This window comes from Felis catus, chromosome C2, assembly GCF_018350175.1.
Source record: "Felis catus isolate Fca126 chromosome C2, F.catus_Fca126_mat1.0, whole genome shotgun sequence".
Classification (NCBI taxonomy): domain Eukaryota; kingdom Metazoa; phylum Chordata; class Mammalia; order Carnivora; family Felidae; genus Felis; species Felis catus.
The window spans coordinates 117,071,571-117,143,659 of NC_058376.1; the positions used below are offsets into that span (position 1 = coordinate 117,071,571).

The 72,089-nt window shown below is 36.6% G+C and overlaps 1 long non-coding RNA gene across 1 annotated transcript; it reads right to left on the reverse strand.

Annotated features, from left to right (window-relative positions):
- Positions 1 to 4,014: 4,014 nt before the first annotated feature.
- LOC123380102 lies at positions 4,015 to 57,606 on the reverse strand. The gene is made up of 4 exons (XR_006585420.1): positions 57,322 to 57,606; positions 22,205 to 22,312; positions 11,075 to 11,223; positions 4,015 to 4,555 (listed from the first exon to the last, which is right to left on the reverse strand). It is a non-coding gene; the product is annotated as an uncharacterized LOC123380102 (long non-coding RNA).
- Positions 57,607 to 72,089: the final 14,483 nt, after the last annotated feature.

Genomic DNA, 72,089 nt, shown 5'->3' on the forward strand with positions numbered 1-72,089 from the left:
GAAGTTGAGATAGTAACCTATGAGAGTCACCATTTTCTCCTGCCATTGAGGCAGAGAGATAGAAAATGCATAAAAACTAAGAAGAGAAAGAACAGAGAGGCTATAATGAGAAGAGACGGTCATTCTCAGATTAACCGGGTACAGACATTTGATAGAGCAATAATTAGTACGGCATTTGCATGAAATTATAAATATTATGTTCATCAAGTCTAGAGACGCCTTAAGTAGTCAAATGTTTAGGTTGTTGCACTCTAAAAATTCCACAAAATCTGTCCTAAGACACACTTAATCCATCATAAAATAGCATAGGATGAGGAATAGCTAAAGTATCCCTGATCTATGAAGATACTAGGTTGACAAAAAGAGAAAATGCACCATCTAGTCACGTTGAAGTGGCAATAATCTTGTATCCCCCTATATTAGTTAGGAGTCTTTAAAGGCACATGAATTCCAGTTCAAAATGGGAAATTTATTTTAAGTTTATTTATTTATTTCGAGAGAGAGAGAGAGTGAGAGAGCACACAGGAGGGGCAGAGAGAGGGAGAGAGAGATAATCCCAAGCAGGCTCCACACTGCCAGCACAGAGCCTGATGATGCAGGGCCCAAACTCATGAACTGTGAGATCATGACCTGAACTGAAATCAAGAGTTGGACGCTTAACCGACTGAGCCACCCAGGCACCCCCAAACTGGGAATTTAAAAAGAAATGTTTTGGGTTTTTTTTTTTTTTCATTAGAAAAGTTTAACTCTAGGTGGCTTTATGTATGGGTTGATTCCTGAATTCATTTAAACTACCAGGACCTGGTTTGTCTTGATTTCTTGGCTCATTCCTCTGGCTTCTCATCTAGGCTCCATGAGAAGATTTTAGGTAATTCCAAACTCATGCTTTCCCCACATCCTGTACATTCATGTCCATCAAAATAGTTGGCAGATTCTTTCTTCCAAGTCTAAACCACGTGCTTATGCCTGTGGTCAGAGGTGAAGTGCAGTTCACCCAAAACACAAAAGTTGATCTTGGGAAGGAGCAATGCACCAGAAAAAAAAAAAAAAAAAAAAAAAACCTGAATACTATTATCAAAGAAGAGGCAATGTTTTAGATACATACTTGAGTTTACTACATCTCCGAGCCCTCAGTTGGCCCCTGCTGCCCTCCACTGGTTCTGGAGAGAGATGGACAAAAGCCAGATAAATGCTACATTTCACTACACGTGGACTTTAGCCTCACATCCCTATGTGGAGTTCTGGAAAATTAGGCACTAGGTGTGTGACAAGGGCTCCTTTCCTTTGGGTTGGCTACAGGCCTTGGGCCTAATGCAAGCTGCTGGACCCTTGGCCCTTTTCCCAGAGACTCCCGCGGTAATGTTACCACACAGTTGGCTATAAGAGGCAAGGACAGACAAATCTATGGTAGAGCACATTGCAGAAAGAAATAAGGAATATTTGCCTAAAGACAAGTGTTTTTCTACTCCTCTTACTAAAGCTGCATCCTTAGAAACACAGCTTAATTTTTTTCCTGTCCTGTTTGAAAATACAGCACTTCTTTGAAGGTAGAGGACGAGATGGACTTTGAGAGTTGAAGACCTGACAAAAGGCCCATGAGCAGACGGAACAGAGGGCAGACTTTTTTCTTGTAAGCTTTTAGCTAAGGAGCTGTTCTGCTCCTTGGTGAGGAAGAAATATTAATTTAAATGAGAAATTTTCAAATTTTTAAATTCAGCTCTTCCTCATATAAAAATGGAAAACTCACACCCTCAATCACTGTTATCTGGATATTTCACAAGTCAGTATCAAAATCCACATAAAGATCATTTTCAAAGGTATCGAGGCATATTGTTATCTTTAATTTGAATACAGAGAGTCCAGCTGGATGGTTGGCTTGACAGACGCATATCCGTTCTATAAACTCTGAATAAGGAACATACTCCCTTCATTGGCTTTTATTATGTTGCCAATTTGTAAATGATCTCAATGTAAAGAAACATATCCTATTACTTTCAATAGGCTTTTTAAAACTAAGCATGCATTCAAGGTTGCCTTAGACTTTGTTCCCTGGGGGAGGGGTTGGGGACAAGAACGGACAGGGCACGGGCAAGAGGGGCTTCTTTCCAATCCCCACTGAGAACCACAACCCTCAATTATTTGTTACTGCAATGCATATATCATTATATTTAATTTATATTTTTAACAAATGATGTAAGTTTACTCTGCATTGTGTTTGAAGCAAATTATCTCAAACATAGTGTATTATTAAGAAGCAAATGATTCAAGAAGGATGTATCCATGTATCTTTAGCAGTTAGAGATGGCTGGTATCTTTTCTAATTGTTCATGCCCAGCCCAGGGTACTCAGCACCCATATCAAATTGTTTAATTATGTAGATATTTTTAAGTTGTCTTTGCAGAGAAAATATATAGGCAGGAAGATCAATGAAGCCTAAAATAAAGAATAGAATGATGGGACGCCTGGGTGGCTCAGTTGGTTAAATGGCCAACTTGAACTCAGATCATGATCTGATGGTTCATGAGTTCAAGCCCTATATCACACTCTCTGCAGTCAGCACGGAGCCCAATTCGGATCTTCTGTCCCTCTCTCTCTCAATTTCTCTCTCTCTGCCCCTACTCTGCTCACACTATCTCTCTCTCTCTCTCTCTCTCTCTCTCTCTCTCTCTCAAAAAAAGAATAGAATGATTGCCAGAGGCAGGGAGGGGCTAGAGAGTGAGTGAAATAGGTGAAGGGGGTCAAAAAGTACAAACTGCCAATAATAAAATAAGTCATAAATGTGTAACATACAGCATGATGATTATAGTTAGTGATATTCTTCTGCATTTTTGAGTTACGAATAGAGTAAATCTTAAAAGTTCACATCACAAGAAAAACATTTCTAATTATGGTGACGGATAGTAACTAGACATTGCGGTGATCATTTTACAACATAAAGAAATACTAAGTCATTATGTTGTACACCTGAAACTAATATAATGTGATATGCCAATTATAGCTCAATAAAAATTAAAAATAATCCAGAGTTCATACAGGGACTTTGAAAATGGTAAAAGTGACATTTTAAATCAATGCGACTAGGGGCACCTGGGTGGCTCAGTCGGTTGCATGTCTGACTCTTGACTTGGGCTCAGGTCATGATTCCAGGGTCACGGGATCAGGCTCCATGCCTCTCTCTCTCTCTCTCTCCCACTGTCTCTCTCTCTGTCTCTGTCGCTTTCTTTCCCTCTGCACTTCCCCCACTTGTTCACACACACTCTATCTCAAATTTTTAAAAATAATAATAAAATAAATAAATAAATGTGACTAGAGAAACTATTGAATCTATAGTGTTCGGGCAACTGACTAGCCTTTTTTTATTTTGAATAAAACTGGGGAACTATGTCACTGCTTGCTGCTTTCTAAAATCCAGATGAATACATGTTTTTAAGGCCAAAAAACGAAACCATAAAAGTATCAGAAGAAAAATGGGTAAATCTTACTTACAATCTTAGACTAGATAAGGACATTCTAAGTTTTATCACAGACTGCAGATGCTATAAAAGAAAATATATACAGGATTGACTACACAAAATTTCTACATAGAAAGGGAGAAGAAAATTTGTTAAATGTTTGCAACACATTTGAAAAGCAAAGGACTAATATCTAAACAGAAATAACGTTTGCAAATCAAAATCAATTAAAATTACAAATATAAATAACCTAGCTGAAACAATACAGAACAGAAATAGAGAAACTAAAATAAACAATAATTACATTAGAAAATTATTCTTCACTGATGACACAATTAAAGAGAGATAATATTGGAAGCATGTGCATGACTCGAAATTTTTAAAACTTTTGGAGAGCAAGTTAATTTGTTTAATCATTTTGGAGGGCAATTTGGAAGTGTTTGTCAAAATTTTAAATGCATGTTTCACTCTTTGATCCAGCTTTCCCATTAATAAAAATTTTGGCAGATACACTCAAATAGGTACGCACACACACATGCACACAGAAACACACTATTATTTGTAGAAGGGAAAACATGAAAGACCTAAATGTCAATGAACTAGGTACTAGTTAAATCATGACGCATCAATGTAATATTTTCTTAGGTTGCCAAGAGAAAGAACAATGTGATTTATATGAACTTTCGATAAAAGGGAATCAAAATAATTCTGAAGTGGAAATAAGACAAAAGCATAAGTCAGTATCACATGATCCATTTTAGTAGAAATATGTTCATATGTATTTATATGCATAAAGAAAAGCACTAAATTTTTAACAGTGGTTACCTCTAGGAGTTTTTTTACTTTATTCATGCCTATATTTTCTGACTTTTATATGTATTTATAAAAATTGAAGGTAACCTCAATTTAAAATTTTTTAAATTATTTTTATAACGAGTATAAGTTTTGACAACACAATTTACCTTTATTCAAATTGCCAGATATTCCGGTTATTGAGCTTGAAGCTTCCGATTTGTCATCTGTGAATTGGGGGTAATGACTGATTCTTTGGAGTTTGGAGGAGGGTAAAATGTGATAATGCACTTCAGTGCTTATCCTAGTGCCTGAAATATAAAAACATTCAATAAATGGGAGCTGCTATTATGATATTATTACCAATGCCCTAATACTGCTATGAAATGTAAAGGTAGCAACATCATGTTATTGTTATAAATAAATACATGAACGCAGAGACTCAAATTATGATTGCAATTATCATTTAGACAAAATAAACAGCATCTTGTACTAAATAGTTCCGTAGATAAGTTTATTTATTTCTAATGGATTTCTCCACACATTCTTAATAGATTTAAGGCAAAGTGTATAAGATCATAAAAAATATTTAATATTTGAGCATCACCTGGGGAAATGAAATTACATAGGCAGTTAAACTGAATAATTCTTACTGGAAATGTTTTAATTATCCATCCACCCTGAAATTGCCTAAATTTGCTATATGGAAATACATATTGCTAGCTAATAGCCAACCTTGTTTTACTTTTGGATAAAGTGGAAATAGCTAAAAGTACCCACTAGCTCTATGGACACCCAAAGTGACAAACCCTGATTCCCTCTCAACACCTATATCTAAAATACTGCTCCATGCGGGGATTATTTAGATAATTTCTATGACAAGAACGTTTATGTGCGCTTGGGTTTATGTGTATCTTTTTCAGAAAATCAATCTCTAAATGAAAATGGACCCTAACCAGGATTTTTGAGAAATAAAAATCTTCTAATCTTTCTCATCTCTTCAAAGTTTAAGACAAGAAAGTTTTGGCAAAATAAACACTGCCTCCTTGTTTGGAAAAAAAGACAGGCTTTTTATTCTATTCTTGTAGCACTATGCTATTTAAAAATACATGTGCAATTTAATTGACATTATAATAAATGATATGGCAAAGTGTTGTTGAACAGTAAAGGACACCGAGATATTATTTCCCATTGTTACTATGAATAGAACCACCCAGATACCAATTAACATCTCATCACTATGATTACCTTTTATTGTTCTTGTTCCCCTAATCAAACTCACACTTTTTTAGTATATTTTGATTTCAAAAAGTTATGCTAAGATTAAATTTATTATGAATGCAAATAAATGTGAAGCATATAAAGCTAATTAGGTTTATAACCACTGAGAATAATATGAAAAAGAAAATTAAATTGCTTTGCTTCAAGGAAAACCTTGCAGGAAACATTTGTTGAATAAATATGAAAGAAAAAATTTTAATGTTTTCTCACATAGTTGATATTTGGCTTTTAGTTTTACATGTGAAAATCATATGCATTTTCTTTAATTCTTAATATACACTGACTACTGTCTTTATTATATATTAGCATTATGTGTTGGTGGTAGGAGAGAGGGGAGAAATATATTTACCAAACATTTAAATGGAGCTCTCACAATTTTTAAAGCTTAACAGTGACAGATTCCAAGAACAAGTGAAAATTTATGGGAAACACAAAGATACACCAAAAGTTTTGGTGATAAAGTAACATTAACTAAATACTGTTTTGACATGTGTGACACGAGAACAATTTAATGAGTTATGTCTCTTAAAGATATTTTCTTTAATTATATATCTCAGCTATTCCCTAGATTCTCAGCCATTTAGCAGGCAATACTTTCTATGCAAGTATTTCGTTTATTATGGAAATGGGATTTCAATGTTGAAATGCATCCGTGATGATTTATTGACTAGTTTTAGGTCCCATGTAAGGAAGAAGAGTGTTGAGTGGAAGTTTGGCACCAGTAATGATTTTTTTTTTGTTCCCTAGCTGACAGGTTTACAGGATTAAGCTTTAGAGTGTTTGCTAGCATCCCCAGGATGCCTTTCCATAGTGGAGCTGAGTTTAGATCGACTCTGGGGTATTAGCACATGATGAAGGTAATCTGTTTCCTCAGCTGAAGCTCACAAACAAAGCAGTTAAATCCCCATCACAAATGGCCATACTGGGACTCATTACACTTTTCATAGGCCTGGATCTTTTTGTTTCTAAGTCCCTAAAACATTTATATAGGGCAATGAAATTTTCACAGAACCTGAGCCAATTCCTTTAACGAAGAATGAGATACATTGCTTTGAAAGGTACAGTGTTCTTCCAAAAGTAGGAAGGTAATTTAAGGAGCAAAGAAAGAATGGAGGAATGAAGGATAAACACCACCTCCACGGTTCCTGGTTGAAAACAGAGTAGGGACGTTTGTCTAGAAATGCTTAGTTGGCCAAGGTTTTCATTTACATGTTAACTTGACAAACCTCGGTTGAGTTTCTACCATGTGCCAGGTTTGGTGTGAGGAGCTGAAATAAGAAAGTGGATATGTCATGATATCAATCTCCAAGGGGTTCAGTGCAGCAGAGGAAAAAAGTCTGTAAAAATTGTTATGAAACACCGCGGTCGGTGCATGTGGGTGGCCAGTTAAGCGACTGACTCTTGACTTTAGCTCGGGTCGTGATCTCACAACATGATCTCATGGTTTGTGAGTTCAAGCTCTGAGTAGGGCTCTGTGCTGAGAGTAAGGAGCCTGCTTAGGATTCTCTCTCCCTCTTTCTCTGCCCTTTCCCTGCTCGTGCTCTCTCTCTCTCTCTCTCAAAATAAATAAATAAACTTAAAAAAACCAATGTGATAGGCTCTGTTAAAAGATAAGGAAAAAGTGCCTAACATTGTGGGACCAGGTAGAAACGGGCTATTCTGAGAGTATTGGGGCTGGGATGAATGAAGAAGACGGGAACACGAGAAAGCCTTAGAGATATATGAATTTATATGTTCAGAAGTGACAATTTCTTGGTATAAAGTAAGAAGAGCTTTTCTGGAAAATGTTTTTTAAAGTTTCAGAATATTGGTTTGCTGAGTGCAATAAATGTTAACTTTCTTTTTATTTATTTATTTATTTATTTTTTAACGTTTTTATTTATTTTTGGGACAGAGAGAGACAGAGCATGAACGGGGGAGGGGCAGAGAGAGAGGGAGACACAGAATCGGAAACAGGCTCCAGGCTCCGAGCCATCAGCCCAGAGCCTGACGCCGGGCTCGAACTCACAGACCGCGAGATCGTGACCTGGCTGAAGTCAGACGCTTAACCGACTGCGCCACCCAGGCGCCCCAAATGTTAACTTTCTAAGAAAGTGGAGTCTAGCATTATGACCTTTCTTATGTAAGTTCCTACTTACCAAGCCATAGGTCTACCTTTATAATGGGAAACGAGGGGCGCCTGGGTGACTCTGTCAGTTAAGCGTCTGACTTTTGATTTCAGCTCAGGTCACGATCTCATGGTCATGAGATAGGGTCCCCTGTCGGTCTTTGCACTGACAGTGCGAAACCTGCTTGGGATTCTCGCTCTCTTTCTGCCTCTCCCCATGTTGGCACTGTCTCTCTCTCTCTCTCTCAAAATAAATAAATATTTTTTAAAAGGAAAAAGAAACGCCTACAGAAACATTAAACCAACATGGATGTTAGACCTTTAATAATAAGTCATAGATATATAGTCATTATATGTCATCTTTATAGAGAGATAGATGGAGAACGATTGAGATTCATGAAAGCCTACTGGGCACTGGGGTTTGAGAGCTAAAAACACGTCTTGTTCTGTCAGTGATCAGTCTGTGCAGTACTGTATGTATATTATACTAACAGTGCCCTAAGATCAGAAGCTGTGCTGACTTTGGCGAACTTAAGTCAGATAGCTAAAAACTATCATTTATGGAAAACTTCTGTGGTAGGTTCTCTTCTAAAAATGTTCTACAGGTGCTGTCTTTTTAAATCCTCGAAAATCTTCATAAAGGAAATTGTATTATTTTATAAATAAAGACATGAAAAGGCTCAGTAACTTGCCACAGGTGAAAATGATAGAACTGGGTAGATGTGGGTTTCAGACCCAGGTCGTCTCACTCCAGGGCTCACACAGGTAAACCAAGTCTATTTTTTCTAAATAATAATTATTTGATTTTTTTTCTCCTGAAAATTTGGATTAATTGGTTACTCTTTTCTAAAGATGTTTTATCCACAGCAATAAGTATTTCCTGCTACTTGCCTATGATGTTATTCACAGAGTACTTTCCATGGGTAGCCTATTGCAGAGTACTAAAGTGAGATCCTTTTAAAGGGATAATTCTAGTGCTTAGCACATAGTAAACACTCAATAAGGAGTGGTAATATCGTGAATAGAATTGCTTTTCCTGGGAACTCGGGATATAAATATATATATGTTTACATCCAAGAAAATTTTTTTATGTCTATCAATATGTCAAAAGTTTCTTGCTGAACTTGAACCGGTCTCAGAGGTCCAAAGTGTCCTCAGAGATATACTATTCTGGGAATATCTGAAAACCTGATAGTACAAAGGAAAACATTTCAATAGTTTGTCAACTACAGTGAGGGAAGGGATATAAACAGTACTATGATACACTAGTTTGAGAACTCACCCGGAAAGCAGAACCAAGTTAGTTTTCTAGCTTTGCCACAAATTTACTGTACAACCTGAAGAATTCATTTCATCTACTTTGTCTTCAGTTTTTCACTTGTCCATTGAGGATTTTGACTTAGACAAGAAGGACTTTTCCCTTCCTTAAGTGCTATGAAACTGTGCTTTTTACAGTAGCTATCTATCCGGCCTTCCTGTGTTTATTTATTTGCTTAAGAAACAATTTTACTGAGTGGCTATCTTCTGGTAAGTAATGGGGATAGATATGTGGAACATATCCACAAGCAGGAATGGAAGAAAAAGAAATTATACATAAATCTTATAAGAAATTATAATAAACAATTAAAAAATAAGGTGATTGGCTACTAGAAAGTGTGGGTTCCTAACTCTGGTTGAATATGGGTGAAGAATTATACGTGATTTAAAAGAAGACAAAAAAAACATGGTAAAGCATAGTAGATCGAAGGGATAGCAAAAACGTTTGTATAACTGGAGCATAGATCCTAGGCATAAAAGAAAATAACAGGGAAAATGGAGAAGAGGCATTTTACAAATGAGCCTGTATTCCATACCAACGAGTTTATTAATTTTTTTTTCAATGTTTATTTATTTTTGGGACAGAGAGAGACAGAGCATGAACGGGGGAGGCGCAGAGAGAGAGGGAGACACAGAATTGGAAGCAGGCTCCAGGCTCTGAGCCATCAGCCCAGAGCCCGACGCGGGGCTCGAACTCACGGATCACGGACCGCGAGATCGTGACCTGGCTGAAGTCGGACGCTTAACCGACTGCGCCACCCAGGCGCCCCATACCAACGAGTTTAAACATTAGCATCTATTTGAAGACTTATAGGCTAGGATATAGTGTTTGCCAAAATGAACTTTTCCTGTTCACTTAATATTCCCAAAACTCACCTACTTGATCATCAAATTCTATCTTCTACTTTCTCACTAGTCCATTCACTCTTCTATGCCCTCAGACTAACGTTGCTAGTTTAGGACTTGTTCATTTTTTTTACCGGGATTTTACAATTTTGGGGGAGGGGAAATATCACAGGAAAAGTGGAGAACTACTGTTCTATATGCATCTAAATTTTCTTCTCTAGTTACTAAAGAACAAAGTTTTCTTGTCTAAAGGCAATTCCTCCACTTCTTCTTTATTCCATCCTTTTTTTTTTTCTTTTTTAGGGAAACGTACACTCCTGATGACGCATCTCTTGAGTATACTAAAAATTCTTCCTCTCGTATGGACGCTACTCATTTGCATTTACTGCTTGAGATCCCAAGTTAAAAAATTACTCCTTAAACTCTTCATACTCTTCCAGGCCCAACACAAAACACTCTGTAGCATAAAACCTTAAGAGTTTCCCCTTATTTATTGCCTCAGTTTCCTCAGCATTCACTTCTCAATCCCCTCAAGCTCCGCTTCTACTCCTATGAATCTCTTGAAACAATCTTAATTAAGAGTACCATTTTATATCCAATGAACATAGTTCATTATTTATCTTTTTGAACTCTCAGCAGCATTGTGCATAATTAACCTCTCTTTTCTGCTTGAAACACTCTCTGTTCTTACTTTCTGTGTCTCCATATACTCCTAGTTTTCTCTATGCTTCTATAGTGGCTTTTTCTGTCTCCTTTAATGATTCTTTAAATGATACAATTCTTCAATTCACTCTTTGCTTTTTTTCTCTATCACTGTTCTCTGAGCAATTTTAACCATGTCCACGACCTCACATATGATCTATACTGCAGCCAAAGTGTTATCTTCAAAATACACCTCACCCCTGTGTTCCAGACACACGCATTCACTTCCCTCCTTGATATTTCATGGAAGTCGCAATGCACTACAAACACTACATGTCCAAAAACTTACTCCTGATATTATTCTTCAAGTCTTGTCATCTTATTTTCTTATTTCAGTAATTGGCACCATCATTCATCCAGTTATTCAAGCCAGCAACCTAATTCTAAGCAAGGGATCAATTTGTTTGTCAATTTCTTATGTGCAGACCACTTTTAGAGAACTCTGAACACTGCCTGAACTCTGCAGATTCCACTCACAATTGTATCATCTACTAAAGTTAGTGTTTGCTCATGCGTGTTGTGTCCTCATGTATAAGAGTGGCACTTAACCACACTCTATGCCCCAAAAGTGCCTTACCTGAAAAAGACATCAGATTCACAGGCAATAAAAATTATCAAATGGCTCGTTCATGGATGATTAGTGTGGAAATCCTTGAGATGTCAGAACGGCCCATGGAATATTTCAGCGGCATCGACCACATCTAAACCCCTGGCTTTAGCTAGCATCTGCACAAAGAAGCAGGATTCTGTTAGTCAGACTGTTGTCATAGGTTTTACAAATTTCGTGGGGATAAAAAAGAGTGAATGCTTTTTATAGGCCAAACTATATCACTTCCTATTTCCTGGGTAGTTCTTTGATAGAGCCACTCTCTCCCAAAATTTCACCCTTACGTATTTAATTAATAATTTTCATTCTGTAAATTCAAACTTTTGTGATGAAGAATGACCCAAAGAGGAAAAGGAGGAGATATTTTGTGACCCACTATAGGCCAGATAAAGATTTTTATAAGGAGAAAGATATTCTGGTCTGTTATTAAGAAAACTATGAAAGTCGCAAAAAGGTTAGACTATCATTCACATGGAATCTGTGATAAATGTTGACTATGAGAACATTAATTTTAAAACCTGAGGTTGTTTTAATAAATATGCCAACCAAGATTTTCTTCATTAAACAAAAATTATTCAAAACATGTAATACAGGATATATTTGATTCTGGTTTTATATGTATATTTTCTTAGTTATCAGCTACAAATATGTGGGAAAAAATGAGTTGGCTATTGATATTTTTCACACAGGTACATAAACCTAGACTTATACTAATAGATCACTGGTGCGTGAATTCTAAATCTCTTAGCTGCACAAGACTGTGGAATGCATTGCGGAGTTAATTAAATTGTTAATGTGAATTTATATGGTTTCAGAAGTATTTTTTTCACAATACACTTAAAAAAACCAGAAGATACTCCAGCCTATTTCCTTGACTTTGTATTCTAATTATCATCAGCATTAAATTAGAAGTATGAGTATAATCTCTACTTAGCCCAACTTGGAGGGTTTATTTTGTTCTCTTCACTGAAGCTGTGTTTATATTATTGATTGTTGTGAATATCCATAGTGGAATACTAGAAATCTTTCAGGTCTGACATTTATGCTTTACCCCACTATACAGTGGTTTCAACTCTTTAACTGCAAGCATTTATATTTAAAAAGTTCCCAACTAATAGATTTTTTTTCCTGAACTAGTTATGTTCAAGCAATTCTATCAATTCTATTACATAGTTGCATAAATATGGATTTTAGTAATTTTGTGTTAGAACAGCCAATATATTCATGGTGCTACCTATTTCCTTATTATAAGACATATTATAATAATTATATTTATCAAAGCAAACCCTTGTATTTGTTATATTTAAAATTTGTGTGCTTGACTTCATGAATATTCTGGAGAAAAAGGGTACGTTTTGGCCCTTGAGTAACCACAGGTTCATGTTGGATTGAGGAGGTGGGTAGTTATTTTTTACCAACAAAAATGTTAACTTATCTGCATTAGCACCTCCTGTATGTCAGGAATGACAACAGGTAGTCATTAGGAATGTGCTTGTAATTAAATATTGCTAACACAGAGTATTATATGTAAATTGTCTTTTTAAAATTTTTTAAGATTTTATTTTTAAGTAATCTCTCCACCCAAAGCGGGGCTGAAACTCACAACCCCAAGATCAAGAGTTGTACACTCTAGGGACACCTGAGTGGCCCAGTGAGTTAAGTGTCTGACTTTGGCTCAGGTGATGATCTCATGGTTCATGAGTTCAAGCCCCAAGTAGGGCTCTGTGCTAACAGCTCAGAGCTTGGGGCCTACTTCGGATTCTGCTGGATTCTGTCTCCCTTTCTCTCTTCCCCGCCCTCGCTCATGCGCTCTCGCTCGCTCTCTCTCTCTCTCTCTCTCTCTTCTCTCTCTCAAAATTAAATAAACATTAAAAAAATACTTAAAAAAAAAAACAAAGGGTTCTGTGCTTTACCAACTAAGCCAGCCAGGTGTCCCTGTAAACTGTCATTAAATAAATTTTTTGAAAGTTAAATTCTGAAGGTACAGAACAACACTCATATGAGTGTTGAAAAGTTTGGATTTGAAAATCTTTAAAACACTGAAATTTCATGATGATCAGCCATAAAATACACAAAATACCAAGTCTAATTCTCTGTCCGATTGTTCATATCAGAAAATTTTAAATGATTTTTCTGAGATCATATTGCTTGTTAATTCATATCTGCATTCATTTACTTGACAAATAATTATTGAGCATGTATCATGTATTAGGAATTATTCTATGCACTGGGGGTAGAACAGTAAACAAAATGTCTTGTTTCCTGTTCTCTCAGTTTATACTCTATAAAGAAAGGGTAAAAATTAAACACATTTCAAAGAATAATTTCAAGACATTAGTTAGAACATGACCAATATTCAGTCATGTCTGAAGGAGATTACACATATAAAGATTGTCTCTCCAAACAAACAAAAAAAATAGTGTTTATAAAAGCTAAATCTACAGATACTGTATACATTATACTCTATGGTCTTTTTCTCTCTTGGGTATGCTGATTGACTGAAAGCTATTGGGAAGACCATTTTGCCATTAATGAAGCTAAGTTATCAGAGAAGGCACTTACAGTTATTTATAGGCTTCCCAATAAACATTGCAATTTTGCTTGTGAGATCAAAGTCATGGCCTCTCCTCAGTATGATGGTTGCTGTTGCCTTCATTACATGCTTCCCCTTTATTCAGCCCAGATTTGTGCCACTTCCCACATTAGAACTATTTTGAAACTATCTTATTCAACCTCAACTCCAAGAAGAATAGGGTTAATTGTGATATGAGACTTTGATTTCATTTTGAAGTAATATCAGCTGGATGTTTGTCAGTGATAACGGCTGAGTAAGAACACCAAAGCATCTAGCCATCAAACAGGAGAGGAAGGCAAGAACTGTGAGGACAATTACACATATCTTGAGAAACTTTAGACTATTTCCTATTCACCCAAGTAGGCCAAAAGCAGCCAGGTTAGTCATTTAAACTATTACAAAAGAATAATTATATCAAGAGGTGGGAGAAAAATATATGGACAAGAAAAGTTGCAGGGTTCTCTGAACAGGGGTCTTGATCTGACGGTTTTGGGGAGAAGCTGAGTAGCTGTTTGGAACCGGTGCCATCTGTTCATCCATGGGTTATTGGGTAGCCGTCTACACCTAGAGGTTGTCTGGTTCTGCAGCCTTTTAATGAATCTCAGAATTAAATTTCTAGTGGGAATGTTTTACGATGTAGTAAAATACTCTAGAGGGGAAAAATAGCAAAATGCTTATATTTTCAAGGCACTGGTGTGATAAATTGGAAACTGGGTACAAGAAAGATTTTCCCCGTGAGCCATTTATTGGCTTCTGATCAAGGGCGAGAGGCTGGGAAGTGACACCGAAAGTCTACAGCCTTGTGTACTAGAACATAAAGACATGCCAGGGAAAGAAGTGTAGGGAATCAGTCTCCACTTAAATATATTTGCCAAATTTTGACACGAGATAGCACTAGAAGATAGAGATCTGGTCTGTAAAACTATATGATAAACACGTATGACACAATAACACAAAAGATAGGAAGAGGAGGAAATGTGTTAAAAGACTGTTAGACTTTAGCAGGATCAGGAAATAGTAAAAGTATTAATTTGTTTTATATGTCCAGGAGACAAGGACACATGCTGTAACTTAAGATAACTACAAAAAGACTAGAAAGATTTAGCTCCGGTATTCAAAGATGTTTCAATATTTAAAAATCAAATGGGGTGCCTGGGTGGCGTAGTCGGTTAAGCGCCCGACTTCAGCCAGGTCACGATCTCGCGGCCCGGGAGTTCAAGCCCCGCGTCAGGCTCTGGGCTGATGGCTCAGAGCCTGGAGCCTGTTTCCGATTCTGTGTCTCCCTCTCTCTCTGCCCCTCCCCTGTTCATGCTCTGTCTCTCTCTGTCCCAAAAATAAATAAACGTTGAAAAAAAAAATTTAAAAAAATCAATTATTGTAATCTACTATATCAGCAGGTTAAAAAAGAAAAATCACATGATCATAACAATAGATGCAGGAAAAGCATTTAACAAAATCCAACACCCATTAATTATAAAAAAATTCTAGGAATAGAGGCGAACCTCCCCAATTTGATTAAGAATTTCTACAAAATCCTACAGCTAATATCCTAACATACCTAATGATGAGAAATCAAAGCTTTTCTACTATGAACAGGTACAAGGCAAGGGTGTCCCCTTTCCCACTCCTTTTCAATATTATACTGGAAGTTCTACCTAATGCAATGAGACAACAAAAGGAAATAAAAAGTGTATGGATTGAGAAGTAAGAAATTTTTGTTTACAGATGACATCATAATCTATGTAGAATATCTGAACAACAATATACCACTATACACCCATTAGAACGGCCAAAATCCAGAACACTGACAGCACCAAATGCCTGAGGTTGGGGAGGTTGGGGAGCAAAGGAAATTTTATTCATTGCCGATGGGAATGCACAATAGCATAGCCATTTTGGAAGATAGTTCGGTGGTCTCTTAAAAACTAAATATAGTCTTAGCATACAATCCAGCAATCATACTTCTTGATATTTACCCAAAAGGTCCTAACAAAAAAACTGTACATGGGTGTTTATAGCAGCTTTATTCATAATTGCCAAACCTTGGAAGCAACCAAGATGTCCTTCGATAGGCAATGGATAAATAAACTGTGGCACATCCAGACGACGGACTATTATTAAGGGCTAAAAAGAAATAAGCGATCAATTCATGATAAGACACAGAAGAACACTAAATATATATTACTAAGTGAAAGGACCAACCCAGGGGCACCTAGGTGGCTCAGTTGGTTGAGTATCTGACCTAGGCTCAGGTCATGATCTCACAACTCATGAGTTTGAGCCCCGCGTTGGACTCTGTGCTGATAGTTCAGAGCCTGGAGCCTGCTTCAGATTCTGTGTCTCCCTCTCTCTCTGCCCATCCCCTGCTCATGCTCTGTCTCTCTCTCCTTCAAAAATAAATAAACAGTAAAAAAATTGTTTAACAGAAGTAAATAGATAAGAAAGAAAGGAACCAATCCGAAAAGGTTATGTATTGTATGATTTCAACTATATGATATATCTGGAAAAGGAAAACTATGAAAACAGTAAAAAGATCAATGGTTGCCAGCAATTGGGGGAAAGAAGGGATAAATAGGTGGTGCAAAGAGGATGTTTTAGGGCAGTGAAAATCCTCTGTATGATGCTTTAATGATGGAAACATGTCAGTTTACATTTGTTCAGACCACAGAATTTATAGCATGAAGAGTGACCAGTAACATAAACTATAGACTTTAGATACTTATGATGTGTCAATGTAGGCACATCAACTGTAGCAAATGTACCACTGTCATGGGGAACGTTTATAATGGGAGAAGCTGTGCCTGTGTGGGAACAGGGGGGTATAGAGGAGATCTTTGTACCTTTCCCTCAATTTAGTGAATCTAAAACTGCTCTAAAAAGTCTCAATTGAGGGGCGCCTGGGTGGCGCAGTCGGTTAAGCGTCCGACTTCAGCCAGGTCACGATCTCACGCTCCGTGAGTTCGAGCCCCGCGTCGGGCTCTGGGCTGATGGCTCAGAGCCTGGAGCCTGTTTCCGATTCTGTGTCTCCCTCTCTCTCTGCCCCTCCCCCGTTCATGCTCTGTCTCTCTCTGTCCCAAAAATAAATAAACGTTGAAAAAAAAAATTTAAAAAAAAAAGTCTCAATTGAAAAAAAAAAAGACTGAAAGATATCTCAATACATATATCCAACAAAAAACTCATATCTGGAATATAGAAAGAGAACTCATACAAATCAATAAGAAAGACAACTGAATTAAAAATACCCAAAATACTAGGGAAATGGACAATTCTCAAAAGGCCAATGACGTATCACTGCATATCCTCTAGAATACCTTATATCTCAAAGACAGAATACACCAAGCGTTGTTAAAGATGTGTGTTAAAAGTTCCTTACATTGCTGGTAAGTGTAGAAATTGGTTAAACTACTTCAGAAAACTATTTAATATTATCTGAGAGCTAAACATATACCTTTTATGATCTAGCAAGTCCACTCCTAGATATATTAACAATTACACCATATCAGGGTGGACTAGGGAAATATCAGCCAGGTCAGGATGGGAAATACTTGAATTTTGAACAGCTGTTACATGGTCAAAAATTTACTTTCATTAGGAAAAGAAAGGAATGTAGCTCTTAATTTTTATTGCTTATATAGAAAGCAAACAATAAAAACTTCCATAGCGGGGAGCCCAGATGACTGAGAGTTTTTCACAACCATCTAGGTGCTCCTTTGGATCTATTGCAGCATTTATAGAGGTCACGCTTCCCACAGGCTGCTTCCAGCTTGTCTGAGCACAGCAGGGTTATTGGTGCTGGTCCATTACTACCGGATGCATGACTCTTCTAATTGATGACTCTGGCCCCCAGCATGATAAAGCTTTCCTGGAGTTGCACTGCTGTCTGAGAGTCTTCCAATCAAACCTCACTTTTTTCCTTTTATCTTCACGGGTGTCAGCAAATACAGACAACAGAAAGTGGTCTCAAAAGAGATCAGATTCCACTAATGACAGTAACCTGATAGTCAAGGGACACACGTTAATTTCCCGAGGTTACTGCTTCTAACAGAAGATATAAAATGGCAGTCTCAAAAAAATATTAATCAAGCTTGTTCAAGACCTATATTCTATGCATAAGCTCCAAAGAGTGTAGTTACTATACATCATTAGAGGAGTCCCACTCAAGCTATGTGGTTTGGTCAGCTCCAGAGAAAAAGACTTAGGGATGCAAATTTTGGTAGGACCTCCCTGAAAAAGTGTCAAAGAGTAACTCAGAGACGTTTAGTTATAGTTGATACTTGTATCTAAGGAAGATCAATCCTGTTAAAGACTGTCTCTCTTAACAAATGAAGACAGTATTTATGAAAGAAAAATCACAGACAGTGTATAAAATAATCTTGTTTAGTCTTGTTTGCTTATCACCCCCTTGGACAACCGATTGACTGAAGGCTACCAAGTTGTCTGTTTGTCCTTAAACAGGTGTAAAGAGTTGTCAGGGGAGGCCATTTTTGTTCTTCGTGGGCTTTATGGGCTACCTGGGAAATTCTGAGATTTATGAGATAGTTACTGGTGACTTTTGTTGAGGCCTACACCTTAATTAGGCCATGCCATCATCATATCCCTCAGTGTGTTTCTCACAGATAAATTAACAAATTAATGTTAGCTGCTACTAAATTTTACTCAAAAATAAATAAATAAATAAATAAATAAATAAATAAATAAATAAATAAACAAACAAGGGCTATGTGATAGATGGTGATGTTTACATGTAGGAGGAATGTATTTTAAGTGCATATTCATAGATATCCTCTCTAAGGAGAGGAAGTGATCTTTGAGTTGAATCTTCAGTGATGATACAAATCAGTCATGCAAAGATTAGAAAGAGAATCCTCAGGGGTGCCTGGGTTGCTCAGTTGGTTGAGTGTCTGACTCTTGATTTCAGTTCAGGTCATGATCCTAGGGTTGTGGGATCCAACCCCATCTCAGGCTTCACACTGAATGTGGAGTCTGCTTAAGATTCTTTTTCTCTATCCCTCTCTCTCCCTCTGTTCCTCTACTGCACTTGTCCTCACTCTTTCTGGAAGGCAGGAAGGAAGGAAGGAAGAAAGGAAGAAAGGAAGAGAGGGAGAAAAAGAGAGAAGGAGAAAGAAAAGGAGAGAGACAGAGGGAGAGAGAGAGAAAAGGAGAAAGAGGGAGAGAGACAGGGAGAAAGAGAGAGGGAGGGAGAAGGAAGGAAGGAAGGAAGGAAGGAAGGAAGGAAGGAAGGAAGGAAGGAAGGAAGGGGAGGTATTTTCCAGGCTAAGTGATCTGACATTAGAATTAATTTGTCTTTTTTTTAGGAACAACAACAAAAATAAGGTGCTTGGCCTATCCCTAAGACAGGAAAGGATAAATGAGCTTAACAGGAAAGGATAAATGAGCTTAGAAAAGTAGGGCACCGTAGAAGGTTTTCATTTTTTTAAGTGAAATTGGAGGCCAGTGGTAGGCATTATGTAGTACAGTTCTTTGATTTGCTTCATGTTTTAAAAAGATTACTCTGACTTCACTACAAATAATGAATTGGGGGTAGAAAGAGTAGAAGCAGAAACACAAGAGACAGTAATTGATTATATCATTGAAAATACAAAGTAAAGATGAAGATCATGAGATATTTGAAGACAGCAGTACTAGGTGTGCTGCTAGACTGTTATTTGTGTAGTGAAAGAAAGAGAGAAATGAACACGGACTAGGGATTTGGGCATGAATTACTGGTGGATGTGGTTCCATCAACAGCTATCTAGGAAGAGTAGGTGAGAAATCAGAATCAAATGTTCTTCTGTGGACCTGCTTGGTTTAGCCTGCCCATCTGACATCCCAGTGAAGATGTCAAATGGACTGTTGTATACATAAGTCTGAAGGTCAAGAGTGACATCAGTACTGGTGATACATATTTGGAATGGTCAGAGTATGGATAATATTTTAAAGTCACAGAACTACACGAGACTTCCTTAAGAAAATGGATTTAGGGGCACCTGGATGGCTCAGTCGGTTAAGCATCCGACTTCAGCTCAGGTCATGATCTCACAGTCTGTGGGTTCGAGCCCCGTGTCGGACTCTGTGCGGACAGCTCAGAGCCTGGAGCCTGTTTTGGATTCTGTGTCTCCCTCTTTCTCTGACCCTCCCTGTTCATGCTCTCTCTCTCTCTCTCTCTGTCTCAAAAATAAATAAATGTTAAAAAAAAATTTTTTTTAAAAGAAAATGGATTTAAAAAAAAAGGGGGGGACTGACCAGGATGGAGCATTACGGTACTTCAATATTTAGAGACTGAATAAAGGAGGACAACTTAAAAAAGGAAGAATCTAGAGAAGAGAGTATGTAAAAGATTATGAAAGGTCAAGTAACATGAAGACAAAAGGAAATAATCATTGCATTTAGAGATATGGTAGTCATGGGTTGCCTTAGCAAAATCAATTTCAGTGAAATTGTGGGGATGGAAGCCCATACATTCCATTGTAATATGAGAGAACACTGAGAATGTTGGTTACATGAAGGTTGTTGGACAAGTATTTTGATGGAAGCCATTTCATCAAGTTGTTCCTATAAGATTGCCTTACTCCTGTAAGATTTTTCTTAATGAAGTGTGGCATAAAGCACTGGGTAGGAGTAGAGGGTGCATGTTCTGTGGTATGGAAGAGAGAGGGGAAGTTTACTTTGCTATCAAATTTCACATATTTCAAAGGCTTGGCTATAGGCCCATGAAATTCTAATAAAATAAAAAAGATTAATCTTTCCTGGGAGTTAATTCACATGCATGTGACTAGAATGGGCTGCCATTTGTAACTATTTTTCCCCCAAAAAAATAATATTTTGAGGTAATTCTAGGGAGGTAAGAGTAGTATCTTGGCCCCAAACAAGAAAATATTTGAGAATAAGTGATTTAAAAGGTGTGTTTGAAATGGTATAAAAATGTATTTGAATTTGCAAACATTATGAAAGTTTAAATACTGAGCTCTGGGATGGGCTCCTTAACTATTCTATCAATATGTGACCAGGTTTTTATACCATTTAAAGAAGCAGTATCTTTGTTTGTCTCTAATTAAGTAAAAAATAAAAGATTGATGGTTATTAAATACAAATACATACCGATGCTCACACACATAGAGATAATAAATGAAGTCCAAAATGGTAAATGGGCACAAATCAGAAATGATTCCTAATATCCCAAGAAGAGGTTATATTTAGGAATATTCCTGTAACCAATGTGACAACCATTCAAGAGCCACACAAAAAATTAGCCTTTGTTTTTCCAAGTGGTAATATAACAGTGAAATAATCGATTCTTTACTATATGCTTGGTTCTTTGTATATATTACTACTAAATCTTACTATAAAACTGAAATAAAAACTCTCATCAATCCCCATTTTATAGATGAGGCAACTTTGATTCAGGGAGATAAATGACAAATCTAAACTCACACAAGTATTAAAGGTTGAGCTTGGATTCAAACTCGGGTCTTCTTAGTACGGTGCGGTACTCTTTCCACCATGCTACATTATCTCCAAAACAATATATAATAATTTGAGTGTTCCAGTGGTGACTGTGTATACAAAACTTTCAAAAGAGGACACCTATGTATGTATCTGACCAAAACCAGAGGCAAGACATGTCCTAGAATATTCTTTTTTTTTTTTAATTTTTTTTTTCAACGTTTATTTATTTTTGGGACAGAGAGAGACAGAGCATGAACGGGGGAGGGGCAGAGAGAGAGGGAGACACAGAATCGGAAACAGGCTCCAGGCTCTGAGCCATCAGCCCAGAGCCCGATGTGGGGCTCGAACTCACAGACTGCGAGATCGTGACCTGGCTGAAGTCGGACGCTTAACCGACTGCGCCACCCAGGCGCCCCTGTCCTAGAATATTCTGATAACTTCCAGGAACAAGTCAACATGAATAACAATTTAGGTAATATTTAAATTCTGATTTTTTCGGGGCGCCTGGGTGGCTCGGTCCGTTGGGCGTCCGACTTTGGCTCAGGTCATGATCTCACGGTCTGTGAGTTCGAGCCCCGCGTCGGGCTCTGTGCTGACAGCTCAGAGCCTGGAGCCTGTTTCAGATCCTGTGTCTCCCTCTCTCTCTGCCCCTCCCCTGTTCACACGCTGTCTCTCTCTGTCTCAAAAATAAATAAACATTAAAAAATTTTTTTTAATAAATTCTGGTTTTTTCTTACTACGTAAAATTTCCACTGAGCAAAATAAGATGATTTATTACATAGAATTCACAAAGTATACATTCCCAAACTTTTAAAACCATTCCCTACACACGCGCACACACACGCACACACTACTTGGTACCAGCAAAGGTTAGGAATAGTCAACCTCATGGCAATCCTGGGCATCTATCCAAGCAGCAAGAAGAGATATGATTGGCCATTGACAACATATACATCTACTGAACTGAACATTCTCCACTGAGTCTCAGTCTTTGTTTTTAAAGTCTGACAATATTTATTCTCATGCCATAGGGAAGAGTCATTTCTAAACAATGATTTCAAGAAAAGGCAAAGTCTTACCATTTAGCGGAATTAAACACCAAGAGGGTTTGTCGTATTTCATTCCATATGTATTTCATTTCTAAACTTTGTACACGAATTCACATCCACCATGTTCATCGTTTTCACCTAAATAGGGAATAACAAAAAAATAATAATTAGATTCTCTCTGAAACCAAAACATCTTGGATGAGAATGGATATGCTTAAAAACACTAATGACTAAACATTTTGTTTGCTATTTTGAGCTGCAATTGCATTTAACGGCCCCAAATTACATAGCCTGATTGGCCAGATTTTTATGAAATCTGTTACTGTTTTTAAAATTATATTGTCTTCAGAGTGATTGTTGTTTGAAATGCATTGACTCAAGCATGTAAATGAAGAGATGTCTATATTTAGTACGTAGTAAATTCTTATTATTTTACATAGAGGCAATGAGTAACCAAAGATGGACAGAGAGAATGAATGAAAGGGAGATAATGTCAATATAAAGTCAAACTGCTTCTTATGAAGATAGAAAAGCACTCCACACTCATCATTTCACAATATAGACCCTGGCTTCCTAATAAGGAAGTGAGAGCTGAAAGAGCGAGGGCTAATAATCTGTGTGTTGTGATTGAATCCTATTATCTACCTGTGCTCTCTGGTTATTATGACAGACAGGAGAGCCTTTGTAACTTTATTACCTAATGTCTCTTTATTTTTAAAGATAAATAAAATTTCCATCTGCATGCTATTTTAATTACTCGTAATCTCAGAGTTACTTTAATATGCATCAAGATACTCCTGGAAAAGGGGCTCCTGGGTGGCTCAGTTGGTTAAGCATCCGACTTCAGCTCAGGTCATGATCTCACAGTTCGTGGGTTTGAGCCCTGCATCAGGCTCTGTGCTGACAGCTCACAGCTTGGAGTCTACTACAGATTCCGTGTCTCCCTCTCTCTCTGCCCCTCCTCTGCTTGCTCTCTCTCTCCCAATAGTAAATAAATGTAAAAAAAAATTTTTAAGATACTCCTAGAAAATATACTAATAAACGTAATTTCCTCTGCATTCATTGCATATGTGACAAAATCTAGGGAAAAGAAAAACTCACTGTGTGTTCTTATGTGAGAAACCAATATATAAATATCTGTACCTTCATTGTAAGTAATACCTTCTAGTAGCAATCCCCCCAATCAAGACACAGCTGATGAATCAAGAATGGTAATAGACTAACTCAGTGACAGTCTGAGATTTTTGTATAGTTGAAGCTAGAGAGGACTCATGCTCAGTAGTGCACTACTTTATTAAAATTTTAGATTATAGGGGCACCTGGGTGGCTCAGTCAGTTGAGGGTCCAACTTCAGCTCAGGTCATGATCTCACGGTCCATGAGTTCGAGCCCCGCATCGGGCTCTGTGCTGACAGCTCAGAGCCTGGAGCCTGCTTCAGATTCTGTGTCTCCTTCTCTCTCTGCACCTCCCCTGCTCACACTCTGTCTCTCTCTCTCAAAAATAAATAAACATTTAAAAAAATTTAGATTATAAACACTTGGTGAGTCTGCAAAAAAAGGAACTATTTAAACTAGTTGCTTGTTCTAATCTCTAATGTCAATTTACATAATAAATAAGCACATATCTGACAGGCTGCTAAATATTACTCTTGGAATCTATTAATAAGAAATACAGATTTCTGAAATTTAATTCCCTAAGCTTAATGGACCTAGTAAATTTGATCCAATGTCTTCCCCAGTTAATATGTTAAGTCTAAATTGACTTATTTTTTTTTAGGAACACATTTTTTCACATTTAAATTAATCTTGAAAAAATATGTAATGCTATAGAAATGTGTTATTTATAGTCTTAATATATAAGGGTCCTCCTTATCTGATTTCATTCATGTATTGATTTAAAAGGAGACAAAAATAATTAGCTCAACATATAATGTTTGTGTAGCAAATGCTAATATTTTGCAAAGGTTTCTTAAGATGGCACATTCAATTCATTATGTGTGACCGACTTCCCACTAAGTGTAAGCCCCCATCCTAGGTTTTATAATTTTTTTAATGTTTATTTATTTTTGAGACAGAGAGAAACAGAGCATGAACGGGGGAGGGGCAGAGAGAGAGGGAGACACAGAATCTGAAACAGGCTCCAGGCTCCCAGCTGTCAGCACAGAGCCCGATGCGGGGCTCAAACTCACGGACCTTCAGATCATGACCTGAGCTGAAGTTGGACACTCAACCGACTGAGTCACCCAGGCGCCCCCATCCTAGGTTTTATAAAGTATGCAGCCATAGTGAATATACAAAACTTCCCCCAGAAACTTCAAGCCAACAAAGATGGCTTCTATTCAATTGCACATATTCTTTCAATATCATTTCCTATTTATTTCATGGTTCCTATGTATGATATCACATTTGCTTAACTTTCATATCTATTTTAGGATAGAGGTTATATACAAAATGCATTTATAGAAAACATAAATATAATGCATGTTTATCCAAAAGAAAATCTTCTATTTAGAGTCCCAAAAAGTCACAAAATCATACAACCACAAAACAGAGAATGTATAATCAAAGATCATGGTATAAATACTGGTGGCGGGGGGGACAATAAAATTACAAAGATGAATAGGCCTAGGATTGAGTACCCAAGATGGTAAACAGAAGACAATTACAGGATGTCACATTTAGACCGCAGCCAAATTATTTGTGCAGCAGATGTACTGAGCACTGCCTTTTTGTTGGGTCCTGCGTGACGTACAAAGGACAGAGTGGTTTAAAAGGGACAAAGACTCTACCTTCATAGAACTAATAGCTGCTAGAATGAGGAGGAAAATATTAGCCAAGTAATCATCATTCTAGACAGGGATATGAACTACGAAAAGTGCAAGCACAGAGAAGTCTCATCTCACCTGAGATCTGAAATGTGAACGGAATTTGGATTGAGGAAGGGGTTAGGAGGTGTTCCCAGGAAAGAAGGAAATGGAATGGGAAGAGGTCTTAAAGCAGAGGCAGGAAAGTACATCTGAAGAAGAAACAGAAGCCTGTGTCTGAAATGCCGAGAGTGGGGGCAGAGAGTATCAAAAGCTGAGAGCAGGGAGAGAGTTGAAGGCCAATATATGCAGAGTCCCACTGGCCACTGAAGCATTTTGATCTTTATTCTATGTATAAGTGAAAATCGCTGAAACATGTTATGCAGAGGTTATTCTTTTTAGACAATTGTTCAAGTTGTAGAGTGGAAGTCACCTTGGAGGTATACCAAACTGAAGGGGAAACCAGCTAGGTGGCTGTTTCAATAGTTCAGGCAAGAGGCTGTCATAATGTGGATAAGCATGCTGTGCCGAAAGTGCAGATGAAGTAGAAATGGATTAATTTTAGAGATGTTTAAGTGAAGAAACCAAGAAAACTGCTGAGGAATTGAATGCGCGGGAGGGTGACAAAAATCGTGTCAAGGATAACTCCTAGCTTTCCAGCTTGTTCAATTGGTGATACTACTTACTGAAACTGGGAATCCCAGAAAAAGCCAAAATTTGGGAGTGGGTCATGGACTGGCAGGTCATTGTTTGGGCTTTTGTTGTACTGGAATATTCAAGAATAGATGCCATGTGAAATTTTGGATAAAGACTTACGGAACTCAAAGGAGAAATCTGGACTGAAGATTTAATTAATGAAACTGATCAGTCTTCTCCAACGTTTAGCTGAAGAACAAACAAGAAAAAAGAAGGAAGGAAGGAAGGAATATGTTATAGTGTGGAAGATGAATTTGGAGGTAAAGTGTTACTGGAAACTGCACAGCTAGCAGACCCAAATATACTATTTATCTTTGTGATTTCATCACATCAGGATATTTACTTCTGCTCTATGATCTAAGAAACAGGATTTTTTTTCTGTTTCACTTTGGTCTAGACCACAAGACAGTTAACTACTACTAAAACGCCAGAGAGAAATAATGAGGAGAAAGACAACTCCCACTGAATGGCAGGCACATGTGAACATAAGCAGCATATTCTTTCACTGCAGAATGACGTACATGGGAAGTTTAGCTGTGCTTAATGACAATGTCTGATAATCTTACGTCTTTCTCCTGGAAATACCGAGCTACGTGTCCCGTAAGTCTTTGGACCTTGCCACTATTCCTCCAGTCATTGTTTAGGGAAGGTTACTCCCGGTTCCGCAGGCTTTCAGTTTTAGGTCTCCATCCCAAAATGAAGTTTTTGTTCAAAGATTTCTCAAAGAGGATTTTTTGCCAAGTCTTGTTGTGCTTCCCTTCCCCCATAAATAACATTGCTGAGTTCCCCCTGATTATGAAAAAACATATCCGCCTAAAAAATCTGAAACGATTTAAAGAGTAAAAATCATTTGAATACCCACTACTGTAAGATAATCATTATTAACATTGTAATGAGTGATTCATGTATCTTTTTAAGCACCATATATATCAATTCCCCTTATTCTCATTCTTACCTTTACCCTCTCTACTATACATCATTTTTCAAGACTATTAGAGTCTAGGTAGCCAGGTTTAAAAACCTGCTGTGTAGCTTTTCATACCTTATATGGTGTTTGTGTAATGAAAATCAGTTACATAGGTACATGATAGAGATAGATGATAGACAAGAGATAGATGCATATATATATACTTATAACATACATTTTTGTCATTTACGTTATAAAAATAGGATCACACTTTTTCCACTGCCCAGTTTGATATTTTCCTCATTTAATATGGAAATTACCTCCTTCTTTTAATGCTGTGTAATAATATGGATTGTAGATACCCCATAGTATGAATAGCATGCCATTACTATAGTAACATGCAGTCAGCCATTCTCCATCGCCTTCATGACCAGTCACTTTTTTCTACTTTTTACCAAGAAAACTGTTACAATAGACACGCTTATAAGAAAAAAAATACTTTTACGGTTGTACTTTAATTTATTTGGTATACAGTCCCAGGAGTCCTATTGCTTAGTACAAAGATCTGTTTATTTTTCAAGAGAGCTGCAACAATTCACGTTTCCATCAGCAAGGTGTGAGAATACTACATCCCTGTGAGCAGCAGGTGTTATCTTGATTTAATTTTCCCAATATGAAGTGCATAAAGTGATATGACTTTATTACTGTAATTTAGATTTTTTTTTTGCTACCCAGAGAGAGAATCATTTCATGTTCCTGTTTGATGTCTTCTAAATTTTTTCTAAAATATTTATTTTATTTATGTATTTACATTTGAATCTACCTAGCTTTGTTTTTCATCCCAGATGGATCATCAGTTGTATGACTGCAATTTACTGAATAAATCATCTGTATCTCACCAATATCTATTTTATCATATGTAAAGGATCCATGTATACTGGTATTTATTTCTAGACCCAACATTTACAATGGTTATGTTATTTTCCTATTACCCTGTATTTACTAAAACGTCTAAACAATATTGAATAATAAGGGAGAAAGCAGCCATTTGTATGTTGTTCCTGATTTTAATAGAAACAGCTTTAATGTTCTACTATTTACAACAATGCTCGTTGGGGACTTTAGCAGTCTCTATGATATTTCAGGAGTTGGCTTCTTTTGCCTTTTTTAGGAACAATTTTAATTTGGAATGGCCTCTGAGTTTATCAAATGTTTTTTTAGCACATATCAATAATGATCATATGGTTTTCCTCCACTGACTGAATGATATTACAAATAAGGTTGAAAGATTTCCTGATATTTAAATTTTTTTCTTTTGATGCTTCTACACATGCATTTATTTTTTTCCAGGTTTTTATTTAAATTCTACTTAGTTAACGTATAGTGTAACATTAGTTTCAGGGGAAGAATTTAGTGATTCATCACTTATATACAACTCCTGGATCATCACAAGAAGTGCCCTCCCTAATCCCCATCACCTATGTAACCCATTCTGCAACCCCCACCTTGCCCACCTCCCCTCCAGTAACCATCATTTTGTTCTCTACAGTTAAGAGTCTGTTTATTGGTTTGTCTCTCTCTCTCTCTCTCTCTCTCTCTCTCTCTCTTTTTCTCTTGGCTCCTTGGTTTTGTTTCTTAAATTCCACATATGAGTGAAATAATATGGCATTTGCCTTTCTCTAACTTATTTCACTTAGCATAATACTTTCTACCCCCATCTACATTGTTGCAAATGGCAAGATTTCATTCCTTTTGATGGCTGAGTAATACTTGATGATTTTTTAATTCCCTGGTATAAATACTACTGTGTGCAATGAATATGTTTTATCATACTTAGTATGTTTTATCATACTTAGTCTTGATTTCCCAGAAGTTTATTTAGAATTTTTGTGTCTACATTAATGAGATTCATCTATAGATTTTGTGATCGTTGTGTTTTCTTACTAGCTACTCAAGTTATCAGTCCGTATAAAGGTAATAATGGCTTTATTAAATGAATTGGGAATAGTTCCATCATATCTGATACCAGATGGTCTTGGTAACTTTAATTTTTTTAATTGAGAATCTTTAATTTCTTTTCCAAGATTTTCGTAGGTAATTTCTCTAAGTAAGTTTTATTTTCTCCCCTGGTAAGTTTTGATAATTTACAATTTTTCTTTTTTTTAATATATTTCTTAATATTGGAACACCTTGCATTCCTGAAACTAATATATGTTTATATAATGTATCATATAGATGTTTGTGTGTGTATAAGTTTTTTTAGATGTATTTATATGCAACAGGCAAAATGGGTTGTTTTTCATTTCTTGTTTTCATGGCTATTAGCCTTCTGTTTATATATATCTAATTATGTGCGTGCGTGTGTATGACAAACTAACATATTTTGTATACAGAAAACATAAAAGCTATGGGTCAGAGACAAAAACAGTTTATTACTAAAAGCAAAAGCAGCAGCCAGAGCAATATTTTGTGTCTATTTCCCAAACCCCAATCTCCAGAACACAATGTATTAGGGGCCAGATGGTACTTGCACATTACAGGAGAAGATGCCTAAAATTAAGAAATTGATGGTATTATAGGGCTGCTAATGATTTTCCCAACTTCCCCCACCCCCCACCTGGAGAAAGAAGAATCTTAAATTCACTCTGGATTATAAGCATGTATTTCCCGGAGATGGGGAGATGTCTCTATCTTTACTACCTTGGACCATGTCTAGGAAGCTAGCTGTCTCTAACCTTTACTATCCTGAAATATTTCCTTGTTCAAATATTCTTAAATTAGCTATAAATGTCTTCGCTCAGACAAGGTAGATGTATGAAATATTCATGGAGAATTGTTTCCAACAAGAACCAAACAAAAACTTTTTTAAAAAATCAAACTTTTAGGGGCACCTGGATGGCTCAGTCAGTTGAGTGGCCAGCGTTGGCTCAGGTCATGATCTCGTGGTTCAAGAGTTCAAGTCCCACATTAGGCTGGCTACTGTCAGCACAGAACCTGCTTTGGCTTCTATGTTCCCATCTCTCCCCGCCTCTCCCCTGCTGATGCTCTCGCTCTCAAAAATAAAAGTAAACATTTTTTTCAATTTTAATAATAAAAAAAATTAAAAATTTATAAATCAGTCTTTTATAAAAATGAGGGGTACCTGGGTGGCTCTGTCAGTTGAGCAACCAACTTCGGCTCAGGACATGATCTCACGGTTCATGGGTTCGAGCCCCACATCGGGCTCTGATCTGACAGTTTGGAGCCTGGAGCTGCTTTGGGTTCTGTGTCTCCCTCTCTGTCTGTCCCACCCCCCCCACTCGTGCTCTGTCAATCTATCTTTCAAAAAATAAATAAATATTTTAAAAATTAATTTAAAAAAAGATAAAGTTATTAACTGCCTTCCCGATACCTAGTTCAGCAGAAAATATTTGTAATCAAACATATTACATAAAAATATCTATATCATTGTATTTTAGGTATTCATTGTCCCATTTTCTATGAAGTTAATCCAATTTACACTGCTTATACATTAGTATGCCTCTTTTACATTATTCTATAACCCCCTGGGTGATGGCTCAGCATCTATTCCTTTCCTTGCAAATTCTGTTCTCAACAAACAGAGCTGTTTGGTCTTTTACTGTCCCCGCCTATGTGCTACAGTACCCACGCTTCTCCAAATGGAATGATTTTCTCCCTTCTCTTTAAATTCAAATCCAAACAGTTCTTTTTGAACTACTAATCATCACTTACTGCATGAAATCTTTTTCATCCCATCTAGGACCTGGATCAATGAGATAATGTATGTAAAGTGCCTAGCACAGAGCCTGATATTATGACATAACATTTTGTAGTTTGTTTTTATTCCCCTAGACATTCACAATATTGTATAAGTACCTACCACATTTAATCATGTGTAACAGATTGGCACCTGTATTAATTCTACCTGACAATTGACTCTTCGATGACATTTATCATCCTGTATATATTTTGCAAAATCCTCTTAGCTTAGTGCCAGAATGAATTAATAATACAGTAGAAAGTTGGATAGATTCAGCAAATAAATGAGTGCCTGAATAAATGAATTATAGTACTATTAATAGCAAATGTTTACATAGCATATACTATGTGAAAGATATTGCTTTAAATTCTAGATATGCATTGCTACTTTAATCTTCAAAATAATCCTATAATGTAGATTCTACTATTCTACTGGATGGTAAATGGGGATACGGATGCCTGAGAGGTTAAGTAACTTGCTGTAGTCACCCAGCTAGTTAATGGCTGAACAGGCTTCAAATCCAAGCAGAGTTTATGCCCTTAGCATTACATTATCTTGAAAAAATGATTCTGGTGAGCAAAGGACATATTAACTGACTAATAGCTTTTCTTCCATGATAACAGATAAGGGCAACCTCTTAGTAAATATAGAAACAAAGGACATGATCTTCTGTTTCTTAAAAAGAAATGGTATTTAACATAAAACCCTTTGCAAATACCTGCTGTTGTTGCTGACATGCCTGCTTAGTAACTTAAAAGAAGATTTATGCAAGGCAGCTGAGTATATAGGGAAATAAAATTTATTACTGCCATACTGAATTGTATATATGGAAGTTGCTATGAGAATAAAGATTTAATATTCTCACCATAACAACAACAATAACAAAATGGTCATTATGTGAGGCAAAGGATGCGTTAGCTAACCTTATGCTGGTAAACATTTCACAATATATATGTGTATCAAGAGATGACATTGTATACCTTAAACTTACTCTATGTTATATGTTAATTATATCTCAACACGGCTGGAAAAAAATTATTCCTATCTATGGCTATGGAGTCCAAACCCAGTGGCGATGCTTGTTAAAAGAAGATGTATCGTGATCAGCCACAGAAGTCTTGCTGCAAAGACCATCATCTGCCTTGTTTCTTGCCCCATGCCTCCTTTCCTTAGCCTTCCAATTTGGTTTCTATGTTGGATCACAAATCTATGACGGAAGGCATTTTTAGGCCTGCTTTATTATGCCAAGTGTATGAAATTCAAAAGAGTGTAACCCAGGGGGGCCTGAGTGACTCAGTCAGTTAAGCTACCGACTTTGGCTCAGGTCATGATCTCATAATTCGTGAGTTTGAGCCCCGCGTCTGGCTCTGTGCTGACAGCTCAGAGCCTGGAGCCCTCTTTGGATTCTGTGCCTCCCTCTCCCTGCCTCTCCCCAGCTCATGCTCTGTCTCTCTCGGTCTCTCAAAAATAAATAAATGTTAAAAAAAAATTTTTTTAAAGAGTGTAACCCAAAGGAAAATCCAGAAATTGCTGTTGGGTTTAACCATAGTCCAGAATAATGTCTCTGTTTCAAAGTAAATTAAAGGGAGAAAAAATTTTGAAATACCTCATAAGCCTAAATGGTAAAATTAGACTTCAGCAAATACTTGGATAAATATGACATTTCTTTCTCCATCATCTAAAACAAGAATAGTCCAAAATTCGTCTTTATTCATTCTAAGTTCAACCTAGAGTGGAAGCTTGGACATGAGCCCAACTCTGTTTCCAGACTAACTCAAAGATACCTCAAGAGTTTATTCTAATTGTAGCCTGCAGTAGACCATTCTAATTTTAAAAGACTTTAGTATAAGACTTCATTTTTATATTTCCATGAGTTGACATTTACTACATTAAGCCAATGGGCTCTTTAAATCTTGAAGAGGAAAGCTATAGTTTGAAATTATCGCAAATTATTATCAATGTTTATTTAAATTTCAGATATTTGAAAGATAACAGCAACATGAAAAATAGTCAAACTGTAATACCAAGGTCAACAATTTTTGGTATTAAAATCAATTTACAGTATGTTTGCTTGGAGGTGCACATAAATTTGAAGAGGCTGTAAGTGTAAACAGAATAGCTGATTTCTTGGATGCACTCCAATATAATTATAGCTATTCACCCTTGTGACTATATGCGTGTGCAGCTTAAAGCTATTTCTCTGCCCCAAGCCACACTAACAGTATTTTTAGATAGGTTTGCAATTGATTGAAATGCAAAATCTCTGTAAACTAGGAAAAATACTATCTAAAATAAATATATAAGTAAATTTAAATAGTAGATTAAGCATGTATTTTGGCATCCATATCAATTCATAGCCTGTAATCTCGTGACTTGGAATTGAGTTATCTCTAAGTATTTAATCACAAAATAGTGTACTTCTAATAGGCAATTGTGAAAAAAATCATCAATCACATTTATTACAAACATCTCATAAAACAACAAAACGTTTATGGGACTGTAGAAGGCAGCTAGGTTGTTCTGTAATGTATAAAGATTTGCATATATAAAAAAGCCAGCAGGCAGCAAACAAGGTTTCTCTGTTTTCCAAAAAGTAAAATTGCATTTGATATAATATCTACTTAATTTTTATTAAAATATATTAAATTTTTTTCTGGCAATAGCATTGATCATCACTATAGTTTAACCAGTTTGTATTTTGAAATAACTAAGCTCAAACCTTAATATATAGAAAAGAACTCTTTCTCCAGCCCCAGGGGTAAATCAGAGCTTCTCAACCATATTTGTAATGTTAAGTGATATTACCTTGTATCTCATGCAGATATATGTATATGTGAAATTGTTATTGTTTTTATTATTGTTTTGTTTTCTATGATGAACATATTTAAGTGAAAATAGTGTTCTCAAAATCATCCTGTTTATTAGTTTACATAGCTGGCGTTGTTTGTGTGTGGGTAAGAATAAAATGTGATTTCATGGAGAGAAAGTGGAGCTCCTTTTATCTGTAGCCTTAAGGCCACCAACTGTCTATACCTTAATCCACTAATCCCCTCTGTAATCATGTGTTCACGTGCTGCGTCAACACTCAGACATCACTCTAAGAAACTCTTGCTTTTCCGAGTCAAGAGCACATTCACTATAGGTTGTATGTTATAAAATGGCTAATAAAATATTTTGAATATTTATATACCATCATTGAAAGCTATCATTTTTAGGCACATCTTCTCCCTTAAAAAAGATATGTCATGAAAATTGAAGAAGCAAATAGAACAATAAAGACAAAAATGAATGACATCACACTGTATAAATCCGCAGGATTTTTCACATTTGGCTTTCTACTAATTTTTTTAAAAAGATTCTGCCTTCTATTTACTTGTCAGGGACTAGATTTAATTTTTGTATGCTGTGTAGAATTCTTCATGTTAAGATATTGATATAAAAAAAATTGCTGAATGTTTTAGTGATTGATTCTTGCTGACCAAAATGGGCTTTCACATTAGAAGTCTTTCTTTTTTTCCTAGAAGACACCTGCTGAGATAGAAGTCTGACTGCCACACAAAAGAAATATATGGTTTCTTCAACTGGCTCCATGTAGCAATTTGCAATGCTATCAAAAAATGGTATTTTTTAATGAAAATTACCTAAGGATCTGGCAGAAAACACACACACACACACACACACACACACACACAAAACAAAACAAAACAAAACAAAAAAACAAAACAAAAAACCTTGGTTAAAATGGACTAACTACCCATTCTCGGGCAGTATTAGCATACTGATTGGCCGTTACTTCTGTCACTCTTCTGCCTACAAAATTATGACAGGCCCCACAGCAGGAAGCAAATGATCATTAATACCCAGTCCTCTGGGACACAATAAACTGCCATTCACTTGCATACAAATAAAATACACAAGGCTTGTCAGCATGGGCACAAAAAGGGAAAGATGCTTTTGCAAAATGGTTTGATACTACGGTGGGATGGGACCATTCAAAGGGGTTTGTTTTTTGGTCTATCTCATCATGGTAGAAAAATTCTTATCTATAGATTTCCTTTTAAAATATCCTATCTTTCTCTACTTGAGCTCTTTGAGTTCTTCACTTGAATGATAAGATCTTGCTTCTGAGGAGGAAAAAAAGCTTCATAATCCTATAACTAATTCCACAACACAGAAAGCATAAACAATTTCTAAAATTCCATTAGCATAAGACAATGCATCTTTTTAGTTCAAAAACAGTCTGGCTAGTGCATTTGGATAACCCCACTACACTTAGTAAAAATGAAGTATAGTTTAGTATCACATACTTGATGTGATGAGATCAATAAAAATAAAACAATTGGAAAAAAGATACATGCATGTAGTATTAACAGCTGAAATTCTACTGTCTATTTGTTACATTAAAAGGTAAGGTCATATTTAAGCTTAATAAAATATTATCATATGACTGAGATTATATATACTTATTACCAGATAACATGGGATTGAGGAATAAAATGAGGGCAATACTTTGTAAAGAATGGTAAATAATCAATTCCTTTGATATTTATTAGAGCAACAATTACTCTGATAAATGTTTAATTTTCTATCAACTAACCTAAACTTTTCCTGAACGCATGTAAAGAATACAACCATTGCTGGTAGACTTAGATGCTTTTTATAGACTGTATATTCACCTGTCTAAACCTATAAAGGCATTATTTTTAACTTAAAAAAGCATAGAATGTACATATTTAGATTCTTCAAATATGGTTTGCTTGATTAGTTTAGTTTATTGTTTTTCCTAAATTTTTATTCTCCTTGTGAATTTCCACTGGAACAGACAGATGTTATGCTCAGGGATTGAAAGTAGGTATTTATATACTCCCAACTTATAAATCAGCGTTAAAAGAGTCTGAGGGGCACCTGGGTGGCTCAGTCGGTTGAGCGTCCGACTTCAACTCAGGTCACGATCTCGCAGTCCGTGAGTTCGAGCCCCACGTCAGGCTCTGGGCTGATGGCTCAGAGCCTGGAGCCTGCTTCGGATTCTGTGTCTCCCTCTCTCTCTGCCCCTCCCCCGTTCATGCTCTGTCTCTCTCTGTCTCAAAAATAAATAGAAACGTTAAAAAAAATTAAAAAAAAAATAAAAGAGTTTGAATAAGGGGCACCTGGATGGCTCAGTCAGTTGAGCATCGGACTTCGGCTCAGATCATGATCTCACAGTCTGTGGGTTTGAGCCCCACGTCGGACTCTGTGCTGACAGCTCAGAGCCTGGAGCCTGCTTCGGATTCTGTGCCTCCCTCTCTCTCTCTGCCCCTCCTCTGCTCATGCTCCATCTCTCTGTCTCAAAAATAAATAAAAATATTTTTAAAAATTTTACAAGATTTTGAATAAGAGATAGTTGCTGATTATGTCATTAAACTCTAGGCTAAAAGGAACAAACTACTAATACCTCAGCAATACAGATGAATATCATATGCATTATGCTAAATGAAAGAAGCCAGACTCAAAAGGCTGTATAATGTATGGTACTATTCTAAAAGACAAAACCATAGGGACCAAAAACAAAACAAAACAAAACAAAACAAAAACATACATCAATGTTTCCTGGCAGCTGGGAGTGGGAGCAAAAGTTGACTACAAATAAGCACAAGGAATTTTTTGGTGTGGTGGAGCCAGTTCTGTATCTTGATTTTAGTGACAGTTACACAATGATATGCGTTTATCAAAACTCATAGGACTGGACACTAAAATGAGTGAATTATACTATACGTAAATTATACCTTAATAAATCTGATGCTTAAAAAAAAAACTCTAATCTTGGCAATGTCACCAGAACATCAGAATATTCTGAATTGGGGTCATTTCGTCCGGGCCAAGTAGCAGAAATGACAGTCATGTCTTTAGAATTGGGCAGTTAGAAGCAGTTTTTGTAATTGCCTGTAGTGATACAGCTCCCAGTGTTGAACGTTAGAAGACTGAGAGTAGATTAAAAATACTCACTGCTATTTTAATGTCTCCCTCACGTAGCATCAAGCAACATTTCAATATATTAGTTAACACATTTCAACAGACATAGAGATTATTATCTTCAACGGGAAAAAAAATGGCAGAAAATGCAATTCTGTTAGGCACACTAACTCCTTCCCCCCTTTATGAATTGCTTCCCACTTTGAGGCCTCAGACCGAGTATTAAGTTGAAATTATAAGACTGAAAGAAAAAGATTAATAGTAAAATTTCCATGAATGTACTTAATAACATATTAGCCATGTTAGAGATATATCAGTAGAAAATACATAGAATGAAGCACAGAAAGAAAAGAGGACAGAAATTTAGAGAAGAGAAGAAAACATATATGGGGAATAGGAAGTACGACTATATTTAATGGAAGTCACAACTGAAGAAAAAGAAGAGAATGCAACAAAGCTATATTTGAAAAAAATATGGCTGAGAATTTTCCCGATTGTGAAAATAGACACCATGCCAGAGATTTGAGGTATCTGCAAGCTCCAAGAAAAATATGTACAAAAAATGTCACCAGGGGGTATTATAGTAAAAGTGCTGAAAATTGAAGAAAAGGGAAGGGGGGAGACTATAAAAACAGAGTTTTTAAAAACAACAATAGTGACAACCAATTTTCAATAGAAAAAAATGGAAACCAGAAGACAGTTAGCAATATCACTAAGTGTTATAATAAAGAAATTGCCAAATTAGAATTAATACTTCACCAACACTCAGAAAAAAACAACAAAGATATTCTCAGTCAAAAATAAACTAAAAACGGGGGCACCTGGGTGGCTCAGTCAGTTAGGCATCCGACTCTTGGTTTCAGCTCAGGTCATGATCTCCTGGTTCATGAGATTGAGCCCCACATCAGGCTCTGTACTGATAGCATGGAGCCTGTTTGTGATTCTCTCTCACCCTCTATCTCTCCTCTCTGTCTCTGTCTCTGTCTCTCTCTCTCTCTCTCAAAATAAATAAAAACATTTCTAAAAAAATAAACTAAAAATAGTCACTACCAGCAGTCCTGAAATAAAAGAAATACTAATGGGCATTCTTCAGGTAGAAAAGATGCTATCCTAGAAAGAAGCACAATCGTGTAGGAAGGAATAAAGAATACCACAGAAATATTCGAGAAACTCGAAATAAACATTGTTTAAAACTATATTAAAAATGCCACATAGGGATAAAATATTGAAATGATTCAATTTTATGAAATAACATCCGAAAAGGCAGGAAAGGGCTAAAGAGAGTTAAAGTTTGGTAGGTTCTTGCATTATCCAGGAAGTAGAAATAGTGCTAATTTAAGGTAAACTGTAATGAGTCTAGAATGCATGCTGAAATCCCTACTGCAGCACTACTGAATAAACTTGCTGCAATAATAGACATGTTTCATAATCTGTGCTGTCCTGTACGACAGCCATTAGCCACATGTGACATTGAGCAATGGGGCAAGTGCAATGGAGGATAGGAATTTTTAACATTTTTAAATTTAAATTGCCACATGTGACTAGTACTTACTGTACTGAACAATGCAGCTCTAAGAAAATTATTTAAAATGTAAAAGATGGGGCTGTATAGAGGGGAAAACGGGTGATGGGCACTGAGGAGGGCACTTGTTGGGATGAGCACTGGGTGTTGTATGTAGTCAATTGAACAATAAATTATATATTTTCTTAAAGCAAAAGAATATATGATTAACAAGCTCGAGAGAGGAGAGGGGATTGACATAATTTTTTTTTAAACATACTCTATTTAAAATGAGACAAAAGGGGGTGCCTGTGTGGCTCAGTTGGTTAAGCGTCTGACTTTGGCTCAGGTCATGATCTCTCACGCCTTGTGAGTTCGAGCCCCGCTTCGGCTCTGTGCTGACGGCTCGGAGCCTGGAGCCTGCTTCAGGTTCTGAGTCTCCTTCTCTCTCTCTCTCTGCCCCACCCCTGCTCGCGCTCTGTCTCTGTGTCTCTCAAAAATGAATAAATGTTAAAAAAATTTTTAAATAAATAAAATAAAATGAGAAACAAAGGAGAAAATAACAAAAACAAATAGTAAGTAGTAGGCTTACACCCAAAGAACAGAAATTACATAAAATTCAAATGGAGGAGATACCCGCAAGAAAAGTGTGTAATTGTCAGACAAGTATAAGAAAAAGTGGCACCTGGGTGGCTCAGTTGGTTAAACAGCCAACTTACAGTCAGGTCGTAATCTAGTATTTTGTGGGTTCGAGCCCTGAGTCCAGTTCTATGCTGACAGTTCAGAGCCTGGAGCCTGCTTCAGATTCTATGTCTCCCTCTCTCTCTCTGCCCTCCCCCTGTTCATTCATTCATATTCTCTCTCTCTCTCTCTTTCTCTAAAATAAACATGAAAAATTTTTTAAAAAGAAAAATACATACTTTGCTTATAAGAGATATACTTTAAATATAAAATCCCAGAAATGATAAGTGGAGAGCTTGGTATTGGCAAAAAAGATTTTTAAAAGTTACCACTGGGGAAAGGCACAGTGACTGTCAGGGAGTCCTCTCTTAGTGCACCAAGCAACTAGCCTGAGGCTTGACTGCACAGGGCACTGCATCCTCTGTATTAACAATGGACAGGAAAACACTTTTCTTTGAGTTCTTTCTCTTTGACCCCACTGCTCCCCATGCAAACCCAGTTCTTTCCCACCTCTGTGCCTCTGCTGGAATTTCTCCCTGCTCCTTGCCCCATTTCCTATATGTTACATCTGTATCCTGCTTGCTTTGAAAGCCCCAGCTGAAAAGCCATCACACCAGCATCACCTCTTGGACCTCAACTTGATCATGCCTCAAATGTTACCAAGTCCAAAACCATATTCTCACTCAGACCCCTCAGTCTTGGTGCCCCTCTCTTCCCCCTCCCCTCCTCCCTCCATTTTCCTTGTCTGCACATCTACTTGGGTGCTAGGGTCATCCTTTTGTAAGGAGAGATTTCAGGCTTTAGAATGACAAGAGAGATTATTGGATATTCTTTCAATGAGACTCAGGGGCTGCTAATAATCATCTGATTTCATGGGCTGCATGCCTTTGTTTTTGCCTGCACTCTATCGTATCTCTGTAGGAAACAGACAGCAATGCAAATAATTCTTGTCCACAGCAACAAAAATTAGCTGAGTTTAGTGAAATACAATTGACTCTTGCCCTATGGATAGACCAGTTTTTGTAAATTTATTTCAGCATTTCCTTGCCTCTCCTTTGAACAGCTGTAACATCTTATTGCTTCGTTTATTAACTGAAATAAAATCTTTGACGTGCAATCAATCAATAAAAGTAACCATTGGAATAAAGTAGAACAATTTAAATAGGCACATCATAAGAGTGGATATGACATGGTTAACAACATGTAAACAGAATAATAAAAATGAAAACTACTGATGGCTGAAATGAAAAGCTTTGACAATACTCAATGTTTTCAAGAAAGGGTAGAACAGTCTTTGAACTTTCACACATTTGGGTGGAAATGTAAACTCCTAGAACCACTTTAAAAATGGTCAGCAATATGTACTAAAATTGAACTATGGTCCAGCAATTTTAGCAATTTCACTTGTAATTATATACCAGTGAAAAATAAATATATGTGTGCAACAAGAATATGTACAACAATGTTCATAGCAGCACTACTCGGAACAAAATCTGAAAAGAATAATCATACCTACTGATAATAAAATTGAATGGAATTCCTATTCTACAGTAAGGATGAACAAACTACTGCCACAGGGAACAATCTGGAAGAATCTCACATAAGTATCTCTTTCTAGACATGTTACATGAATGTTTATTTTTTTGAAAATGTACAGATACATGTTATAATACAATGAAAGTTTACTTAAAATAAACATTTAACTATAACTGCTCTTTTAAGAATGGAGTAGGGAGTCCAAGATAAGAAGATGAGAAAGAAAGCTATTGCAGTAACCCACTCACTGAATGATGCTGCCTTCTACATGGGAGGAGTAGGAATGATAAGAAGCAGTCTGTGGGAACTTCCTGGGAAGATGGTGGAGTAGGGGGATGCTAAGCTCACCTCCTCCCATGAATAACACTCACATCAATGCAAATAACCCAGAACAGACTCTCTCTCCACAGTTTAATATAGAGAAGAGTCCACATTGCAGAGGGCAGGAAGGAAAGAGACTTGGTTGGGAGCCAAAGGGACCCATGAGACTGTCCGTGGGAGAGACATGGTGGGTGCAGACAGGAGAAAGGACTAGACCCCCCACTCCAGGCACTCCAGGCATAGGGGACTAGCACTGGGAAGATAAATTCCCACAATATTTGGCTTTGAAGGAGATGGGCCTAACTGAGTAAGTTCTTATAATGAGAAGGTCTTAGCACATGAAACTTTAAAAATCAGCAGGCTCAGCTCCTGGAGAGGCCAGGAGGGCAACAGAAAACTGAGTTTCCACCCTTAGAAAGAGAGTACAACAAACAGGCCTGTGGAAACAGCATAGAAGCAGCAGTTTGAAAAATGCCTGGGGTATACCAGAAGGAAATTTATATTCTAATCTCAGAGCATGTGCTGGAGGGCAGGGATTTTGAGAGATTTCTCCAAAAGCAAAGCAGCTGGCAGATGCCATCTCCCTCCCCTACTCCCTAGCCTAGATACAGGCACACCTGCTGGAACCACATGGTACCAACACTCTCCACCTAGCTTGCTAACAGTGTGCCCCACCCCTAGATATTTCTGCAAATCCACTCCCTCCAACTCAGCTGGCCTAAGCAGGAGTTTTTCCAGCCAACCAACATGGACTTTGCTTGCACTACATCCCCACCCCCCATGTTCTCCTACAGACTTGCCCCCTCCAGTATGCCTTTGGCTGGAGCTTATCCAAAGCAGTGTCACAAGACTGACAGTATGCCAGCAGCCCTGACAGAGACCACTCAGAAGTGACTCCTGCTCTAGAGTGAGAGTAAGATAACCACACGCACCAATCTAACTGTGGCCAGTATGCAAGATTCTCTGGGGACAACACAGGGAAAGTGCCCTGCAGTTCACTGTAACTGCATCTGACAAATGACTGATCTGACTCAACTCAAGCCCAGGGTGGCCCCAGACTGGTCCACAAACACCACAAGGACCAAACCCTGTTCACAACAGGCAAAGAGAGCCATAGCAAATGATTGGATTAAAGGCAAAAGCAGCTCAGCCACCATAGTAGGGCACATACAATATGCACAGGAGACACTCCTCAAAGTGCCAGGTTCTGGTGAACAGGGGACACTGCACAGCAGGGCACTGCAGGACCTCTTCTTCATATAGACACTACTTTCAAGAGGAGGAGACATAACTGACTTCCCTAACATACAGAAACAGACACAGAGAGTTAGACAAAATAAGGAGACAGAGGAATATGTCCAAAATGAAGAACAGAACAAAACCACAGAAGAGAGGTAAATGAAACAGAGATGAGTAATGTGCCTAATAGAGAATTTAAAGTTAGGAACGTAAAGATACTCACTGGACTTGAGAAAAAGCTAGAAGATCTCAGTGAGACTCTCAACAAATGAATAGAATACATAAAAAGAACTAATCAAAGATGAAGATTGTAATAATTGAAATAAAAAAATACCCTAAATGAATAAATAGTAAACTACAGGAGCAGAAGATCAAATTAGCAGAAGAACAAATAAGAAGTAATGGAAAACAATCAAGCTGAACAGAAGAGAGGAAAAAATAATTTAAAAAATGAGAACAGATTAAAGGAACTCAGAGACACCATCAAGCATAATAACACTTACGTTATAGGGATCTCAGAAGGAAAAGAAAGAGAAAAGGGGGCAGAAGATTTATGCGATGAAATAATAGCTGAAAACTTCTGGAATCTGCAGAAGGAAACAAATATCCAGATCAAGGAGACCCAGGGAGCCCCCAATAAAATCAATCTAAGTAATCAAAAATTACTAGTTTAATAGTAATTAAAATGGCAAAAAGTAGTGATAAAGAGAATTTTAAAAACAGCAAGAGAAAACAGTTACCTACAAAGGAAACCCATGAAGTTATCTGCTTTTTTTCAGCAGACTTGGCATGATATATTCAAATCTCTGAAAGAAAAAAATCTGCAGCCAAGAATACTCTATCCAGGAAGGGAATCATTCAGAATAGAAGGAGAGATAAAGAGTTTCCCAGGCAAACAAAAGTTAAAGGAATTCATCATCACTAAACTAGCTCCACAAGAAATGTTAAAGGGGTCTCTGTGAGTGGAAAGGAGAGGCCAGGCCATAAGTAGGAATAAGAAAAATAGGAAGTGCAAAAGCAGTAAAATCAAGTATATGTATAAAAATCAGTCAAGGGATACACGAAACAAAAGGATGTAAAGTATGAAACCAGTACGTAAAACACAGAGGGAGAGGAGTAAAGAATGGATTCAAAGTTAAGCAGCCATCAATTTCATGTAGACTGCTATTTGTATAAGATTTGTATACGAACCTAATGGTAACCACAAATAAAACCTGGTAATAGATATGCAAAAAAATAAAAACAAAGGCATCCACGTATATCGCTAAAGAAAGCCAACAAACCTTGAGTGAAGAATGAGAGAAGAATAGAGAACTACAAAAACAGGCATAAAACAAATAACAAAATAAAAACAAGTACATATCTATCAAAAATTACTTTGAATTTAAAGGGACTAAATGCTCCAATCAAAAGACAAAGTGTGATGAAATGGGTAAAAAGCAACACCCATCTATATGCTGCCTGTAAGAGACTCATTTCAGACCTAAAGACACTTGGAGTTTGAAAGTGAAGGGAGGGATGGAAAAGCATTTATCATGCAAATGGAAGTGAAAAGAAAACCAGGATAGCAATACTTATATCAGACAAAATAGACTTTAAAACAATGACTGTAACAAGAGACAGAGAAGAACTCTATATAATATTAAAAGGATATATCCAACACGAAGATATAACAATTATAAATATTTATGTACCCAACATGAAAGTACCCAAATACATAAAGCAGCTAATAACAAATATATGAGATAATCAATAGTAATGTAATAATAGTAGGGGACTTTATAACACATCACTTACATCAATGGATAGATCATCTAAACAGAAAATCAACAAGGAAACAGTGGCTTTGAATGGCACACTGGACCACATGGATCTAACAGACAGATTTAGAACACTGTATCCTAAAATAGCAGAATACACATTCTTTTCAAGTTCACATGGAACATTCTCAGAATAGATCATATATTACACCACTAAACAAATCTCAACAAATTCAAAAAGATGGAAATCATACCATGCATCTTTTTTGACACAACACTATGAAACTAGAAATCAACAACAAGAAAAAATATGCAAAGAACACAAATACATGGAGGTTAAATAGCATGCTACTAAATAATGGAAGGGTCAACCAAGAAATCAAAGAGGAAATTAAAAAAAAGATGCATGAAGAGAAATGAAATTACAGTGGTCCAAAATCTTTGGGATGCAGCAAAAGTGGTTCAAAGAGGGAAGTTTATAACAAAATGGGATTACCTCAAAAGCAAGAAATATCTCAAATAAACAACCTAACCTTATACCTAAAGGAGCAAGAAAAAGCACAACTAACAAAAACTCAAAACCAGTAGAACAAAGGAAATAATAAAGATTGGAACAGAAATAGACAAAATAGAAACTTAAAAAAAAATCAATGAAATCAGGATCTTGTTCTTTAAAAAGATCAACAAAATCTGTAAACCTTTAGCCAGACTCACAAAAGAAGGGGGGGGGGGGACTCAAACAAAATCAGAAATGAAGGAAGAGAACCAACACCACAAAAATAGAAAAGATTATCAGAGAATTTTATGAAAAATTATTAGGCAACAAATTGGACCCAGAAGAAATGGATAAATTCCTAACACATAATCTCCTAAAATTGAATCAGGAAGGCATAGAAAATCTGAACTTACCAATTACCAGCAATGAAACTGAATCGGTAAACAAAAAACTCCCAAAAGAAAGTCCCGGACCAGACGGCATCATAGGTGAATTCTGCCAAACATTTAAAGAGTTACTACCTGTTCTCAAACTATTCCAAAAAATAGAAGAGGAAGGAAAACTTCCAAATTTATTCTATGAGGCTAGCATTACCCTGATACCAAAGCCAGATAAAGACACCACAAAAAAGACACCACAGGCCAATATCTCTGATGAACACAGATTCAAAAATCTTCAACAAAACACTAGCAAACAGAACCCAATAATACATTTTAAAAACCATTCATGACGGTCAGGTGGTATTTATTCCTGGGTTGTAAGTGTGGTTCGGTATTCACAAATGAATCAACATGATACATCACATCAATAAGAGAAAGGATAAAAACCATATAATTATTTCAATAGATGCAGAAAAAGCATTTGACAAATTACAACATTCATGATCAAAGCCCTCAACAAGGTAGATTTAGAGGGAACATAGTTCAACATAATAAAGGCCATATATGAAAAAAATGCACAGGTGAATACCACACTCAATGGGGAAAAACTGAAAGCTTTCCCCCTACAGTCAGGAACATGACAAGGATGTCAATTCTCACCACTTTATTCAACATAGTACTGGAAGTCCCAGTCACAGCAATCAGACAACAAAAATTAATAAAAGGCATCCAAATTGGTAAGGAGGAAGTAAAACTTTCACTATTTGCAGATGACATATTATATATAGAAAACCCAAAGGACTCCACAAAAAATCTACTGGAAGTAATATATGAATTCTGTAATATTGCAGGATACAAAATCAATATACAGAAATCCCTTGCATTTCTATACACTAATAATGAAACAGCCAGCAGAAAGAGAAATTAAGAAAACAATGCCATTAACAATTGCACCAAACGGGGGCGCCTGGGTGGCGCAGTCGGTTGGGCGTCCGACTTCAGCCAGGTCATGATCTCGCGGTCCGTGAGTTCGAGCCCTGCGTAGGGCTCTGGGCTGATGGCTCAGAGCCTGGAGCCTGTTTCCGATTCTGTGTCTCCCTCTCCCTCTGCCCCTCCCCTGTTCATGCTCTGTCTCTCTCTGTCCCCAAAAAATAAATAAATGTTGAAAAAAAAAAAAAAACAATTGCACCAAACATAATAAAATATCTAGGAATAAACTTAACCAAGAAGGTGAAAGACCTGTACTCTGAAATCTGTAAAACACTGATGAAGGAAATTGAAGACAACACAAACAAATGGAAAGATATTCCATGCTCATGGATTGGGAGAACAAATATTGTTAAAATGCCCATATGACCCAAAGCTTTCTACATATTTAATGCAATCCCTATCAAGATACAAATAGCATTTTTCACAGAACTAGAACAAACAATCCTAAAATTATAGGGAATCACAAAATACCCCACATAGCCAAAGAAATATTAAAAAAGAAGAACAAAACAGGAGGTATCACAATTCCAGATTTTAAGATATACCACAAACCAGTAGAAATCAAAACAGTATGGGATTGGTACAAAAAATAGACACATAGCTCAATGGAACAAAACAGAGAGTCCCCAGAAATAAACACAAGGTTATATGGTGAATCAATCTTTTGACAAAGGAGGCAAGAATATGCAATGGGGAAAAAGAGTCTCTTAAAACAAATGGTGATGGGAAAACTGGACAGCTACATACAAAAAGCTTACACCATACACAAAAATAAACTCAAAATAGTTTGAAGACCTAAAAGTCAGACCCGAAATCATGAAAATCCTAGAAGAGAAAACAGGCAGCAATTTCTCTGACATTGGCTGTACCAACATATTTCATTATATGTTTACTGAGGCAAGGGAAATAAAAGCAAAAATGTTGGGACTATGTCAAAATAAAAAGCTTCTGCACAGCAAAGGAAATGATCAACAAACTAAAAGACAATAGAAGATAATTGCAAATAACATATCCAGTAAAGGGTTAATATCCAAATGAAAATGGGCAGAAGACATGAACAGACATTTCTCCAAGGAAGACATACAGATGGTCCACCGACACATGAAAAGGTATTCAACATCACTGTTCATCAGGGAAATACAAATCAAAACTACAATGAGATGTCAGCTCACACCTGTCAGAATGGCTAAAATCTAAAACAGAAAAAGCAAACAATGTTGGCAAGGATGTGGAAAAGAAGGAACCCTTATGCACTGTTGGTGGGAATGCAAACTGATGTAGCCACTGCAGAAAACAGGTGGAAGTTCCTCCAAAAGTTAGAAGTACATTACCCTATGATCCAGTAGTTCTGCCCCTGAGTATTTACCCCCAAAATATAAAGATAATAATTCAAAAGACTATGTTTACCCCTATGTTTATTCCAGCATTGTTTACAATAGCCAACTTCTGGAAGCAACTAACGTACACATGGATAGATGAACAAATAAAAAAGATAGGATATATATATATGTATATACATATACACATATACATATATATATATCCCATCTTCTTTACCTTATATATACAATGAAATATTATTCAGCCATAAAAAAAGAAATCTTGCCATTTGTGACAACATGGATGAACCTAGTGGATATAATGTTAAGTGAAATAAGTCAGAGAAAGACAAATACCATATAATTTCATTCATATGTGAAATTTGAGAAATAAACAAAAGAGAGACAAACCAAAAAATAGACTCTTAACTATAGAAAACAAGCTGATGGTTACCAGAGGGGAGGCAGGTGGGGGATGGGTGACATGGTTGAAGGAGATTAAGAATATGAAAATCATGATAAGCACTGAGTAATGCATAGAACTGTTGAATCACTATATTGCATACCTGGAACTAATATAACACTGTATGTTAACTACCCTGGAATTAAAGATAATACAAGAAATAGTCTGTGTTCCTCCATATGTTTTTTAAAAAATGAATAAATTTCCTGATAGATTAAATGTGCTGTGAGAGAAAGGGACTTTAAGCACATGGAAGAATGAAGTTGCTAATAAATGAGATGGAAGAGGCTTTAGGTGGATCAGGTTGTAGGGAATAAAATTTGAACTCAATTTTGTAGCTCCTGGGTTTAGCACATCTATTGAGTATCCAAGTAGAGCTTTTGAGTACATCATTGCACATACAAATCTGGATTTCAGGGTAAAAATCTGGGCCTGGGCCTGAGATATAAATTTGGGACTGAACATCATTCTGATGGTTTTTAGAACCCTGAAATCAACAAGGAAGCGAGTGATGATAGAGTAAAAAGAAAAGGTCCAAGAATGGAATCTTGGCACACTTGAACACTGAGAGAAAATTGAGAAGGGAAGGAATGAGCAAAAAAGACAAAGAGAGACAGAAGGAAGGGGAAAAACTACAAGACTGAAGTATTCTGGCAGAAAATGAAGAAATGTATGAAGTAAAAGAGAGATATCAAGTGGATCAAGTAAGGTGATATTTGACTAGTGAATTGATTATTGGGATTATTCATGACTTGAGAACAGTGTTGGAGAACTAGAGACAAAGGCCTAACTGGAACATATTTAAATGAGACTGGATGGATTTTAAAAGCGTATCTCTCACAAACATAATACGAGCAAGAGAAGGCTAATACAAAAGAATACATACTCCATAACCCCATTTATAAAAATGAAAGGAGGAGATACCAAGTGAGGTGTGTTCATTTTTGGTAACTGTATATACCTCTGGTGAGTATACGGTACAAGTTGTATAAAAATGCAAAATTTTGTTTTACTTTTTTTTAAGCTATGTAGTTAGTACACAGAACACTTCATTGTGGTAATAGAATACCTCCGAAGCTAGAGGGATGCAGGGGGAGAAAAACACCTTTCCCATGTGGTTCTGAGAAACGTCCTCTTGGTTCCCTGGAAGAGGGATTCTTTGATGTTGACACACATTTGCCACCTTGGCTCAGATGCCTTGTGGTTTGGAAAAAGTAAAATTCATTTTTCGCGTCCTCTTCTCCCTCTCTGCCTTCAACACAGACTTGACTCCCTTAAACCCAAAGACCTGTTGGAACCTGACCCCAAGGAATGCTTCCCAGTATGTCAGGCAACCTGGACTTTACCGAGTCGCTATTGAAATGGCATTCCAGAAGAGTTACTCTTTGAGCTTGTGGATCTTCAGATTGATGATTCTGCCATTTTCATTTCACTTCTTGAAAGTCAGGAAGCTTGTGAAAAGTGGTTAAACAGCATGCTAAATGTGAAATGTCAACTCTCACTCTAAACTTTCCCTGTTCGGAGCATCAAATGAAGACTTCTTTGGGCTTTATAGTAGCTTTCTGATTTTGGTAGTCCATTGAAGAAGGGAGTTTGAAAGTTGGTGCATACTGTTTACAAATCTCTGCCCATGTCCTGTCTGAAATACCATGACTGTCTATGAAAAGTATCTTTAATAAATCTGGATACAGTTTCTCTTGAAAAAAATTGTTTTAATTAAAAACAAATGAAAGTAAATGCAGTAACCCTCTGGTGTTATAAGTCAGAAAAATTGAGAGTTTAGGAAGGTTGTTTCTTAAAGTGAGCATAAAGAAGGCTTCTGGGGTGCTAGTATTATTATTTTCTGGGTGCTGTTTTCATGAGTGTGTTCAACTTATGAAAAATAATCAAGCTATACACATATACTATGTGCATTTTTCTGTTTTAAAAGCAAAAAAAGATGTGTGTGCACAAGAATTGGAGACTGAAATGTAGAAACCTCTTTAGAAAAGCTGGCTGTGAATGGAAGCAAAGAAATGAGGTGGTTGCTGGTAGGGGAAACAAAGCCCGGATTTGGTTTTTGTCGTTTTCTTTTCCTTTCCCTTCTGTTTGGTGAGAGAAAGAATATGTATGTTCCTGTGCAACCTGGACAATGCCTCCAGGAAGAGAGAAATTGATCGTGTAGGAGAGAGAAAAGAATGGGTTGGAGAGATGTCTTTGTGTAGCTTAAGAGCCGTGGGACCTAACACAAGAGGGGAGGGTGGTTTCAGATAGGAGTATAGATAGTCCACTTGTCACTTATTACCATCAATGGTGGAGGATACAGATGTGTACAGACTTTCTGTACCAGAAATGGATGATACAGACATGTACAGATTTTTCTTAAAACGCTTTGACTTTCCCAGTGAAATTGGAAGCAATGTCAACAACAGGGAATGAGACTAGTTAGAAGGTGATAAACATGTGAAGAGATAGAGAAAAATAAGCTATAGTCAGCCAAGACAGTGGCAGAGAAACAGAATATAGAAATAACGTATGATTATCAGGCAATTAAGTCTCGCTCAAGTTTTGTTGTCACTAATTTAAAGCAAAATTAATCAGCATGGCAGCTTGTTTTCCTCCTATAATTCAGCTGCAGAGATGCAGGTATTGAGTGGGTGGTGAGTTAGATTTAAATTATGTACTGGCTTTGCTATGACAGTGCAAAGCAGTCAGTGAAATCAAAAGACAGGGTGTATGCATAGTACTATTTGTAATGTTTAAGCTGTGGAAGTGAGGAGAATAGGGCAGTGAAAAAGTATCAGGATCAATAGATTAAAAGTCCCAATCAACTGAAAATTTTTTTGGAATCAGGGCATTAATTGTATACGATACAAATATACTATATATAAGAATCATTATTGCTTTATCAGCCAATCTTAGTTGTCCTTACTATTTCTCTTTGCATGTGAACTTGGTGTCTTCTTCCTAAAAATATCTCTTAGATTTTTTTTAAATGAGAGTCTCTTGGTAGTAAACTCAGTTTTTATTTTCCTGAAAATATATTTTTCTGAAAATATCTCCATTTTCTGAAAATTTCTTGAATTTTTCTGAAAATACCTTGAAAGATATTTTTGCTAGAGGTCTAGGTAGTTATTTTCTCTCAGTTCTTTGAAGATACTATTCTTCTGTATTCTAGCTCCCAAAGTTGCCGTTGATAAATTATCCTTCATTCTAAGTGCTATTCTTTTGTAGGTGAGTTCTCTTTTCTCTCTTCTCTGGAATTTTTTATAGTAATCTTCTCACTTTCTTTGGTGTTTTCTAAATTTTCTAGCATGTATGTTAAGTGTGGATTCATTTTTATGTATCCTGGATTAGGTTTTTCTTTTCATCCTGAATGAAAAGATGGCTGTTTTTCAAATATATCACCTGGAGATAAATTTCATCTCACTATGATTGACTGCTTTAAAAGGGGGGGGGGGGCAAAGACTCCATCAGGATCCTGTAGGAGCCTACCTATATTTGGGAGGCGTAAAAGATTTTCAACCTAAAAATTCACATCTATTGTCATGCTTGACAATAATATCTACAATACAGCATGTTTGTGTATACAAATGTGTAAACTAATGTGAAAAACTCCAGGCATGATTATGAATCATGAAATGTGAGATTTTTTTGTATCACGTTCACCTTTCTGAATCCCTGTGCTGCCTCAAGGTTTAGGGTCATCCAGGTTTGGTCCTTTTCCTTGAAACATTCTTCGAGATTGATATCATCCAGAAAGAATCAACTGTATCTGATTAAGATAAAGGAGTTCTAGATAAAATGTTTTATGAGCTAGTATTCTATGATTTACATTTTGAGGCTCTCTTTCAATTAGTGAAATGGAGAACTTTGCCACTAGTTAAAGGGTTTTGGTCACCAGCAAACAGGTAAAAAGAATTGGGGACTGGACGGAAGAAGTAAAATGTGCGCCATACTGTGGTCTGAAGGAATTTCTTGAAATACTCATGTATAAATCAGGGATATAATTAACCATGCACACATTCCTATTTAACCTTTTTAAGGTAGACTGAGGGTGAGGAAATGTATTTACACACGCTCCATGATCTGTCTTATTTCTGATCATTGCTAGCTTCCCAAAGAAAGAGGAGTAGGGGAATTTTCTACGTATTTGTCCTGGACCCACATTACGCAAGAGTTGTTCAGGATGAGAGAAGGTGTTTCCTTGTTTCTGTGAATTCAAAGAAACTGTGCATGTTCATCTGGCAGGATTCCTTTCTCACAGCCACCCCTAACTGCCATTCTTTCCCCAATGCATCCCTCACCCTGAGCCCTTTTTCCATTTGACACTAACTCTTACACAAAATCTGTTGTGTTTTAGGACACAAACTTAAACTCATTAGGTTTAACATACAGATGTTACTCCATGGGTTTGAGCTATGCTGAGGTGAACAGAGAAATGAATAAAATATGGCCACTGCCATGCCTAAGCTTCTCACATAATTTCTGGGTTTTGCTAATGAAGTCTCTGACAAAGTATAATAACGCTGTTAGAAACAGTGGTTTTGGAATCAGAAAAACCTATATTGGAATATTGATTTCATCATTTGCTGCCTTAAGTTTCCTTACCTATCAAATGGGGGCAATTACCTGAGGCAAACTTACCCTAGGATAATGAAGCTTAAGCCTCAGCGCGCCTCACCAATGGACTTCTTTTGAGGCCCTGGGGAGGACCTTCACAATGTGGTCATAAAGTCTTTTATTTCTGTAAAATCTTATAAAAGTAAGATCTTTTTGGTTTTTTCTTAAGAACCCCCTTCGCCAAAATTTTATGAGCTTTTCGTCTCTCCCACAAAATTTTGTTCTTCTGTGATGTTAATAATACAGGTATACATATAGGGGCGCCTGGGTGGCTCAGTCAGCTAAACGTCCGACTTTGGCTCAGGTCGTGATCTCGCAGTTTGTGGGTTCGAGCCCCACATCAGGCTCTGTGCTGACAGCTCAGAGGCTAGAACCTGGTCTCCCTCCCTCTGTGTCCCTCCCTACTAATGCTCTGTGTCCCTCAAAAATAAATAAACATTAAAAGAAAAATTTTAAAAAGATAATAATAATACAGGTATACGTTTATGAAGAGAAATAGGATAACACATTTTTTCTGCTCTTTTATCTTCTTCTACCTTTACCAATTAATTCCTCTTTATTATCTATATTTTAGGTTACTATCACTCCCACAAAAAAGCTTCCCAGACCTTTCCTCCACCCCAGGTCGGGTATAGGGTTCAATGTTCTCCAAGCTTTCTGTGCTTCTACTTGTTGACATCAAATTATAATTAAACAATTATTTCTATAATTGGTTGCTTTCACATGTATGTCCTCTGCTAGAATATAAACTCTATGAGAGAGAGGTCTGCATCTATCATGATTATCACCATGTTCTCTATGCCTATAAATGAATTAATAAATCAATTAATTCATTCATCATTAATGGATTAATAATCAATGAATTAGTCTGGCACCCAGTAAGTGCAAATAAATAATATTTCCATCAATGAATAACCACTTCAGTGACATACAAGTAAAACTATACTATTAAGATAACAAGTAAAATATCTTTTTAATTGAGATATTTTATTTTCTATTTAACAAATTCTTAGAGGCCTCATATGTAAGGGTATGTATAGGGATGAAAACACTTAAATGTATGCAATTACTGCCGTATTTTATTTTGATTAATGGCTAGGTTTCTTTTAAATGTTATTTTTAGTTCATTTTATTTTAAGTAATAGCTGTGGATTTTTTTAATTACTACGAATAGACAATTACCACGCAACTTGTCATAAGCAAAAAAGGTCAAATTTCAATAAATAGGCCATCAACTCAACTGTTAATGTGTAACTCCTGAAATTAGCAGTGAGTGTAAAAAATTCCTATTTAAACCCACGCTATAGTACAGTTAGAACTGGGTTCAAGTTCTAGCTCAGACATCTATTGTTGTAGGATTTGAGGAAAGTTGCTGAATTTTTCTAACTTTCCTCATAAAATCATGACAATACTTACATTGCTGTGGTAATCATTAAATAAGTCAATGAATAAAACCTCCCTACAATACTTGGCAAAGAGAAAGTGTTGTTTGTTAGCAATTTTTATTTTAAAAGCAATAAATAAATTTGAACTAAAAGTTCCAAACAGACTAAGCTGTTTGGCATTAACAAGTAGATAATGCCTTTGGTTTGTTAAAAAACAAACAAACAAACAAACTCTAGAAGTTTGGACTAATTATTTTAAGCACACTTTGGTTTGAGTTGAATATAATGCCTATCTATTTTGCATGACTCTGATAGTGCACAAGAAAACAAATTTTATAACAAAATTCAACTTCGTTAGTCACTATTCTAATGTGGGAAACAAATAAAGAAATAATGATACTGATGAGAAACACATGCAATGGTAATTATCAGGAGCAGATGCAATTCCTTAAATATTCTTTTGAAACAGTGCAGCTTTATATCTGCACATTATACGTTCAGTATCAAGGCTCAACATATTTTGCAGCTATGATTCGAAAATACTGTACTGTACCCACTAGAATTAAGCAAACGCTTCTGAACATATTCCAATAATCTTATGGACGATGTGGAATGTCGTGTCCTGAGAAAGTACAAAACTTCTCATGAGAATGTTTGAAATGTCACTCCGGTTCAGTTTAGATCAGAGTGCAGGTGGCTCTACAAAGCATTTGCTGGAGGCTTTGTGTTTATACAGTTGTTGCTTCCAGGATGGTATTGATTGGTTAGGCAACTAATAAAACAAGCAGCCTGCTTTCATCTATGTGCATTTGGGGGATTCTGAAAGATAGAAAAGTGGTTTTAATTAGGACATGCTCCCTTCACTTATTTTACTGTTTAATTCTTTTTTCTGTCTTGACCATTCCAACCCACATCCTTCTCCTATTTCAGAATTTCTCTCCCTGTTCCTGATTCCAAACCCACAGATGCTTTGGAAGGCAAACGATCCTGAAGAAGGCATTCTTCTTGGATCCTTACATACAGAAGCTCTTACCATGAGAAAAATCAGCAAGCTTTAATGTTCCTATTTCATCAATTTCTATTCAGAGTTACTTATTTATAACCTAAGGCAATATGGATCAAAGTTTGTCAGTTGAAAATAAACTGAAATTTATAATGGAACGGATGAAAAATATCCAGTATAAGATATTTCACAATTTATGGGACAGCTTCAATACATGAAAGCATGTGTGTACCAAATCATTGTATATATGTGTGTATACATGGATTATAGGTATATATGACATGTATATATGACATATTTTTAAATTTATGACACATTTGTATTTTTGAAATATTTTCCTCCGTATTCTATAGATTCTTTTAATTTATATTTTCATGTTTTTTCTCACACTTTTGTGGTATTGCCTTCTATCTCTATTTTCTATACCTCCCTTTAAACTATTCAAAAATACATCTTTGATTTTATCATGAACATCAAAGGAAAACTAAACACAATATCCAAAATGCAATTCAAAGGCTATATATAGAATTTCTTGTCAGATAGCTGGGCACTATACACTGTGGGGAGGCGGGGGGAGGGAGGGAATCACTTTTTTTCCCCCCAAGAAAACTTTTTAAAAGTAGAAAAAGGTGGCAAGTATTAAAAACTGACCACGTAAATTAGCATATAAACTGGAATTAGGGGTGCCTGGATGGCTCAATGGGTGAAGCATGAGACTAGATTTTGGCGCAGGTCATGATCTCAGAGTCGTGAGATCAAGTCCTGCATCAGACTCCAGATGGAGCCTGTTTGGGATTCTCTCTCTCCCTCTCTCTCTGCCCCTCCTCCACTCTCTCTCTCTCTCACACATGCACGTTCTCTGTCTCTCTCTCTCTCTCTCTCTCTCAAAATAAATAAACACTTAAAAAGAAACTGTCTTTAAAAAAAAAAACTGGAATTGAAGTGTTTCCAAAGAGGAACATAAATTGGAAAGGTGCTGGTGTGATTCAAAGAATAATAGCTAAGAAAGTGAATTATCAAATAATTACTGTACCTTTGACTCAAGACAATTCTTTCATTTAAAGTATTTCGAGACTTTGAAGAAAAAGACAACAAAATTATTTTGACAGACCTTCAACTATGTTTTTGAAATCTTCATATTGACATTTTCTTCTAATGTGATTTAATTTATTTGAATTATTTCTCTTGTAAGAGAAATCATAGATAATGTAAATTCTGAAGAAGGAAGGTGTAGTATATACCACAGTACTTTGCCTTATGCCCCTGGGCCAGCAGCGGCAGGATCACTTGGGAACTGGTTAGAAGTGCAAATTCTCAGGCACTGCCCCAGACCTACTACACAAGAAACTCAGAGGGTGGGACCCTGCAATTTGTGCTTAACAGCTCTCCAGGAGATTCTGATGCCCTCCAGCTTGAGAAGCATTAGTAAACTGATTAATAGTATTTACTCTGCAGACAGGCTGAAAGTTCAAATCTCAAATTTGCTACCAGTTAGCTGAGTGATGACTGTCAAATAATCTGTTGTTCTTCTGTTGCCCTTTTCTAAAATAGGGCAAAAGTAGTATTATCTCATAATGGTGTGGTAAAGATTAAATGAATTAATGCATGGAGAGCACCTAGGCCATTTCCGGATACAGACAACACTCAATAAATGCTATCAATTGTTACTGTATATTTAAAGCCAAATTCTACTAAAAATAAGTGACTTGGCCAAGGTCATACAGCTAATGTCACTTAAGGAATAAAATCCCAGTGTTCTCTCCTCATATATCGTGTTTATTCCACAGCTTGGAATTGTTGAAAATCATGTTTTCTCTATAAATTCATATCTTCCAATAATCACTCTAAACGTAGAGACTAAATGCTCCAATCAAAAGACATAGGGTGTCAGAACAGATAAGAAAAGAAGATCCATCTATCTCTATGCCAGCTACAAGAGATTCATTTTAGACGCAAAAGATACCTGTAGATTGAAAGTAAGGGGATGGAGAACCATCTATCATGCTAATGGATGTCAAAAGAAAGCCAGAGTAGCCATACTTATATCAGACAAACTAGATTATAAAACAAAGACTGAAACAAGAGATGAGGAAGGGCATTATATAATTAAGGGGTTTATCCAACAAGATCTAACAATTATAAATATTTATGCCCCCATCTTGGATACACCCAAATATATAAGTCATTGATAACAAACATAAAGAAACTCACTGATAATAATACAATAACAGTAGGGGACTCTAACACCCCACTTACAACAATGAACAGGTCACCTAAGCAGAAAATCAACAAAGAAATAATGGCTTTGAATGACACACTGGACCGGATGGACTTAAAAGATATATTCAGAACATTTCCTCCTAAAGCAACAGAATACACATTCTTCTCGAGTGCACATGGAGCACTCTCCAGAATAGGTCACATACTGGATCACAAATGAGCCCCCAACAAGTACAAAAAGATCGATATCATACCATGCATATTTTGAGATCACAACGCTATGAAACTTGAAATCAACCACAAGAAAACATTTGGAAAGACCACACACACTTGGAGATTAAAGAACATCCTACTAAAGAATGAATGGGTTAACCAAGAAATTAAAGAGGAAATAAAAAAAACTACATGGAAGCAAATGAAAAGATGACAAGCCAAAACATTTGGGATGCAGCAAAGAGGTCATATGAGGGAAGTATATAGCAATCCAGGCCTTCCTAAAGAAGGAAGAAAGGTTCAAATATACAACCTAACCTTATACCTAAAGGAGCCGGAGAAAGAAAGGCAAATAAAGCCCCAAAACAGCAGAAGGAAAATAATAAAGATTAGGGCAGAAATCAGTGATATCGAAATTAAAAACACAGTAGAACAGATCAAAGAAAGTAGGAGCTAGTTCTTTGAAAGAATTAACATTTTCTCTAAAGCACTATGTAGTAAACTAACCATATACATGTATAGTATTTTTACAATAAATATTAGTCTGAATCTTCATTTTGCATTTTTAATGATATGTACTGAAAAAGCTATTAGCAACCTTTCCACAAAACGGTTAAGACATAGTCAGCTTTTTATCTCGTTTTTCAAAATAGTGATAATCATAGATTAGCGTTATTTCATAATCAGTATAATAAGCATGTGTCAAAACCTATGGAAAGGTTTGTGGAAAGAAGATCATAAAAGCAACGTCTACTATAGTAACAAATAGAAACCTGTATCTTCTAAGTTACATCAACAGGGAGAGAATTAAGTGGCCCTAACAGAATATGTTTTAAAGTTTGGAGACAGAAAGCAAGGACACAATGAAAATAAGCATGCATTAATATAATACTACTGCTTTACCAAATAAATTCAAATAGTACCAGAGCTCAAAGGAAGTGTATTTCTAACCATCCACTGCAGGAGCTCCTAGTCTGTGGGCAAATTTTCTCCTTGGCAACAGAGGCTTCTTCTACCTTGTGGTTCCAGTATCTTGAAAGGCCTTGTCATAATCTTCACCCTGTTGGAAAAAGGGGAGCGTGCATACCCACTTCCTACAAGCCTTAGCCTGAACACAGCACACCCTCTGTCCTGTCCTCTCATACTTCCTCCACCATAACTGTCATCAGGTCTCACCTGACTGCAGGGAGGCCGAGACCTACAGATCAGCTGTGCATTCGCTACAACCAGCCACAGGACATTCACCTGACTGAGGCCAGGTGTACAATCAGAGTTTTTTCTTCATTTGTGGAGGCAAATCAGAATGTCTGCTTAAAGTTCTTCATCCAATAAATAAGGAGCAAAGCTCCCTCGTATGCTGCAGGAATATAGTGAGGATTATATGAGAATGCACATTGTTTTGTTGTAGCCTACAATCTGCCTAAAAAGAGGCCAACTCAGGTCATACGTGAACGTTTCTGAGAAAACATGCCTAGAGCTAGGGAAAGGAAATGGAGGTAAAGCGAACAGTGTCTGAGTTCAAGAACTAGAAGCAAAAACGAGTTTGGAGATTTTAATATTTATCAGAGTTTTTTAGATAACCACTTTAATTATGAGCTCTTTTAAGCTTTTCCTTCTCACGTTACTCTATGGCATTAAAGCTTATTAGCATTTTAATTAGAGAAAATTCCATTTCGACGTAGTGCAAACAGTTGTAATTTCTCTAGTTTAGAAGTTATATATGGCTTCAGAGCCCATGGGTTCATGACCAAAAGGCCCGAACCTCAAAGAATGCTTGCTTCTCTACTTCCAAGTGGGAATGAATTTAGGAGGCACCATCCCAACCATCCACACTGGTCCAATTTACTTTAGGAGAAAGTTGTTTTAAAAAACTGGTGTGCTTTATGCAATCCAGTGACTTACTCTCCTTAACAATATATTTTCATTCCACAGCAAAATCTTCTGTTAAAGGACACTTTTCTGAAGAGATTTGTTGAATTTAATTTGAACTTTTTATGGGTTAGAAGAGAATAAACAGAATATTCAGTCATCACACTGAGAATATGCCACTTGGCCTGGGCCAGTCAGTGAACATCCCAGTAAGAGGGTACACGAAACCCCCTCCTACCATCGAGGTCAATAGTCACGATCAGGTTACCTTCATTCTGATTTCGGGTCAGATGCCTTGACCTTTGTACCGGGGATTCTATTAATAGTCAATATTAAATTATTAAAATATTCCCAGCAAAGCCAACACAATAGTGAATACTATAATCACAAGTTAGTGGAAAAGAAAACTTAAAAGAATGTTCTGACCTAACTAGAAAGTCTAAATCACACAATAGATGAGAAGGAATTTCTAAATATTTTAAAACCCTAGTAGAAGAAACCTTTGTTTAGAGAATCTTGAGGGTTTGTTTGTTTTCTCTATTCATCTTGAAATTCTGCCTGAAAGTCAAGAGAACATTCTCAAGAGAAAAGAGGAAATATGTAATATTTGAACTAAAATAGCTAGTTGAGAATACATGACTTCCTTTTAGTCTGCTATGTCACTACATTTCCACACAGACCTCTCTCCCTAAAACATCCAGGAAATGAGAAGATCACAGAGTAAACCATGATGGCGAAGCTTTACCGAATAAAGACGGGGGAAGATCCGTGTGGGAAGAGGTTCACTCCGCACAAGCATCAGATTCCATGCACAGCTTCCCTTCAGTTCTTACCTTCTCCACTGGGCTTGTGGACAGCCTGGTATCAGCAAGATTTTGTCCAAAGTTAAGCTACCCCATGTGACCTCAAAGTGGTCAAATAAACAGAACCTCTGAGGAGTCACATGCAGGGCAAAACCAGGAAGCCACTCTAATTCTGATTTTGAATTCTCTGCCCCCCACCCCGCACCCCTGCCCCGCACACACGCAGCCGGGACATTACTAGTCTCTGCCGACATTTGTTCACCATGACACTAAGTGGCCTTCATGGTAACCAAACTCCTTTAGAGCACTGGACCAGCGTTTTGCAGAATTATAACAATAAATGTAAAAATAACCCCGATTGTTGTTGTTTAATAAATGTTAGTTTCTACCTCTTCTCAGAAATATCTGTACTATTAAAAAGGATTGGAAACTCTGATCTTTAAATCCAATGATTCTAAAAAATTAAATTCTAATTATAAAATCAGCTTTCATCACAGGTGCTTGGAGACAGATTTGAGGGCACCCCGTCTCCCTCCCCCACCCCTTAAGTCAGATCACATAACCTGTTACCTGGTTTTGCACAAAGATTTCATCTTAAACCAGTGCTTTGTGAATTACTGTAGGGAAGGACCAGGGGTTTCTCCCCCCTCCCAATCCCCACCAGAGCAGTACTTTTGTCAAATCCCAAGTCATGTACTTGCCTGTCCTGGCACTCTCAGTTTCTGTACTTCCCTCCTCATGAAAGACAAACAATTCAAGGACGGGCCACTGCTACCACACCACGTGGGATTAACATCATTTTAAATCCTCACAGCTGTATCAGCTTCAAGGCTACTTTACGAGGGAATTAGTAGCACCTGAACTTTTAATCATTCTTAATTGTAGTAATTGTCAGCAGAAAGTAAAAGTAGTGTCTGTGCTATTTTAAGTAACAGAGGTTGCAATTCTATAAACAATAAAGTGGAGTACATGAGCCGGCCGGGAAGGAACTCATTTTAAAAAGTCTTGGATGTCAGTTCTAATCAGAAGTGACCCTCTCATGGCTGTTTCCAGGCAGCTCACTCAATCAATAGCCTGCCAATCCAGGAGATTTTCTGGACCAGATACAGCTGTAGCTTCCAGAGTTCGAAAATCAATATCCATTTTCTAAAGGGCAAGTAGGTTGGAAATGGGAGATATACATACGTTTTGATTCCAATAGCATTAAATATAAAGGTTTTTAACTAGTAACCAACATACGTTGAGTAATGCATATTATGCCCCAGCTTTCTTCTATGCATGTCCTCTCAGCCTTAACACAACTTTGTAACTACTATTGTACTTTTACTGATAGAGAAACATAAGACTACCAGCAATGGAATTCTATTTCTCTTCTAAATTCTATTTCTTCAGAAACACATACACGCACAGACCCACACAAATCCTTGTTCCTCACTCCCATGCCAGAAACACGCTGCTCAGCCTTTTTTCTCTTCATTGGAAAGCAAGCAGTGACTATAATATCACCACAAAGTATTTGTTTTTCACCTTCTGGCCAAGATCCGAGTAAGAAGAGAAAAAAAATGTGAACAAATAAAGCCTAGTTCATACCACCTAATGGGAATTCCTTAACATTTAATAACAACAAAATCCAGACCCAGATTTTGGAGAGGAAATATTTACATTAGCTTTTCTATCCACTATGCCCTGATCCACAATTACATGTCTTCATGTAATGCTCGACATTTTGGTTTTTTTACCGCCCTATTTATTTCTCTTGGGAAAATACAAGGTGCCAAAATCTGTTTCTGAGTAGTTACTTTAAAAAGTCAATATAGGGGCGCCTGGGTGGCGCAGTCGGTTAAGCCTCCGACTTCAGCCAGGTCACGATCTCGCGGTCCGTGAGTTCGAGCCCCGCGTCAGGCTCTGGGCTGATGGCTCGGAGCCTGGAGCCTGTTTCTGATTCTGTGTCTCCCTCTCTCTCTGCCCCTCCCCCGTTCATGCTCTGTCTCTCTCTGTCCCAAAAATAAATAAAAATGTTGAAAAAAAATTAAAAAAAAAAAAGTCAATATAAAACATTAGTTTTCCATAGCTGTAGAATGGCTGCTATCAATATGAAAGGAGTATATTTATTTCAGTTTGGACTTGTTTCGCTTACATGCGTTTGAGTGAAGTGTACCGTGCCATTCTGCTTACTGTGCAAAGTCTATCCACCTGTACTCTAAACACGTTAAATGGGACATTCAAATTTCTTCATGAAAATCAGAATCCACAATACTAAACTATCAAAATAAAGAATACTTTCATAATTGATCAGTGACTGCTTGGGGATGAGGGTTGGGGAAGGGTTACAAAGGGATACAAGAAAATTTTATGGAGTGATGGATATGTTCACTATCCTGATTTTGCTGATATTTCATGGGTGTGCATGTGCGTGTATATGTGTGTGTGTGTGTGTGTCAAAACATCAATTTGTGCACATTAAATATGTGCACTTTATTGCGTATCAATTATGCCTCAAAAAGACTATGGAAGGAAAGAAGCAAAGAGAAAGAAACAAAGTGCGAGAGAGACAGACAGAAACTCTTCATAATTTCCTAAAGGGCAATCAGGTCTGAATTAGATCAGGAATGAAAATAATAAAATGCCAAAGTACATGCTCACTGTGGTTTATAAGTCAGAGGTGACCATTTATGTGGTAAAGAAACAAGTTGGGCAAGTAGTAGAGGTAAACATTTTTGCCCTTCCTTTAAATAAAGTAAAATGGAAACCCACATTAATGAGCCCTACCTTTTATAATGAATTAGAGTGAAACTGATGATTTGTTCAAGTTCTGCTCACCACGTTCATTAACTTAATGCAATATACGATGAAAAGGACCTTACTCACCATGATGATAATTAAAATGCAAATGTTCAGTAGATCGATCTCACACTCAATTCTGAGTACCTAAAAACATGCCTCATGCTACAATTCAGCTTCTTGCAATATTACGCAAAATCACTCTTATTACATGACATTGCACATGCCCTGTTACTATTTGGAGGCTACTGCCTGTACTGATCATAAATCATACGTAAAAATAAACCCATAATTTAGGGTCTCCTGTAGGCTTTGTTGTAATTGGGTTTTTTTCCTCCACTCACATCTTAATTTCCTCCAAATACTTTCATCCATCTCTTCGGCTAAATAGGACACCAACAGGCAGGAAGACAAGAGGTCAATGAAAAGAAAACTGAATTTTGACACAAAGAAAATACAAGCATTGTCCAAAGAGCAAAGAATAAACTCCCAAACATTTCAAAATGTCCCTGTTTTATTTAATTCCTAACAGGACACCACATCTGTTAAAATACTTTTGTTGTTTTTTAATCAGCACCCTATCGTCGCTTTGGCATCTCTACTTATCTGCAAGAACAAGTGCCTGGTGGGTGGAACTGGTAATCCAAAGTCAGCTTGGCCAAGCCAAGTCCTCTGGCTATACTGTTCTCTTCTCTCCACCCTATGCATGTTGGAAACATTCAATGTCTCATACTTTAGGCAGATTACAGAGGCAGAGGTTTAGTAAAATATACACTGATGTGAATCTAAATCGTTGCTAAATGGTCTTGTAAAATTTTAAAAAACACATTAAATCCAAAGCCTACTTATTTGAGTTACTAACATCTTGCGCCGTTTTCTGCCAGCTGGGGTTGTTAGGATGAATTAGAAATAGGCTCTGTCCCCATTTGTCCTTTGGTTTTTGAAGTTATATATGCTTCCATATTGCTTGGCAAATAACCACTGCCATTGTTTGCTGAGTGCTTCCCAGTCACCTCAGCAGCCAAGGCCCTGGGATGCCTTGGAATTCTACAGGATCCAACAGCTAAAAGATTAATGGCCAGCCTAGAGGAGCTCCAAACTTCAGCACTTGGTCAGTGTCTCTAGCCAGTTGTTAAATATGTTTAATATCAACCCTAGTCATGATGTCAATTTATTTTTAAAAGTGTTCTGGGAGCTGAGAGGATGAGGCGATTAACTCCAACCCTGGCGATTTAAGAAAACCTAATGAAAGCAGTTGAAATATGAATTGAGTCTGTAAGTGACAAAAACAAACCTTTCTTCTCCAATTCAGTCTTTTTTCCGTTGATGTTTCTAATTGCTTCTATATGATGAAATAAAGCTTGTTCATTTGTTTGCTTATGTTTGGTGGTTGTAAGAATGGTGTGCTAAGAAGAGAGAGCTTCGGATCAAAAGTGAAGGACCTCTCCTGAAGACCGCGTGTGACGTTGGTCTTAAAGTCTTCAGCCAGCAGCTACAGTCATACAGGAACCATTTTATTTCCTGGTCCTCGGGTCTCTTCCGGCTGTTGAGATTGGAGCCAGGAACTTCCACGTACGTGGATATTAAATGGCTTTTGGAAAAATTTGCAAATAGAACGAGTACTAAAGTCAATTTGACAAAGTACAAGCCCTCTGAACTCACAGCGTATTCGATATGCAGCTTTTTTATGCTGCTGTATTTACTACATTTAGGAATGTTAATGAAAAGACGAGATTTTTATCCAATATTTTCATCAACCCCATATCTTAACCCAGATTGTTATTGTTACCTTTCACTTATGCCTTGGAATACGAAAACGATAAAGTAATAATCTCAGAGAAAAAATAAGGAGACAAAAACTTCAGGTATAGTATTTAAAAGGTCCTGTCCAGTAGACAAGTCTAGTATAAAAAAATAGTAAGTCATATTTTTACACAATATTGAAACGAAAAACCCTCAACGATAGTTGCTTAAAATGCCTACAACTGTGTGGGATTCATAAGGGCCACCCCCTGCTGCTTTCCATTCAAATGAATGGAAAGCACATGGGTAAATTACCACCTGCAGTGCATGCTAGCGGACATGGTAAGCAGCTGTCACTGTAGCCCTGTAATTATGCAAGTATCTTTCCACTATTATACAATTAGAAAGACCTCTCTTTCTTCCACTAGGTAATGTTTTGTTGGCGTCAAGAGCACTAAACTATCGCTACTCGTTCAATCACTTGTATCTGAATTGAATATAACCAGTACATTACTGGGAATTTATTTTTTTATCATTATGTTCTGGTCCCTCTGAGAAATTTCTATCAGAGTAAGAAAGCTTATCTTATTCTAGTTAACTTTCGTGAAATAAAAAATCTGTCAACTTTTCCTATGGTCTTTCCAGTGATTGGCTCTCTTGGAGACTATCAAGGTGGCAGGTGGGGAATCAAACCTTTGGGAAAAAGGAAAATCTTGCCATATCATAAGGAAATCAGAGGACGGAAGTAAAAGCTAAAGCACAATTATTCAATATTTTTCCATGTCACCTTTATAATCTAAAAAATTAGGGCGCCTGCGTGGCCCAGTCAGTTAAACGTCAGACTCTTGGTTTTGGCTCAGGTCATGATCTCATGGTTTCATGAGTTCGAGCCTCATGCTGGGTTCTTCGCTGACAGTGTGGAGACTACTCAGGATTCTCTATCTTGCCCTCTCTCTCTCTCTGCTCCTCCCACACTCATGCTGCCTCTGTCTCTCTCATATAAATAAACTTTAAAAATATATTTATAGGGACACTGGGGTGGCTCAATCGGTTAAGCGTCCCGACTTCAGCTCAGGTCGTGATCTCACACCTCGTGAGTTCAAGCCCTGCATCAGGCTCTGTGCTGACAGCTCAGAGCCTGGAGCCTGTTTCAGATTCTGTGTCTCCCTCTCTCTCTGACCCTCTGTCTGTCTGTCTCTCTCTCAAAAATAAGTAAACATTATAAAAAAAATTTAAATATATATATATATAATCTAAAAAATTAGATTTAAAATATCTAGAGTTTAATAAACCTTTAAAATTTGAATATTTCCTGATTATTGAGGAATGGAGATTTACTTGAAATTGAGATTATCACAAAAATAATGATTTACCATAAATAAAAACACACTTCATAAAACTTGATGAATATCAGAACACACATGACTAAAAAGAGAAACGTTTTCACTTGACCAGAGCTAATCAGCAATAGTTGCACACAGTGACTAAGCCGTGAATTTATGAGTCTCTTTTATAACAGAAGCAGAATTGGGTGGATGGTTGATCATATAAATCTGTAACATTTGCATGTATATTAATTGCTATCTATTTCTAGTTTATAGCCCAAATTATATACTTCATAATTCCTAATCTTACTAATTATACTCTAGCAGTTTATTTTTTAATGTTTATTTATTTATTTTGAGAGGGAGAGAGAGAACACGCAAGCAGGGAAGGGGCAGAGAGAGAGAAGGAGGGAGAGAATCCCCATCAGGCTCTGTGCTGTCAGAGCAGAGCCTGACATGGGGCTCCATCTCATGAATTGTGAGATCATGACCTGAGCGGAAATCAAGAGTCAGAGGCTTAACGGACTGAGCCACACAGGCACCCCTATATTAACATTTAAAAAAAAGACCAAACAGGTCACATAGTAAACTAAGAAGAGTCATCCTAAATGCCGCCAACCAGATTATTGAGGATTTGAATTTAGGATATCATTAGAAAAGACTAAATTGTGCACCAAGTTCAGTATCACGTGCTAATAAATCTTCTATTTACCACTTGACACAATCAGTTCAATAGGCTGTTTTTGGATGTTCTTGACTTTTCCCTATCTCTACTCCTTGAATTCTTAAGTCGAATGAGGGCAATGTTCACTGCAATGTGTCATAGATTTGATGTTCTCCATGCCTGATGCCACCGTCTAAGCCCTAGCCCTTGAATATCTTCTGCCTCTGTACCCATAAGGAACTTTTGTTTTCAAAGAAGCAGAAAATCCAAATGGGCTTGAGCCACAAAGGTCTCTACTACCCCAAGGAACTAACAAGCCCTGAGGTAGATCTAGTTTTAGGAGTCTATGTCACTCTCCTTCTTGGCTCTGCGCTCCAGTGTTGGCTTCATGTCCAACCTGGCAGTTTTTTCGAGGTGGTAATATGGCCACTACCAGTTCTAGGTTTTGAACCAACTGTTCCAAGTTCATAAAAGAGAACTATTCTTTCCCAGAAATTTGAGTTAAAAATCCTGTAAAATCACTCTTAGGTCATGTAACCATCCCCAAAAAGATAAGACACAATGTCTTCTGATTGGCCAGGGCTAAGTGGGTGGGAAAACCTTGCAGAGGAAGACTCTTCTAACCAAAATACCAATAGTGGTATTGGTAGGAAATGTTCATTTGTGTTCCAGTGACAAGCTCTCTGGGGGGTGGGAGAAACCCAAATTTGTTGAATTTGCTGATTCCCCTGATGTAAATACTCCGACAATAGCTAAATTCAAGGTATGAGCATGCAAGTAAAAAAAAAGTCACAAAGATTTTGTTGAATACAGGTTCTAATGCCTAGAAATATGCAAATATATATATATATATATATATATATATATATATATATATATATATATATAAAGTGACCTTTACCAGAATAACTAAAAATTCAGTATATACAACAAATTCACAATGATGATTACCTTTATCTGATGAAAGGGACAGAGATTGGGAAAGCAAATTAAAGTTGATGTTAGACTATTATTTAATGTTTTATTTTTTACAAAAAGCTAAGAGAAGTTTTCTTGCAATAATGGCATATATATATGTGTATATGCATGTATATAATTTCAATAAGACTTTTAAAAAAGCATTGACAACAGTTATACAACTTTGGATGGAGACAGAAATGATCTTTGAAGTTGTCGTATCTTCAGTTTCCTTCTTTCTGCTTCATGAAACATGAAAGAGATGCTTCCCATTGAGAAATATAGTTTCTTCTATCTAAAACTTTCAGTTTTAAGTTTAAATATTTAATCTACTAAATCCAGGTTTACTCTATATTCTGTCTGAAACCTAAATCCATGTAAAACTTGAAAAGATAAAATATTCAAATGTTATACATTGAAAGAACTCCTTAATTAACTTCATAATATCAATAATTTTGAAAATAATTGTTTTAACAATTTTCACCCTAGTTGTCTAAAGGTCCAAAGATTTCAAACTTTTGTAATGCTAAGAACATAGCTTCATGATTTTTATCCTTAAAGCCTAACTTGAAAAAAGCTTCCATTTATAATAATACATAATGGAAAAAAATTGATTTAGATAGAAACACTTCAAAATGCCAATATTTCCAATTTAATGAGGAAGCAAGCCAACTTATGTTTTAAAACTATTATATTTGGATTAAATATAAGTTGGCTTGGATTTTTATATCAGTTTAGAATCATATGCATTTATTGAAATAGTGATAAATTGGTATAGTATTTTCTCTTTTGAAATTAGGTCCTCGGAGGATAGATAATGAGGTTCATATTCATTGCCAGCTCTGTCAATATCAAACAAATATGTTTCTGAATTTAGAGAAGTATTCTTATTAGGAAGAAAATCCAGGGTTTTTCCTATGAAACAAAATATTTGCCTTGATAGAGAAAACCAAAAACATGACATCATAATGCCCCCTATTGTTTAAAATGGGGTATGCATTAGAAACGGTTCCCAAATTATATCCAAATAAATGGATATTTTGGTAACTCGTGGTGACATTCAGAGCAACTGCAAACATGAATAAATAAAAAGTCACCTGGACTCTTAAGAGAGCAATTTGAAACAGTTTAAGATCCATAAATTGAATAGCTGCCCATAAAAGGGGGAATTCTAAGAGCTTCAGAAGATACAGATTAAAATCCCATTGTGTGAGAATAGCAGTAAACTTATTTTAATGTCTATTTGAAATCAATATGCATAAATATTTGTCACTTCATTGTAATAATGACCCTAACAGACACTATAGCTAACCCCTAATACTCAAACACAAACAAATACATCATATAAAAAGAGCCAGAAGTACAGTCTAACCCAGAGGAAAGAGAAAGATGTGATAGATGGACTGGCCACATGATGGCAACATTTCACCATATAAATGCAAATAAGCCAGAATTTGACAATGGAAATCCCCCAGATTTAGAGAAACTGCTCAAAATAGGGAGTAAAATAAAGGCCCACTTCCTCCACGGCACTTTATTGCTTTTACAGTACTACTTTGCTTCCTCTATCATAGAGGAAATATCATCTAAAATCCTACACACTATCTCCATTTCAGTATGGACATACTAATTTTATTTTGCGGCTGAGTCTGTCAATTCCCACATATAATCCAGTTTACATGAAATGAATATTTTATTTCAACCTTTCAAAATATTCTATTAAATTTCAATTTCAATGTGTGAAGGATTTGTTGATCTCCCCCTCCCCCCCCCCCCCCAGAACAGGTATGTATTATTGAAGACTATTTTAGAGAAGTGCTATCTCCTTAATCCATTCCAAATCTATATCCCTGCTCAACTACTCCCCAAAACCCCTCTCTGGTGGGAGAATCATACAGAAGCCTTCTGGACTCCACAGCTGTTCTTGGCATCCAAACTGCAAATAGCCCTAGGGCTGGAGGGAATTTGATTATGTTTTAGTGGAAACACCTAGAGTGGGGAAATAAGACATTCCAGTTCTCCTGACAGCTGGGCCCAAAGTGGTTTCCAAGAGAATCTTCAATTGTCTATGATACTATTGACAATTAAAGATTAGGTCCACAACATTCAAAAGAACTAAGAGGTAGTATTTGATTAAATACTGTGATAAAGATAAAAGCAAGCGATATACTTTTCTACTAAGGAGATACTTTCAAGTCACATACTTAACTTTATATGCAATGGAGGGGCGCCTGGGTGGCGCAGTCGGTTAAGCGTCCGACTTCAGCCAGGTCACGATCTCGCGGTCCTTGAGTTCGAGCCCCGCGTCGGGCTCTGGGCTGATGGCTCAGAGCCTGGAGCCTGTTTCCGATTCTGTGTCTCCCTCTCTCTGCCACTCCCCCGTTCATGCTCTGTCTCTCTCTGTCCCAAAAATATATGCAATGGAAGTCAACCCATATTCTGAAGGGCCCTAACGTATATACTAGTTGTTCATGCACTGATCTGTAAGATGATAATGCATTAACATATAAACAGGTCAAAGATACAAAACTCTTAGAAATTAACTAGCATTCCTGTATTCTGTGGTGAGAGCGTAAGTAGGGACCTAATCCTCTCAAAGATGAGTACTGAGTCATTAGAAAGGCAAAAAAAAAAAAAAAAAAAAAAAAAATAGCAATGTCTTTTTACAAAATCAACATTTCTATTAGAAGAACAATCCAACCACCACATTTTAAAAATGAAACAACAGCAACATTTTAACGCTAAAAACATATATGTTTTAGGGGCACCTGGAGGGCTCAGTCAGTTAAGCGTCCAGCTCTTGATCTCAGCTCAGGTCATGATGTCACGGTTCATGAGTTCGAGCCCCACCTCAGGCTCTGCACTCACAGCAGAGTCTGCTCAGAATTCTCCTTCTCCCCTTCTCTCCTTTTTTCTCTCAAAAATAAATAAATAAACATTTTTTAAAAACATATATTTTATCACTCAAACATGAAGTGGAAATAATGAATGTAAAAGATAAGTATATAATTAAGACTAAATTACAATTTGCATGACACGTTAATAATGGTTAGAGAGGAGGGTAGTGATGCATTTCAAGGAAATCATTAGACATGAAATGGTTATGATTTGCCACATAACAAGTAACTTAGGCTACTATGAACATCACAGTCACATATACATACATAAATATATATTTGTAATATATATACACACACATAAATAGTTGAAATTATAGAGCAAAGACAAAAGGAGAAATGCTGAATTATTTATAAAAAATTTCTGTGCCTTGCGCCTAATTGTGCTCAAGATCCTAAAATCTGGACGCCCAGAAAAACTGATGGAGCAAATATGGTACAGTGATTCAAGCATAATAGAGGACCATTATATATATTTGTGAAATAATATATTCTCTAGTAACCTCTGATGTTGCAAACTATTCCTAAAAAGAAACTTATTTCATGAAGAAAATTTGTGTTATTAGTAATTTTCTTTTAATTCGTAGGCAACCAAGAATTTTAGGATGTTAAGATAGCATTGTTCCATAGATCAGGGATCTGTAGGAATATGAATAACCTTAATCTACATGCAGGACAAAGAACATGGAAAGAAGCTAAGGTTAAGTTTTTACACCGCTGATCTGTTGAAGGGAGAATATAGGGAAAGAATCATAAAAATTGTACAGGGAATTTTACTCATTTGGCATTGAGAAGCACACACATATAAACATTAATATTTGCATTATTTACTACTATTATACATGTATTTCCAAATAATTACAATTTGTATCTTATTTATATCTTATAAAAATAAAATTCTCACTTGCATCTTAAATGTTATTTCATAAAATTGTTGTGAAATCTCAAAATCTGAAATAATTTTTGTCTCTATAACACATGCTTCTAACCACTAGGCGGCTCCATTATGAAAATTCCCCCTTATTTTTTAAATTATGAGTATTTATATTCTTTTCAATGTATTATATGAAAAAGCAGAAAGAAAGGAACAAGCAAACAACATTAACTAAAGTTAACTAAGTTCTGTGTCAGCTCTTTCATATTCAAGAACCAACTTTGACCCTAATTACAGATCCCAAAAATCAATTTATAATGGCCCAAACAAAAAGGATATGTACGGGTCTACATAACAAGCAGTCTGGGGTTGAATAGTCTATCTGTTCTATTATATCATCAAGAACCAACTTGTCTTTTGGCCTCTCCATTCTACCATCAACGGCTGCAACCTAAGGCAGCTTCTAACCTTGTGGTTTTAAGATGGTTACCATTACCAATCAAAGCCAAATGTTTCCTTTCCATGACCAGCTCAAGAGAAAGAACACCCTTTCCCTAACAGCACAACAAAATTCCATTGTATTGAACTCACTGGGCCACTTCGGTTACATGTCTGTTACTAATCACTGTCACCAAGGGAATGCAATGCACTGGCTGGCTTATGCCTGGGTTCCTGAACACTGACAAGAGAAGCTGCATTTTCATGATTGCCTTGGACCTCTCAAACCTCTCGTCTTGAATTTAGTCTATTCAATAAACTGTATATCAGCTACACTGAGCGTGAGGGATGCACAGATGTTGGGAAGCTGGTCAATTTCAACTCCCCCATTAAATAAATACACCGCCTAGCTTAAATTAACCACTATCTACCATGTCGTCAATTCTGAGTCAATACCTTTCGGTATGTTTTTGTTTAGAGAAGGACTCCCCTTTTTCTTCTTAATAAAAAGTTGCTTTCAAAGCAACTCCTAAGCATATGATTTTATAATGTAGAAATCGAAAAAAACAAAAAACAAAAAAACAAAAACATGCACCTGATTTGATGTGTGGACATGAAGGAAATATTCAACTTTCAAAGTAACAAATATGTTTAATTCTACTCTAGACATATGTATGTATTTATTTGTATACAAGTGCTTTTCCAATGATTTAGATGTTTAATTATCCTTTCTAGTTAAACTTAATCGTGGATCATTCTAAATTGTATCAAACAAGGTTAGTCATTAAGAGGATACATGAAGATAATAAGGAGTCTACTTGGGGTAAAAATGAATTTTTCAGGGCATATATAGTGTTTGAGGTCCAGCTAGTTCAGACATTGGCACATAATGAGCACCAGTCACACTTTTATTTCCTTTTTATTCCTCCATTGCTATTTCTTCATATGTTTGCTCATAAATAGTTTACTAGAATTTCTAACTCAAATATTTACTTATTATATAATCATAATTATACTTAGAGCAGATTCATAGACTAATTTATTTTTCCCAATTGTTTTAAGTTTATTTCATTATGTAAATTTAAGAGTAAGATGATGCTAACATTTAACACTTCAAAACAGGAAAAAGAAACTATACAGATTATTTGAGAGAAAGGAGGACACCTACACCACCAAATTCCTCACTTTCTTCTCTGTATTATCAAAGAACTCTCCTATTTCCATTTCTTTTTTTTCTCTTTATTTATTTATTCTTTTAATTTACTGTTTTAATTTACATCCAAGTTAGTTACCATATAGTGCAACAGTGATTTCAGGAGTAGATTTCTAATGCCGTTTAC